The 72,089-nt window shown below is 42.5% G+C and overlaps 3 protein-coding genes across 3 annotated transcripts; all 3 read left to right on the top strand.

The window, feature by feature from the left end:
* The first annotated feature begins 30,241 nt into the window (after window positions 1–30,241).
* Window positions 30,242–39,372, top strand: LOC115178392 (zinc finger protein 883-like). The gene is made up of 2 exons (XM_029739564.1): window positions 30,242–30,884; window positions 37,919–39,372. Exons 1-2 carry the CDS (start codon window positions 30,530–30,532, stop codon window positions 39,244–39,246), a joined length of 1,683 nt encoding a protein of 560 aa, XP_029595424.1. The 5' UTR covers window positions 30,242–30,529; the 3' UTR covers window positions 39,247–39,372.
* A 12,151-nt stretch (window positions 39,373–51,523) lies between these two features.
* LOC115178457 (zinc finger protein 3) lies at window positions 51,524–56,097 on the top strand (the record flags this gene model as incomplete). Its single annotated transcript, XM_029739641.1, has 4 exons — window positions 51,524–52,418; window positions 52,918–52,988; window positions 53,525–53,684; window positions 55,541–56,097. Coding segments are annotated over exons 1-4 (1,173 nt in total), but the record flags the coding sequence as incomplete, so codon positions are not given.
* Window positions 56,098–66,043: 9,946 nt separating this feature from the next.
* Window positions 66,044–71,025, top strand: LOC115177806 (zinc finger protein 239-like). Its single transcript, XM_029738779.1, has 2 exons — window positions 66,044–66,837; window positions 70,218–71,025. The coding sequence occupies exons 1-2, from the start codon at window positions 66,468–66,470 to the stop codon at window positions 70,937–70,939; spliced, it is 1,092 nt and encodes a 363-aa protein (XP_029594639.1). The 5' UTR covers window positions 66,044–66,467; the 3' UTR covers window positions 70,940–71,025.
* Window positions 71,026–72,089: the final 1,064 nt, after the last annotated feature.

The following is a 72,089-nucleotide window of genomic DNA, read 5'->3' as shown; positions in this document are numbered from 1 at the left end:
CCTACGGGGAAGCATGGTGGTGGCAGCATCATGCTGTGGGGGTGTTTTTCAGCAGCAGGGACTGGGAGACTAGTCAGGATCGAGGCAAAGATGAACGGCGCAAAGTACAGAGAGATCCTTCATGAAAACCTCCTCCAGAGAGCTCAGGACCTCAGACTGCGCTACACCCGCAATAACATCTGCTAAACACGTGTATGTGACCAATTAAATTTGATTTGATTTGAAAGTACTGAGTAAAGGGTCTGAATACTTATGTAAATGTGATATGTTTTTTATTTTTTATAAATTCGCTAAAATTACTAAAATCCTGCTTTTGCTTTGTCATTATGGTATGGAGTGTAGATTGATGAGGGGGAAAAACAACTTAATACATTTTTGAATAATGCTGTAACCTAACAAAATGTGGAAAAAGTCAAAGGGTCTGAATACTTTCCGAAGGCCCTGTATTTAACATTATTAATATGACCAGTGATTCCATGTCTATGTATATAGATAGGGCAGCAGCCTCTAAGGTGCAGGGTTGAGTAACCGGGTGGTTGCCGGCTAGTAAATGTATGTATATAACATGTCTCCGATCCATTGGCCTAAATAGCGCCCTATCAAATAAATATGTGCTTTGATATATGACACTACATACCAAAAACAGGACAGGTCAAAGTAAAATGGACAATATGGAATGAAGGCTTCCTGCTGTATGATAGTTTCACTCCGTGGACTAAATTGTCATGATAATCAGTGTTTTCAAGTTTGTATTCGTACATTTTGGACGAGCGGATCCTAGCGAGGTAGAAGGAAATACTTCTGTATTTCCCGCTACGTTTTTTTGTTGTTGTTGTTGCAAATAGGCACAAGATAACTACTTATGAACTTGGGGAATGGATCTTCAGAGCTTAAATAACCCCCAAAACCATCTTAAGCTTTTGTCAGGATCTGAGGGGTATACTATGAAGCAAGCTAGATCTACTCAGGCTTACTGTATAAAGCTAGCCAGTTTCAGTTAGCTTCACATTCTAGCTCAGGCTATATCCGTATTATGAAGGTGGATATTGATAGTGCACCAGCTGCTTACTCAAGCCTGTCACGCCCTGATCTGTTAAACCTGTCCGTGTGCTTGTCTCCACCCCCTCCAAGTGTCGCCCATCTTCCCAATTATCCCCTGTGTATTTATACCTGTGTTGCCAGTTTGTCTTGTTCGTTCAAGCTTACCAGCGGTTTTCCTGTCCTCTGTGCCTTTCCTCATCCTCCTGGTTTTTGATCCTGTACCCGCCCGCCTGACCTCTCTGCCTGAACTCTCTGCCTGACCTCTCTGCCAGACCCTGAGCCTGCCTGCTGTCCTGTACCTTTGCTCCACCTCTGGATTACTGAACTCTGCCTGTCCCTGACCCTGCCTGCCGTCCTGTACATTTGCCTTACCCTGGATTATTGACCCCTGCCTGCCTTGACCTGTCTTTGCCTGCCCCTGTTGTTACAATAAACATTGTTACGTTGACAGTCTGCATCTGGGTCTTATCTTGATTCCTGATAAAGCCTGTTGTAGCTTATAAGTGATAGTGCACCCACTGCTTATTCAAGCCTGTTCTAGCTAGGCTTGTAAGTGTTTATGTCGCACATGGCTAGTGGAACACCGACAGACAATGCCGAACCATCAATCCATGGAGGAGTCCCCCATATGAAAAAATATTGCAGTAAGAGTACATTATAATTGCAGTATGCAGCACATAGTGCATCCAAAATAACACAGTGGACTGCAACTACTGCAGTTTCCAAACTGCAACCTTTGTTTGTCAGGGCAGTACCACATATTAATTTGTGCTGAAATCCAAATGAAGGAAAAGTTAACTTGCAAACTCAGCAGGCTGCTGTGAAGTAGGCATCTTTATTTTATTACATTGTTACTTGCCATTAATGTGATCTTTGGTGTGCTTATCAATGCACAAGCACATTTTTCACCACTCCTATCGATAAAATAGTTATTTATTCATACTAAAGTTTTACTGTGTGTGAAAACATGTAATGTGATCAGTATTTGAATATTTAAAAAATAAACAATTTGATCTATAAAATATTTAAATCAGTCTTCCTCAAATTAAATGGGACAAGGACGCAATCTTTTCGAGAGGGAGGAAAACCGATTTTCATTGGTCCTCAACTCGCAGCTCAGACACTTGATTCAGCATAAGTGGAGTTAGTCCTGAGGTAGCCTGCCCCAGACCAGGTAAGTTCTGAAGGATTCCTTACAATAGAAATCTACCTGGTTTAAAGGTGAGACACATTCGTGTGGCTTGTTATCTCGAGTTGAACTCAGAGTTAACCACTAAGTTACCTCGCTAACTCCTCAAACCTAATTCATAGTATAGGTTTCAGGAGTAAAAACTCCAATATAACTGCATGTTTTACAGAATTGTATTGAATTTTTTTTATCGATTGAGATATAGCTTATATGAAGACTAGCTACTTCTGAAGCACATTCTGTGCCCTATAAACTAGTTTATTAGAAATACAAAAAAATATTGAGACAAATAAGCAATTTGTGTAAAATTAGGTTTTTACATGATGTAAAAGCACTATTTTCCTATTGAGATGCATGGAACATTGTACACGGTCTCTTTAAGAACGTTTGTGACGACCACATGCAAGAGAAATCATTCACTGCTATGATCTCCTGAAGAAGTTATCCCGTTTCCAATCTTTCTGTGCCCCCAAATGTTTGAATGTACTAATACAGTTAACAGGTTGTTATCTACCTGGCTAGCTAGATAATGAGGAAACAAACATGACTAAACAACATGTAAAAGAAAATGGTTAACAGCCCGCAAGTAGTTTTAGAACAGCAAGCGACATGGTAAATGAATGGAAAATGCGCCCCCCAATACGTGACAGGAAGGAAAAAAAATCCTGTTTATTTTAGAAATTAGCTGTTTTCGCTGTAGTAATGGTGCAAGCATGACGCTAATGAATCTGTACTCAGTAAACAAGAGTACAGCAAAGCCTTATCATTACAAAAAGTATTTATCTGGGTGATATTTTTTTCTAGGCGCACTGGTGCTCCCGTATTAAAATTCCAGGTCGCACAGGAAAATATTAAGGAGCATGTGCGACTGAAACGGTGGGGGTGATATTTATTGTCTCTTCTAGGGTGGTGGAACGCCAGGACATGGCCTGTTTTCCTCTACGCAGACTTACACCCGAGGGGTATTCAACAGCAGGATCAATGAGTTAGCCAGCTATCTTTTCTTTTTTTGAAGAGAAGCTAGAAATTGGCATGGTCAGAAAAACGCATATCTAAGTTGATATTTTTGAATGAACCAGAAAATCCATCGTTATTTCTGGTTCTTTATAAAAGTTAGATGGCTACCTTATTGATCCTGCCTTGCAGTACACCCCTCTCAATATTAATATGTACATTATGGATAAATACTGTTGGAATAAGAATTGTACATTTTTCTCAGTCTGTACATTTGTTTATTTTTCACATACATATACAATGCAAACACGAGGAAATATATCACATTTAAATAGCACTTGATTAACACACAGAGAATATACACAAAGCCAGAGTTCTAAAAAGTTATTATTTAATTAAAAAGCATTACAACTGACCTACTCTATATTGAAACAGACATACTCACTCCATGTTCAATTCATGTTAAAAACATTGAGTTAACTTTGTACAATTTGATTTCATGTGGCATAAACAAATATACAGTCAGTCAAAAATATGAGACAAGTGTGTGCACTGTATGTGTTAAATACATCAGTTAATTAATGAGTTATGTTAAATCTCTCGTTCCACACTGAGAGCAGTGGTAAGGTACTTCCACTGTCTGTGACCTCATGGTCTTTCAGGTTCCCTAATTAGGTAAATATCTTTCCAATATATATTTCTCTTCAATGTGGATTCTTTCAAGGCTTCCCTGCGGAGTGTGTAAGCTCATGTTTTTTCAGGTATCTTGACTGTGTGAAACTCTTTTCACACTGGGAACAGGGGTGAGGCTTCTCTTTTATGTGCGTCCACTCATGTCTTTTCAGGCCCAGTAACTGAATAAATGTCTTTCCACACAAGGAGCAGTGTAAGGGCTTTTCTTCTGTGTGAATTCTCTCATGTGTTTTCAGGTGCCCCAACCGGGTAAAACTCTTTCCACACTGGGAACAGGGGTGAGGCTTCTCTTTTATGTGTGTCCACTCATGTGTTTTCAGGCCCCATAACTGGATAAAACTCTTTCCACACAGGGAGCAGTGGAAATGCTTCTCTCCTTTGTGTAATATCTTATGTTTTGACAGGCCCCCTAACTGAGTAAAACTCTTTCCACACAGGGAGCAGTGGAAGGGCTTTTCTCCTGTGTGAATTCTCTCATGTGTTTTCAGGTGCCCCAACCGGGTAAAACTCTTTCCACAATGTGGGCAATGGTAGGGCTTTTCTCCTGTGTGAATTCTCTCATGTGTTTTCAGGTGCCTCAACCGGGAAAAACACTTTCCACAAAAGGAACAGTTGAAGGGCTTTTCTCCTGTGTGCATTCTCTCATGTTCCTTCAGGCCCCCTAACTGGGTAAAACTCTTTCCACAATCGGAGCAGCAGAAAGGCTTCTCTCCTCTGTGCCTTCTCTCATCCATTTTCAGCTGCCATAACCGGGCAAAACTCTTTCCGCACTGGGAGCAGTGGAAAGGCTTTTCTCCTGTGTGTATCATCTCATGTCTTTTCAGGCAAAATAACATGGCAAAACTCTTTCCACACTGGGAGCAGTGGAAAGGCTTTTCTCCTGTGTGTATCATCTCATGCCTTTTCAGGGACCCTAACCGGGAAAAACTCTTTCCACACTGGGAGCAGTGGTGTTGCCCTGCTGGGTTGGACGTCTCTGGCTCCTCTGAGTCTAGTCTTTCACCTGCCAAAGAAATATTGTGTTTATTTAAAAGAGAGACCTGAATGAAACAACTCTTCCTATGAGGTTGAATCCTAATCACATCCCTCAATAACCTGAGGCCAATTTTCAAACAATTCATAATTTAAAAAAAGTCTTATAGCAGAGCACTATAATCATAGATATTGAGGCCTACTGCATTTAAATCAATGTCATAAGCTGCATTTGATCCACTGGTAATACTGTTTTGTTGATGACCCACTCTTTGACGGTAAACACATCTTCCATTGTAGCTTTAAAGGGATACTGTGAGATTCTGGCAACGTGTTAGCGCAATGGCTGGAAGTCTACAGGTATGCTAGCTAGCATTGGCTAGTGAAACTACCTCTAACTTATTGTTTTGAATTGTTTAAAAAAATAATAATTTAACCTTTATTTATACAGGTTTTTCCTCATTGAGATAACATCTCTTTTTCAAGAGACACCCGGTCCAATAGCAGCAAGGGGAACAAAGTTTCAGACAAAACAACTTACATACACTAACACAACATTAAACAAAACTATAGGCACACATACAGTACAACAATTACATATTATGTAAAAAAACACAAATGTCTTGACTAAAAAAACAGCGGTCCTAAAGACAGTTATACTCTTCTATGATATTGACATCGATCAAGTGTTTAAACTCCACCAACGAGACTAGATCATCAAATGTTAAAATGTTCAGGAGAGAATTCCAGGACCACGGAGCTGAGCAACAAACTATTTCTCCCATGACCTGTCCTAATTCTTGGTACTGTTAAAAGCAAATGAGAATGGGACCGTAATTGATATTTAATTACCAGCCTGATTTAAAAAAGAACAGCGTTAAAATGACATTTTACCCCGTATGGCCTTATAAATAAATGTATACCAGTGTTAAAGTCTACGCAGGGTCAATGACGACCAGTTAACAGCGCTGTAGAGATCACAATGATGTGTTAGACGTTTTTGATTTGTAATGAACCTGAGGGCCACATGATACACTGAATCAAGTGCTCAGGGTAGTGGTTGAGGTCTGCATATATATAACATCGCTAAAATCTAAAACCGGCAGTAATGTACATCGTACCAACTCCTTCCTGGCCTCCAGGGAAAAACAAGCCTTATGCCGGTAATAAAAACCTATTCTCAGCTTGAGCTTCCTTATCAAGTTCTCCACATGAACAGAACATTTTGGGGCGGCAGGTAGCCTAGTGGTTAGAGCGTTGGGCCAGTAACTGAAAGGTTGCTAGATCGAATCCCCAAACTGACAAGGTAAAAATCTGTCGTTCTGCCCCTGTACAAGGCAGTTAACCCACACACCCAAATATTTGTACACTTTGACTTGCTCTATAGTTTGTCCATCCAATGTAGCGATGACATGATTAGTAACATGCCTGGCATTTGAAAATACCATGGATTTTGTTTTACCCGAATTCAGAACCAGCTTTAAAATCATACAGATTCTGTTGTATGGTGTTAAACGCTCTTTGGGCATTTTCAAAAGCTAAAGATAAACTACTACCACTTGAATAAAGTGCATAAAAATGAAGATCCGCTGTTTCAATAAGATCCCCAATGTTGTTGATATACAAAATTAACAGTAGCCCAAAATAGAACCTTGCGGAACACCTGAGCACAACTCTATGGACTCCGATTTACAACCATCCGCCATTACACACTGTGTAGGATTTGATAGGTAATTTATTAACCAATCTAGAGCATATCTAGAGTAATTCCATATCATTTTAACCTTTGCACTAGCACAGCACGGTCCACGGTGTCAAATGCCTTCGACAAATCAATAAAGACAGACACACAATGTAACTTCTTGTCAAGAGCACAATGGATGACGTTTAAAACCTTCAATGTTACTGAAACAATGCTGTGGGCCAGACCTAAAACCTGATTGCAATCTATTTAAGATGTTGTTTTCTTGGAGGTAGGCCTTCAGCTACCTACTAACTAAGGACTCCAGTACCTTTGACAGTACAGACAATTTTGATATGAGTCGATAGTTGTCAAGTAGCGAAGGATCTCCACCTTTCAGGAGAAGCAGCACAAAAGCATAACTTGGGGATTTCCTTAACATCAAGTGTGAGGTTAAAAATACATGTTAAGGGGGAGGAGAGCTAGGAACTGCACTGTTGAAGCTAGAAACACAAGCATTTCACTACACTCGAAACATCTGCTAAATATGTGTCTGCAACCAATAACATTTGATTTGATGAACCCTGATTTTATCTTCCATCTTTGTATCCATTTCACTCTTTTCAAAGAGGGGACCCAAAGTTCCTCCACTCATGCCTCCTAAAATAATTGTTCAGCAGGATGCAAAGTAAGACAAATGAGGACTAATGTCTGTATGATTTGTTAATTTGTTACATCTTTCAGGAAATCCAGAAGCTGTGTGGAGTATTCCCAACAGGCCAAGGACTGGGTATAGCAGAGTGTCTGAACAGAAGACATTCAACTTTAGAACCCCGTGGGTCCAGCAGGCTGATCAAGGACCCCGTGGGTCCAGCAGGCTGATCAAGGACCCCGTGGGTCCAGCAGGCTGATCAAGGACCCCGTGGGTCCAGCAGGCTGATCTAGGACCCCGTGGGCCCAGCAGGCTGATCTAGGACCCCGTGGGCCCAGCAGGCTGATCTAGGACCCCGTGGGCCCAGCAGGCTGATCTAGGACCCCGTTGGTCCAGCAGGCTGATCTAGGACCCCGTTGGTCCAGCAGGCTGTCTAGAACCCCGTTGGGGTTCAAAGTTGACCCACCAGACCTACCTCCCAACATCGCCCCGGGGGACACCAGACCAACCTCCCAACATCACCCCGGGGGACACCAGACCTACCTCCCAACATCGCCCCGGGGGACACCAGACCTACCACCCAACATCGCCCCGGGGGACACCAGACCTACCTCGCAACATCACCCCGGGGGACACCAGACCTACCTCCCAACATCACCCCGGGGGACACCAGACCTACCTCCCAACATCACCCCGGGGGACACCAGACCTACCTCCCAACATCACCCCGGGGGACACCAGACCTACCACCCAACATCGCCCCGGGGACACCAGACCTACCTCCCAACATCGCCCCGGGGGACACCAGACCTACCTACCTACCAAACTTTAAACCTAACTTTGCAACTACCTTTAGCTAGACAAATAACGGCGGTGTGATGTTGTGGAACGCCATCAAAAACATGTCATGCAATCATTGGTGTTTCAATCATTGGTGGTCCAATCATTGGTGGTTGTGTGCGGTGTGAATGATATGTAGACCACCTGGAACAGCACAATTCTCGACCTCAGGGGTGTATTCATACCGAGACACATGGCCATAGAAATCAGAATGAATAGAAGAACCTCTAACCCTGGTAAACTCATGGGTACACTTGCAATGGCTGCCTGGTGTTGTCATCAAATCAAAGTTTATTTGTCACATGCTTCATAAACAACAGGTGTAGATTAACATTGAAATGCTTCCTTTCAGGCCCTTCCCAACAATGAGAAGAGAAAGAAAATAGAGAAGTAAAACACGTAATAATAAATACACAACGAGTAACGATAACATGGCTGTATACACAGGGGTAACAGTACTGAGTTGATGTGTAGGGTACTAGGTAATAACATGGCTGTAAACACGGGTAACAGTACTGAGTTGATGTGTAGGGTACTAGGTAATAACATGGCTGTAAACACAGGGGTAACAGTACTGAGTTGATGTGTAGGGGTACTAGGTAATAACATGGCTGTATACACAGGGGTAACAGTAGTGAGTTGATGTGTAGGGGTACTAGGTAATAACATGGCTGTATACACAGGGGTAACAGTAGTGAATTGATGTGTAGGGTACTAGGTAATAACATGGCTGTATACACAGGGGTAACAGTACTGAGTTGATGTGTAGGGGTACTAGGTAATAACATGGCTGTATACACAGGGGTAACAGTACTGAGTTGATGTGTAGGGGTACTAGGTAATAACATGGCTGTATACACAGGGGTAACAGTAGTGAGTTGATGTGTAGGGTACTAGGTAATAACATGGCTGTAAACACAGGGGTAACAGTACTGAGTTGATGTGTAGCGATACTAGGTAATAACATGGCTGTAAACACAGAGTACCAGTACTGAGTTGATGTGTAGGGGTACTAGGTAATAACATGGCTGTAAACACAGGGGTAACAGTACTGAGTTGATGTGTAGGGTACTAGGTAATAACATGGCTGTAAACACAGGGGTAACAGTACTGAGTTGATGTGTAGGGGTACTAGGTAATAACATGGCTGTATACACAGGGGTAACATTAGTGAGTTGATGTGTAGGGTACTAGGTAATAACATGGCTGTATACACAGGGGTAACAGTACTGAGTTGATGTGTTGGGGTACTAGGTAATAACATAGCTGTATACACAGGGGTAACAGTAGTGAGTTGATGTGTAGGGTACTAGGTAATAACATGGCTGTATACACAGGGGTAACAGTACTGAGTTGATGTGTAGGGTACTAGGTAATAACATGGCTGTATACACAGGGGTAACAGTACTGAGTTGATGTGTAGCGATACTAGGTAATAACATGGCTGTAAACACAGGGGTAACAGTACTGAGTTGATGTGTAGGGTACTAGGTAATAACATGGCTGTATACACAGGGGTAACAGTACTGAGTTGATGTGTTGGGATACTAGGTAATAACATGGCTGTAAACACAGGGGTAACAGTAGTGAGTTGATGTGTAGGGTACTAGGTAATAACATGGCTGTATACACAGGGGTAACAGTACTGAGTTGATGTGTAGGGATACTAGGTAATAACATGGCTGTATACACAGAGTACCAGTACTGAGTTGATGTGTAGGGGTACTAGGTAATAACATGGCTGTAAACACAGAGTACCAGTACTGAGTTGATGTGTAGGGGTACTAGGTAATAACATGGCTGTAAACACAGAGTACCAGTACTGAGTTGATGTGTAGGGGTACTAGGTAATAACATGGCTGTAAACACAGAGTACCAGTACTGAGTTGATGTGTAGGGGTACTAGGTAATAACATGGCTGTATACACAGGGGTAACAGTACTGAGTTGATGTGTAGGGTACTAGGTAATAACATGGCTGTATACACAGGGGTAACAGTACTGAGTTGATGTGTAGGGGTACTAGGTAATAACATGGCTGTATACACAGGGGTAACAGTACTGAGTTGATGTGTAGGGGTACTAGGTAATAACATGGCTGTATACACAGGGGTAACAGTACTGAGTTGATGTGTAGGGTACTAGGTAATAACATGGCTGTAAACACAGGGGTAACAGTACTGAGTTGATGTGTAGGGGTACTAGGTAATAACATGGCTGTATACACAGGGGTAACAGTAGTGAGTTGATGTGTAGGAGTACTAGGTAATAACATGGCTGTATACACAGGGGTAACAGTAGTGAGTTGATGTGTAGGGGTACTATGTAATAACATGGCTGTAAACACAGGGGTAACAGTACTGAGTTGATGTGTAGGGTACTAGGTAATAACATGGCTGTATACACAGAGTACCAGTACTGAGTTGATGTGTAGGAGTACTAGGTAATAACATGGCTGTATACACAGGGGTAACAGTAGTGAGTTGATGTGTAGGGTACTAGGTAATAACATGGCTGTAAACACAGGGGTAACAGTACTGAGTTGATGTGTAGGGGTACTAAGTAATAACATGGCTGTAAACACAGAGTATCAGTACTGAGTTGATGTGTAGCGATACTAGGTAATAACATGGCTGTATACACAGAGTACCAGTACTGAGTTGATGTGTAGGGTACTAGGTAATAACATGGCTGTAAACACAGAGTACCAGTACTGAGTTGATGTGTAGCGATACTAGGTAATAACATGGCTGTAAACACAGGGGTAACAGTACTGAGTTGATGTGTAGGGGTACTAGGTAATAACATGGCTGTATACACAGAGTACCAGTACTGAGTTGATGTGTAGGGGTACTAGGTAATAACATGGCTGTATACACAGAGTACCAGTAGTGAGTTGATGTGTAGGGTACTAGGTAATAACATGGCTGTAAACACAGGGGTAACAGTACTGAGTTGATGTGTAGGGGTACTAGGTAATAACATGGCTGTATACACAGAGTACCAGTACTGAGTTGATGTGTAGGGGTACTAGGTGATGGAGGTAGATATGTACATATAACTAGGAATAAAGTGACAGATAATAAACAATAGCAGCAGTGTGTGTGATGTGAGTCAAAGTTAATGCAGATAGTCCAGGAAGCCATCTGGTTAATTATTTAGCAGTCTTATGGCTTGGGGGTAGAAGCTGTTCAGGGTCATTTTGGTTCCAGACTTCACACATCACTACTCTGGACGGTTCTGACTTAGAATATGTGGACAACTACAAATACCTAGGTGTCTGGTTAGACTGTAAACTCTCCTGCTTTGCTTTATCTTGGCCAGGTCGCAATTGTAAATGAGAACTTGTTCTCAACTTGCCTACCTGGTAAAATAAAGGTGAAAAAAAATAGGTACCTCTTGCCGTACGTGATTCTACATTACCATGGAAATGATTGTATGTTCATTCAAATGATGCTAACGGATGTGGCTCTTGAAATGGAATGTATTTTTTGTAATGTCAGTTGAGTTGATGCAACAAATCACAGCACAGACTGATGGGAACACTTCCTGCTTTTACTTCCTGCTCCAATGGGAACACCCGTTCTGTTCAATGAGGGGATTTGATTCATCTGGCACCCAGTGAGGCTTGTTTTACAACCTGGTGAAGTTCTGGAACCGGGCTGCCTCCCAGGTCTGAGCCAGCACATGGAGTAATGAGGAGGATTCTGTGGGAAGATCTCAATTGCATACTCCTCACGTCGCCTCTGCTCATCTCCTTCTCAAAACACACATTGGATGAGAGACGGAGGTCCTCTGTATTTCTCATCCAATGCGTTTTGAGGAGGAGAGAGGACACAAAGAGTATGCAATTGGGATCTTCCCTGCGTTTTACATAAACCCCACAGTTCTCAAACATTGTACCTAGAGATCTACCGTCCTGTAGGTTCTCAATCCAACCCTAATCAAGCCCAGCTGTTGGAGTCAAAATCTACAAGACGGTTGCTCTCTAGGTACATGTTTGTAAATCCCTAGTCTAACTAATGCTGTGTGACACTGAATTGCTTAGTAACTGTGTAATTGTTGTTTTATGTTTTATAATAACATTCAATTGTTCATATTTTTTTAACTACAATGTTATTTCTTGAAAATGTTATTCGTATAAGACGGTATGAGCCTCAGCTTCCTGGAATCCAATGTAACTGCTGTTGTGGTCAGGCTAGTTAGATATAACTGCTGCCACCAAAAGCTGGGATGACCCGTCGATGGCCTTGACCTAGATGTTCTCCCCTCAGCATCCACTCCAGGGTGAGGACCCGTCGTTGGCCTTGACCTAGATGTTCTCCACTCAGCATCCACTCCAGGGTGAGGACCCGTCGTTGGCCTTGACCTAGATGTTCTCCCCTCAGCATCCACTCCAGGGTGAGGACCCGTCGATGGCCTTGACCTAGATGTTCTCCCCTCTGCATCCACTCCAGGGTGAGGACCCGTCGTTGGCCTTGACCTAGATGTTCTCCACTCAGCATCCACTCCAGGGTGAGGACCCGTCGTTGGCCTTGACCTAGATGTTCTCCCCTCAGCATCCACTCCAGGGTGAGGACCCGTCGATGGCCTTGACCTAGATGTTCTCCCCTCAGCATCCACTCCAGGGTGAGGACCCGTCGTTGGCCTTGACCTAGATGTTCTCCCCTCAGCATCCACTCCAGGGTGAGGACCCGTCGTTGGCCTTGACCTAGATGTTCTCCCCTCAGCATCCACTCCAGGGTGAGGACCCGTCGTTGGCCTTGACCTAGATGTTCTCCCCTCAGCATCCACTCCAGGGTGAGGACCCGTCGTTGGCCTTGACCTAGATGTTCTCCACTCAGCATCCACTCCAGGGTGAGGACCCGTCGTTGGCCTTGACCTAGATGTTCTCCCCTTAGCATCCACTCCAGGGTGAGGACCCGTCGTTGGCCTTGACCTAGATGTTCTCCCCTCAGCATCCACTCCAGGGTGAGGACCCGTCGTTGGCCTTGACCTAGATGTTCTCCCCTCAGCATCCACTCCAGGGTGAGGACCCGTCGTTGGCCTTGACCTAGATGTTCTCCACTCAGCATCCACTCCAGGGTGAGGACCCGTCGTTGGCCTTGACCTAGATGTTCTCCCCTCAGCATCCACTCCAGGGTGAGGACCCGTCGTTGGCCTTGACCTAGATGTTCTCCCCTCAGCATCCACTCCAGGGTGAGGACCCGTCGTTGGCCTTGACCTAGATGTTCTCCCCTCAGCATCCACTCCAGGGTGAGGACCCGTCGATGGCCTTGACCTAGATGTTCTCCCCTCAGCATCCACTCCAGGGTGAGGACCCGTCGATGGCCTTGACCTAGATGTTCTCCCCTCAGCATCCACTCCAGGGTGAGGACCCGTCGTTGGCCTTGACCTAGATGTTCTCCCCTCAGCATCCACTCCAGGGTGAGGACCCGTCGTTGGCCTTGACCTAGATGTTCTCCCCTCAGCATCCACTCCAGGGTGAGGACCCGTCGTTGGCCTTGACCTAGATGTTCTCCACTCAGCATCCACTCCAGGGTGAGGACCGGTCGATGGCCTTGACCTAGATGTTCTCCCCTCAGCATCCACTCCAGGGTGAGGACCGGTCGATGGCCTTGACCTAGATGTTCTCCCCTCAGCATCCACTCCAGGGTGAGGACCCGTCGTTGGCCTTGACCTAGATGTTCTGCTGCATCGTCAGTCTGATATTCTACCTCCTCCATTATCGTAATAAACTGGTCCCATTGTTGACAGCCGAGACATTCACTGTCTGTTGGTAGAGGTAGACATCTCGCACAACTGCACCACCAGTCACCGTGCGTTCTGTGTGGCGTAAAGGTGGTCTAGAGTTTTTCCCCTTTGGTTGCACATTTAACATGCTGGTAGAAATGAGGTGAAACGGATTTAAGTTTCCCTACATTAAAGTCCCCGGCCACTAGGAGCGCCGCCTCTGAATTAGCTTTTTCCTGTTTTCTTATGGCCTTATACAGTTTGTTGCACCATCCCTTCGGTGAAGCATGGTGGTGAGACGTGAAAATAACTGTGCAGCAACGCTCCCCATTCAACCTGACAGAGCTTGAGAGGATCTGCAGAGAAGAATGGGATAAACAAGTGTGCCAAGCTTGTAGCGTCATACCCACTTAGACTCGAGGCTGTAATCGCTGCCAAAGGTGCTTCAACAAAGTACTGAGTAAAGGTTCTGAAAAGTTATGCAAATGTAATATTAGTTTATTTTTAAAACATTTGCAAAACTTTCTAAAATCCTGTTTCTGCTTTGTAATTATGGGGTATTGTGTGTAGATTGAGGGGGAAAAAACAATTACATTTTAGAATAAGGCTGTAACGTAACAAACTGTGAAGGTGGTAAATGACCTTTTAATGACGTCAGACCGAGGCTCTGCATCTGTCCTCATGCTCCTAGATCTTAGTGCCGCTTTTGATACCATCGATCACCACATTCTTTTGGAGAGATTGGAAACCCAAATTGGTCTACATGGACAAGTTCTGGCCTGGTTTAGATCTTATCTGTCGGAAAGATATCAGTTTGTCTGTGAATGGTTCGTCCTCTGACAAATCAATTGTAAATTTCGGTGTTCCTCAAGGTTCCGTTCTAGGACCACTATTGTTTTCACTATATATTTTACCTCTTGGGGATGTCATTCGAAAACATAATGTTAAATTTCACTGCTATGCGGACGACACACAGCTGTACATTTCAATGAAACATGGTGAAGCCCCAAAATTGCCCTCGCTAGAAGCCTGTGTTTCAGACATAAGGAAGTGGATGGCTGCAAATTTTCTACTTTTAAACTCGGACAAAACAGAGATGCTTGTCCTAGGTCCCAAGAAACAAAGAGATCTTCTGTTGAATCTGACAATTAATCTGGATGGTTGTACAGTCGTCTCAAATAAAACTGTGAAGGACCTCGGCGTTACTCTGGACCCTGATCTCTCTTTTGAAGAACATATCAAGACTGCTTCAAGGACAGCTTTTTTCCATCTACGTAACATTGCAAAAATCAGAAACTTTCTGTCCAAAAATTATGCAGAAAAATGTATCCATGCTTTTGTTACTTCTAGGTTGGACTACTGCAATGCTCTACTTTCCGGCTACCCGGATAAAGCACTAAATAAACTTCAGTTAGTGCTAAATACGGCTGACTAGAATCCTGACTAGAACCAAAAAATGTGATCATATTACTCCAGTGCTAGCCTCCCTACACTGGCTTCCTGTTAAGGCAAGGGCTGATTTCAAGATTTTACTGCTAACCTACAAAACATTACATGGGCTTGCTCCTGCCTATCTTTCCGATTTGGTGCTGCCGTACATACCTACACGTACGCTACGGTCACAAGACGCAGGCCTCCTAATTGTCCCTAGAATTTCTAAGCAAACGGCTGGAGGTAGGGCTTTCTCCTATAGAGCTCCATTTTTATGGAATGGTCTGCCTACCCATGTGAGAGACGCAGACTCAGTCTCAACCTTTAAGTCTTTACTGAAGACTTATCTCTTCAGTAGGTCCTATGATTAAGTATAGTCTGGCCCAGGAGTGTGAAGGTGAACGGAAAGGCTGGAGCAACGAACCGCCCTTGCTGTCTCTGCCTTGTCGGTTCCCCTCTTCCCACTGGGATTCTCTGCCTCTAACCCTTTTACAGGGGCTGAGTCACTGACTTACTGGTGTTCTTCCATGCCGTCCATGGGAGGGGTGCGTCACTTGAGTAGGTTGAGCCACTGACGTGGTCTTCCTGTCTGGGTTGGCGCCCCCCCCTTGGGTTGTGCCGTGGCGGAGATCTTTGTGGGCTACACTCGGCCTTGTCTTCGGACGGTAAGTTGATGGTTGTAGATATCCCTCTAGTGGTGTGGGGGCTGTGCTTTGGCAAAGTGGGTGGGGTTATATCCTGCCTGTTTGGCCCTGTCCGGGGGTATCATCGGATGGGGCCACAGTGTCTTCTGATCCCTCCTGTCTCAGCCTCCAGTATTTATGCTGCAGTAGTTTATGTGTCGGGGGGCTAGGGTCAGTCTGTTACATCTGGAGTACTCTCTTGTCTTATTCGGTGTCCTGTGTGAATGTAAATATGCTCTCTCTAATTCTCTCTTTCTTTCTTTCTTTCTCTCGGAGGACCTGAGACCTAGGACCATGCCTCAGGACTACCTGGCATGATGACTCCTTGCTGTCCCCAGTCCACCTGGCCATGCTGCTGCTCCAGTTTCAACTGTTCTGCCTGCGGCTACGGAACCCTGACCTGTTCACCGGACGTGCTTGTTGCACCCTCGACAACTACTATGATTATTATTATTTGACCATGCTGGTCATTTACGAACATTTCAACATCTTGACCATGTTCTGTTATAATATCCACCCGGCACAGCCAGAAGAGGACTGGCCACCCCTCATAGCCTGGTTCCTCTCTAGGTTTCTTCCTAGGTTTTTGGCCTTTCTCAGGAGTTTTTCCTAGGGAGTTTTTCCCAGCCACCGTGCTTCTTTCACATGCATTGCTTGCTGTTTGGGGTTTTAGGCTGGGTTTCTGTACAGCACTTTGAGATTTCAGCTGATGTACGAAGGGCTATATAAATAAATTTGATTTGATAAAGTCAAGGGGTCTGAATATTTACTTTCTGAATGCACTGTATATGTTTAGCTTAGATGTGCTCCATTTAAACAGTGGACCAAATTATTCAACTCAGTTTCTCCTTCAAGCACCATCTCTCAATCCGTCCTGTGTGTCGTGCGGCAGCATCACAGTAGTGGAAACCAAGATTGTTCTCAGGGCAGGCCTGGTTGTAGCTAAATATGTCCGAGTCGCATCGGGACAGTTTTAGCATTTTAGCTAACCTAATTCTACTAACCTGCCACGTTAATTATCCTAACCTTAACCTAATTCTACTAACCTTAACCTAATTCTACTAACCTACCACGTTATTTGCACAAACCTACCATGTTAATTATCCTAATTCTACTAACCTGCCACATTATCGGCACAAACCTACCATGTTAATTATCCTAATTCTACTAACGTGCCACGTTATTTGCGCTATCCTGCAACGTGAATTATCCTAACCTGCTACGAAGGTCACTTATGCTAGTCAAAACCGGCAGACGTGCCCTAAGAACAGTCTTGGTTTCCACTAATGCGCCACAGCGCTCTAGGCAGAGACACCGTTTATAGCTCAGTGGCAGAGACACTGCAAATTGAACTCGGTGAGATACTCCTAAATTGATAGTGCAGTTTGTTTAGTCCATTTTACAGCTAGCTAGCTAGCTACTTCACATGCAAGGAACAGAGCGCAGGCTTTTTTTGCGCCCTTCTCAAATCATCAATAGCCTCTAGTCGCATCATGCAGCCCATATATCTTCTGATTTCTAAGACATTCTAAGGTTTGTGTCATTCACAAATAGTTGAGAAATGGCTCAAAATCTAGCATCTATGACCTGTTTCAAATGATCACCTTTACACTCAACATAGTCACTTCATATGCACACTCTCGCTCCGGAATGGGAAAAATATCCTTTCTATTCAGCCAAGTTAAATTATATCCTTCTTATTATAAAATAGTAACAGGAAACAGAGGTTTGGGCACCGCTGACCTAGAATCACTTGGAGTAAGGTTACCGATGTCACTAATACATGAAACAGACATTAGAATTCGGATTTTAAAGTTCCCTGATTTTAAAATCAGTATTTCTGTTAATAATTTACATTTTTTATTGATTCTTATCCACGTTGTCACGTCCTGACCAGTAAAAGAGGTTGTTTGTTATTGTAGTTTGGTCAGGGTGTGGCAGGGGGTGTTTGTTTTGTGTTTCGGGGGGTTTTGTATATGTTCTATGTTAGTATATTTCTATGTCCGTGTCTAGTTTTTCTATTTCTATGTTTGGGGTTTTGTTTGACCTTCAATTGGAGGCAGCTGTTTCTTGTTGCCTCTGATTGGAGGTCCTATTTAGTAGAGGTTTTTCAGCTTGTGTTTGTGGGTGGTTGTTTTCAGTCTAGTGTTTTGTACCTGACGGAACTGTTCAGCTGTCGTTCGTTTTTTTTTTGTTTATGTGTTCAATAAAAGTAAAAAATGAGCACTCAACCTGCTGCGCCTTGGTCTACTCCCTTCGACAGCCATTACAGAACCACCCACCACAAGATGACCAAGCAGCAGGGATTGGAGCACCGGCCTGAAGGATCGACCTGGCAGAAGGAACGGCAATTATGGGAGGACAAGTTACGGGAGCCTGAGAGGCAGCCCCAAAAAATGTTTTGGGGGGGGCATACGGGGAGTTGGGCAGAGTCAGGCAATAGACCTGAACCAACTCCTCGTGTTTATTATGGGGAGCATCGAGTCAAGAAAGCACCAAGCTCTGGGGAAATGCGCACTGTAGTGAGAAGAAGCTTTTAAAGGCCGGTGCAATCGGTGGAAGCTCCTCAGCGTGGCCAGGCTACATTGAGCACTCAGCCAGGAAGGGTTGTGCAGGCTGTGCGCTCCAGACCTCCAGTGCTTACCCATAGTCCAGTTCGTCCTGCTCCCGCTTCTCGCACTAGCCCTGAGGTGCGTGTTTCCAGTCTGGCGCCTCCAAAGCCAGCACCACGCACTAGGCCTCCAGTGCGTCAGCCCAGTCCAGCTCGTCCTGCTCCTCGCACTAGCCTTGGGGTGTGTGTCTCCAGTCTGGTACCTCCAGTACCAGCCCCACGCATCAGGCTTCCAGTAAGCATTCCCTGTCCAGAGCATCCGGCGACAGTGCCCCGTCCAGAGCGTCCGGCGACAGTGCCCCGTCTAGAGACACCCCCCAGTCCGGAACCGGCGCAGCCAGAGTCGCCCCCCCCCCCCCAGTCCGGAACCGGCGCAGCCAGAGTCGCCCCCCCCCCCCCCCCCAGTCCGGAACCGGCGCAGCCAGAGTCGCCCCCCCCAGTCCGGAACCGGCGCAGCCCGAGGTCTCCAGCGACGCGCTTCAGCCCGAGGTCTCCAGCGACGCGCTTCAGCCCGAGGTCTCCAGCGACGCGCTTCAGCCCGAGGTCTCCAGCGACGCGCTTCAGCCCGAGGTCTCCAGCGACGCGCTTCAGCCCGAGGTCTCCAGCGACGCGCTTCAGCCCGAGGTCTCCAGCGACACGCTTCAGCCCGAGGTCTCCAGCGACGCGCTTCAGCCCGAGGTCTCCAGCGGGTGGACAGGTTAGGTTGGGGACTAAGGCCAGAGCCTGAGCCACCTCCATAGGAGGAGGATTGGGGAGGGGGGGGGGTGTAGCACGGGAGCCGTCGGTGACGGTAGCCACCCTCCCTTCCCTCCCTTTAGTTTAGGATTATTTTTTGTTTTGGGGTTTATTTTTTTGTGTGAGGTGCATCCGGGGTCTGCACCTTTGGGGGGGGTATCCACATGTTGTCACGTCCTGACCAGTAAAAGAGGTTGTTTGTTATTGTAGTTTGGTCAGGGCGTGGCAGGGGGTGTTTGTTTTATGTGTTTCGGGGGTTTTGGTATATGTTCTATGTTAGTATATTTCTATGTCCGTGTCTAGTTTTTCTATTTCTATGTTTAGGGTTTTTGTTTGCCCTTCAATTGGAGGCAGCTGTTTCTTGTTGCCTCTGATTGGAGGTCCTATTTAGTAGAGGTTTTTCAGCTTGTGTTTGTGGGTGGTTGTTTTCAGTCTAGTGTTTTGTACCTGACGGAACTGTTCAAGCTGTCGTTCGTTTTTTTTGTTTTGTTTACGTGTTCAATAAAAGTTAAAAAACCTGCAGTTAATATTGCCTGCTAACATGAATTTCTTTTAACTAGGGAAAATGTGTCACCTCTTGCAACAGAGTCAGGGTATATGCAGCAGTTTGGGCCGCCTGGTTCGTTGTGAACTGTGTTTAGACTATTTCTTCCTAAAAAAGACAGCCAACTTCGCCAAATGGGGGATGATTTAACAAAAGCGCATTTGCGAAAAAAGCATAATCGTTGCACGACGGTACCTCACCATAAACATCAATGCCTTTCTTAAAATCAATACACAGAAGTTTATATTTTTAACTTGTTGGGGATAGGGGGCAGTATTTACACGGCCGGATAAAAAACGTAGCCGATTTAATCTGGTTACTACTCCTGCCCAGTAACTAGAATATGCATATAATTATTGGCTTTGGATAGAAAACACCCTAAAGTTTCTAAAACTGTTTGAATGGTGTCTGTGAGTATAACAGAACTCATATGGCAGGCAAAAACCTGAGAAGATTCTGACCAGGAAGTGGCCTGTCTGACAAGTTGCTGTTCATCTTGGCTCTTTTTATTGAAGACTGAGGATCTTTGCTGAACATGACACTTCCTACGGCTCCCATAGGCTCTCAGAACCCGGGAAAAAGCTGAATGACGTAATTCAAGGCCCAGGCTGAAACACACTAGCGCGTTTGGCAAGTGCTAGTTTGGCAAGTGCTCTATCCATTAGACGAGGCTTGTGCATGAGGGGATAGCATGCTTTTACTTTTTCTCTCGTTGAATGTAAACAGGCTTTGCCAGTCGGAATATTATCGCTTTTTTACGAGAAAAGTAGCATAAAAATTGATTTTAAACAGCGGTTGACATGCTTCGAAGTATGGTAATTGAATATTTAGAATTTTTTTGTCACGAAATGCGCCATGCTCGTAACCCTTATTTACCCTTTGGATAGTGTCTTGAACGCACGAACAAAACGCCGCTGTTTGAACATAACTATGGATTATTTGGGACCAAACCAACATTTGTTATTGAAGTAGAAGTCCTGGGAGTGCATTCTGACGAAGACAGCAAAGGTAATAACATTTTTCTTATAGTAAATCTGACTTTGGTGAATGCTAAACTTGCTGGGTGTCTAAATAGCTAGCCCTGTGATGCCGGGCTATCTACTTAGAATATTGCAAAATGTGCTTTCACCGAAAAGCTATTTTAAAATCGGACATATCGAGTGCATAGAGGAGTTCTGTATCTATAATTCTTAAAATAATTTGTTTTTTGTGAACGTTTATCGTGAGTAATTTAGTAAATTCACCGGAGTGTTCGGTGGGAATGCTAGTCACATGCTAGTCACCTGCTAACGTAAAAAGCTGGTTTTTGATATAAATATGAACTTGATTGAACAGACATGCATGTATTGTATAACATAATGTCCTAAGATTGTCATCTGATGAAGATCATCAAAGGTTAGTGCTGCATTTAGCTGTGGTTTGGGTTTATGTGACATTATATGCTAGCTTGAAAAATGGGTGTCTGATTATTTCTGGCTGGGTACTCTGCTGACATAATCTAATGTTTTGCTTTCGTTGTAAAGCCTTTTTGAAATCGGACAGTGTGGTTAGATTAACGAGAGTCTTGTCTTTAAAATGCTGTAAAATAGTCATATGTTTGAGAAATTGAAGTAATAGCATTTCTAAGGTATTTGAATAACGCGCCACGGGATTCAACTGGCTGTTGAGTAGGTGGGACGCTTGTTAAACCTGCATATTTAGCTAAAAGAAATCCAGGTTGGCAGGCAATATTAACCAGGTGAAATTGTGTGACTTCTCTTGCGTTCATTGCACGCTGAGTCAGGGTATATGCAACAGTTTGGGCCGCCTGGCTCGTTCCGAACTAATTTGCCAGAATTTTACGTAATTATGACATAACATCGAAGGTTGTGCAATGTAACAGGAATATTTAGACTTAGGGATGCCACCAGTTAGATAAAATACGGAACGGTTCCGTATTTCACTGAAAGAAAAAACGTTTGAGATGATAGTTTCCGGATTTGACCATATTAATGACCTAAGGCTCATATTTCTGTGCGTTTATTATATTATAATTAAGTCTATGATTTGATAGAGCAGTCTGAGCGGCGGTAGGCAGCAGCAGGCTCGTAAGCATTCATTCAAAAACCACTTTTGTGCATTTGCCAGCAGCTCTTCACAATGCTTCAAGCATTGAGCTGTTTATGACTTCAAGCCTATCAACTCCCAAGATTAGGCTGGTGTAACCGATGTGAAATGGCTAGCTAGTTAGCGGGGTGAGCGCTAATAGCGTTTCAAACGTCACTCGCTCTGAGACTTGGAGTAGTTGTTTCCCTTGCTCTGCATGGGTAACGCTGCTTCGAGGGTGGCTGTTGTCGATGTGTTCCTGGTTCGAGCCCAGGTAGGGGCGAGGAGAGGGACGGAAGCTATACTGTTACACTGGCAATACTAAAGTGCCTATAAGAACATCCAATAGTCAAAAGTATTTGAAATACAAATCGTAGAGAGAAATAGTCCTATAATTCCTATAATAACTACAACCTAAAACTTCTTACATGGGAATATTGAAGACTCATGTTAAAAGGAACCACCAGCTTTCATATGTTCTCATGTTCTGAGCAAGAAACTTAAACCTTAGCTTGCTTACATGGCACTTTTACTTTCTTCTCCAACACTTTTTGTTTTTGCATTATTTAAACCAAATTGAACATGTTTCATTATTTATTTGAGGCTGAATTGATTTTATTGATGTATTATATTTAGTTAAAATAAGTGTTCATTCAGTATTGTTGTAATTGTCATTATTACAAATACATTTCAAAAAGTTTTTAAAAAAAGGAAAAAATAACAAAAAAACCGCTGATTAATCGGTATCGGCTTGTTTTGGCCCTCCAATAATCGGTATCGGTATTGAAAAATCATAATCGGTCGACCTCTAGTTGAAACGCCTCCTGACTAGCGAGATGACAAGCCAGCACGGGTGAAATGCCTTCTGACTAGCGAGATGACAAGCCAGCACGGGTGAAATGCCTTCTGACTAGCGAGATGACAAGCCAGCACGGGTGAAACACCTTCTGACTAGCGAGATGACACCAATCAGTGCACAATTACTTTAGCAAAAAGCAGTTTGTGAGTGGTTTCAAAACTAATGAGCTGCTATACAACAGTGAATACACTGACCACAGAACTGTAACAGAAGCAGATTGTAGTCTAATCCACACACCACTGTTCTTACTTGAATCTGAATCTCCCTCTTCTTCTCCTCTCACAGTCCCACTCAGACCCGGTGTTTTCCTGCAGTCGACCAGCCGCACAGACACCCTCTTCAGACCCCACAGTAAGGCAGCAGTGGGAGAGGCACGACCTGGGGACCCTGGGAGAGGGAAAGACATGTCCTGGAACCCACAAAAATAAACAATCAATTTAGGGTGGGAAACACTCTCCTACCTTGATTCCTCTCCTTCTCTGGACTATAAATGCATTGAAGGAGAAAGTCCATGAGGAACCTCAGATCAGAAACTCTCCTACCTTGATTCCTTGGTTCCTCATTCTCTGGACCTCCTGCTATAAATGCATTAGAGGAGAAAGTCCAATCAGAATCACCTGTATTTGCCAAAAACATTCACATATCAGTATTTGGATGAACCTCAAATATTCTCCTCCAATGCATTAATAGAAGGAGGTCCAGGAACCAAGGAAGGACTGTTGAGAACCAGAAACACTTTGTGACTGGGATGTACTCACACCACACCCCCTCTGCTCTGGGGTGTGGCTCTCTGGAGCCGACTCTGCTTTCAGCCTGTTGCTAGGAAACCAATCCTTGTCTTTCACGTCCCATTCTTTGTTGCAGTGAATATAATCGTCATCACCACCAAACTGTCTGGGATTCACGGGTACCACATTAGATACCACAGTAGATACGTCCTGTACCTTTCTGATGTCCTCCTTCACTGTAGAGCCCTGGGAGGGACAGAAAACTGCATATTGCCTCGTTTTTGGATCTGTAAAGGGAAGAGTTTGACTACCGGTAAAAACAAAGGTTATAGCTTGCTCTCTCTCATCTGATTCCAAACATTTCACTTATCATCCTAGGACCTTCAGTTGGAGAGCAATAGACGAGCGAACTCTGAATACAAACTAAACCAAAAACATAAATCCACATTTTAAAACTTTTTTTTTTAACGAGGTCAGTAGAATGGCCCTTTAAACCCACACCCGGGTTCAACTGCATAGCGTGTCCCGTTAAGACAATACTCACTGGTGTTAATCGGATCTTCAGTCTCCTCCTCTTTCACTACAAAAGGTTCTTCTTCTTTCAATGTGATATCCTCCTCTATCTCATTTTTCATTCTGAAAGCTTCTACCTCCCCTTCTTCCACTATGACAACCTCTATCCCCTCTTCCTCTTTCACTGTGAAAGCCTCTATCCCCTCCTCCTCTTCCTCCTTTTTAATTCGACAAGCTTCTTCCATTCCTATCACTGTAATATCCTCCTCCTCTTCTTCTTTAACGACAATGTTCATCCCCAGAGCTGCTTTCTCCGTCCAGCAGACCTCTTCACTAGCAGGAGGAGAGTAGCTTTGTGAGCTCATTGTCAGGGATGTTAGCTAGCTAGCTTTCATTAGCGACTAGCCTAGTGCTAGGCTCGGTAACACATTTGCAAATTTAACACGCAAATTACGTTTAAATGGACCAGTAGATACGTTAACAGAACTGTGTTTAAATCACTGGGATGGATTTGCGTAGCTACACAAACATGGTGTACAGAGCTTCAATGTTTCTGCTTCTTGTCGGTTAGCAAGCTACGGAGGTGGATGAACCGTGTCGTTCCAGAAGCGTCCAAAGCAGTCGGTCGTCACTAGTTACCACAACCACAAAGTCATAAACCCCACCCATTTCTGCAATTTATCTTCTTCAAATTTGATTTCAACCTTAACCCTAAACACATTGCTTACCTTATGCCGAAATCTAAATTAACACCAAAAATCAAATGTTTGATGTCATGAATTTTTCGATATAGCCAATTTTGACTTTGTGGCTGTGGTAACTAGTGGAAACCAGTGTGTCCACTACATCGTACGTCACGCGAGAAGCATCACCTGAAAAACTCACTTCGCCATCTGCTGACTGGAGTGGGTAACACCGTTTATAAAAAGATTCACTACATCGTTTTTTTCTGGCAAACATTATCATTACAAATAACTCCAAAGAAGTAAATGTGTCTTCCTCTTTTTGAACCTGTTGTACTGTATATGTTGAGGGTTTCCTTCATGTGTTCATCTCCCAGGTGCTTGGAAGGACACAGATGACAGACAGGGAGGATCCAGTTAGGGTGGTTTAATGCTGATTCACATGGAACAGCTCAGTGATGGGCTAAGGTGGTTTAATGCTGATTCACATGGAACAGCACAGTGATGGGCTAAGGTGGTTTAATGCTGATTCACACAGAGCAGGAACAGCACAGTGATGGGCTAAGGTGGTTTAATGCTGATTCACACAGAGCAGGAACAGCACAGTGGTGGGCTAAGGTGGTTTAACGCTGATTCACACAGAGCAGGAACAGCACAGTGATGGGCTAAGGTGGTTTAATGCTGATTCACATGGAACAGCACAGTGATGGGCTAAGGTGGTTTAATGCTGATTCACACAGAGCAGGAACAGCACAGTGATGGGCTAAGGTGGTTTAATGCTGATTCACACAAAGCAGGAACAGCTCAGTGATGGGCTAAGGTGGTTTAATGCTGATTCACATGGAACAGCACAGTGATGGGCTAAGGTGGTTTAATGCTGATTCACACAGAGCAGGAACAGCTCAGTGATGGGCTAAGGTGGTTTAATGCTGATTCACATGGAACAGCACAGTGATGGGCTAAGGTAGTTTAATGCTGATTCACACAGAGCAGGAACAGCACAGTGATGGCCTAAGGTGGTTTAATGCTGATTCACACAGAGCAGGAACAGCACAGTGATGGGCTAAGGTGGTTTAATGCTGATTCACACAGAGCAGGAACAGCACAATGATGGGCTAAGGTGGTTTAATGCTTATTCACACAGAGCAGGAACAGCTCAGTGATGGGCTAAGGTGGTTTAATGCTGATTCACACAGAGCAGGAACAGCACAGTGATGGGCTAAGGCACTAATGGCTTGACAATTGTTTTAACCAAGAGTATGTATGGTTCTGAAAGTAAAATGGGACTTCACTAGTTTGGAAGATACAGCTTGACAACATGGCTGTGACGTCACCAATGAAAGATCAACGAGATGCTGCCACGCAGCAGTAATCAACTGTTTTGGGCAAATGTGAAAACAAACCCCCTAACGGTCCCACTCATAGAGGTTGTATGTGGACACCTGCTTGTCCAACATCTCATTCCAAAATCAATGGCATTAATATGGAATTGCTGCTATAACAACCTCCACTCTTCTGGGAAGACTTTCCACTAGATGTTGGAACATTGCTGGGGGGGTGGGGGCTTGCTTCTATTCAGCCACAAGAGCTTTAGTGAGGTCGGCCACTGATGTTGGGCGATTAGGCCTGGCTCACAGCAGGCGTTCCAATTCATCCCAAATGTGTTCGATGGGGTTGAGGGCAGGGCTCTGTGCAGGTCAGTCAAGTTTTTCCACACCGATCTCGACAAACCATTTCTCTATGGACCTCGCTTTGTGCACAGGGACATTGTCATGCTGAAACAGGAAAGGGCATTCCCCAAACTGTTGCTACAAAATTGAAATCACAAAATCATCTAGAATGTCACTGTATGCAGTAGCGTTAAGATTTCCCTTCACTGGAACTAAGGGGCCCAGCCCGAACCATAAAAAACAGCCCCAGACCATTATTCCTCCTCCACCAAACTTTACAGTTGGCATTATGCCTTCGAGCAGGTAGCATTCTCCTGGCATCTGCCAAACCCAGATTTGTTCATTGTGCTGCCAGATGGTGAAGCGTGATTCATCACTCCAGAGAATGCGTTTCCACTGCTCTGTAGTCCAAAGGAGGCGAGCTTTCCATCATTCCAGCCGACGCTTGGCATTGCGCATGGTGATCTTAGGCTTGGCTGCGGCTGCTCGACCATTGAAACCCATTTTACAAAGCTCTCAGACAAATAGTTATTGTGCTGACGTTGCTTCTAGAGGCAGTTTGGAACTCAGTAGTGAGTGTTGCAGCCGAGGACAGAGGATTTTTACGCACTTGGCGGTCCTGTTCTGTGAGATTTTGTGGCCTACCACTTCACAGCTGAGCTGTTGTTGCTCCTACCTGTTTCCACTTCACAATAACAGCACTTACAGTTGACCGGGGCAGCTCTAGCAGGGCAGACATTTTACGAACTGACTTGTTGGAAAGGTGGTATCCAATGACGTTGAAAGTCACTGAGCTTTTCAGTAAGGCCATTCTACTGTCATTGCTTGTCTATGGAGATTGCATGGTTATATAACTGTCAGCAGCGGGTGTGGCTGAAATAGCCGAATCGACTAATTTGAAGGGGCGTCCACATACTTTTGTTGAGAGAGGACTAATGACTTTTAAATGGTATTTAAAGGGCTAGACCCACCCCTTTCAGGTTGATCAGGTGAAAAAATCAAAATCCACTAATTTGAAGGGGCGTTCACATACTTTTGTATATCTACTGAACTTATAGGTTGTTTACTCTGTATAACTAATGTGTATTTTAATATATATATATATATATATATATATATATTTAACCTTTAAGAACAGATTCTTATTTACAATGAAGGCCTACCCCGGCAAAACCCGGACGACGCTGGGCCAATTGTGCGTCCGCCCTATTGGACTCCCAATCACGGCCGGATGTAATACAGCCTGGATTCAAAACCAGGTACTGTAGTGACCCCTCTTGCACTGAAATGCAGTGCCTCAGACTACTGTGCCACTCGAGAGCCCAGGGTAATGCTGGCTTCCCTTCTCTATGAATAAGGAGGTAATGTTTTCTACGTAGCAGGGATTCCCCTTAAGAGTGCACAGTTGATCCCCATCTCCACTGCTGTAGCAGTCGGCTACATAAAATAACGATATAAAATAATCGCAAATGTTTTAGGTGGAAAAGTTCACATTTCCTGACAAAACCAATAGTACTTTGGACAAAAAAATAACTCAGTCTGCCACACGCTTTCAATAAAACAACGAATTTGTCCACACTTCGCGGATTTCTGAATCATGAATTAGCTGGCGAAGTAGCAGAGCTAGGCCTGCATCCAACAACGTCGCGAGTCACGTTTTTGCAGCTGTTTCAGTACAGAACTACAGGGAGAGAGAGGGAGAGAGGCTAAACTCCACTGGACTAGTTTCATAGTACTGAATTACTTTAGCATTTCTTGATTTTTAAGAGTTGATTGACATCAAAATCCATCTGTATAAGATAGAAAAATCGGTCTTCTCATAGAAAACATCTTTAGCGAACGGTTAGGCCTACACACTAATATGACCACTCTATGGAAGGATGAGACTCTCACAAACACGATGGTGTTCCCCGTCTTGCTCTACCGAAGATGATACCACCAATGTGCCAACTTCGGTCTCTAGAGTCTGAAGGTAACCAGGTACCGGTTTCAAAAACAAATGGAATTATGGTTTATTTTTGGACTGTTTGTTCAGCCATTTTATGAATGTGTTATTCAATGTGTTTCTATGATCATGACAAGATTCAACAACTGAGACATAAACTGAACAAGTTCCACAGACATGTGACTAACAGAAATGGAATAATGTGTCCCTGAACAAAGGGGGGGGGGGTCAAAATCAAAAGTAACAGTCAGTATCTGGTGTGGCCACCAGCTGCAATAAGTACTGCAGTGCATCTCCTCCTCATGGACTGCACCAGATTTGCCAGTTCTTGCTGTGAGATGTTACCCCACTCTTCCACCAAGGCACCTGGAAGTTCCCGGGCATTTCTGGGGGGGATGGTCCTAGCCCTCACCCTCCGATCCAACAGGTCCCAGACATGCTCAATGGGATTGAGATCCGGGCTCTTCACTGGCCATGCGGGAAATCAAGCACAGAACGAGCAGTATGGCTGGTGGCATTGTCATGAGGGTCATGTCAGGATGAGACTGCAGGAAGAGTACCACATGAGGGAGGAGGATGTCTTCCCTGTAACGCACAGCGTTGGGATTGCCTGCAATTACAACAAGCTCAGTCCGATGACGCTGTGACAAACCGCCCCAGACCATGACAGATCCTCCACCTCCAAATCAATCCCGCTCCAGAGTACAGGCCTCGGTGTAACACTCATTCCTTCGACGATAAACGCGAATCCGACCATCACCCCTGGTGAGACAAAACCGTGACTCATCAGTGAAGAGCACTTTTTGCCAGTCCTGTCTGGTCCAGCGACAATGGGTTTGTACCCATAGGCGACGTTGTTGCTGGTGATGTCTGGTGAGGACCTGCCTTACAACAGGCCTACAAGCCCTCAGTCCAGCCTCTCTCAGCCTATTGCGGATATTCGGAGCACTGATGGGGGGATTGTGCATTCCTGGTGTAACTTGGGCACTTGTTGTTTCCATCCTATACCTGTCCCGCAGGTGTGATGTTCGGATGTACCGATCCTGTGCAGGTGTTGTTACACGTGGTCTGCCACTGCGAGGACGATCAGCTGTCCATCCTGTCTCCCTGTAGCGCTGTCTTAGGCGTCTCACAGTACGGACATTGCAATGTATTGCCCTCCTTGCAGCATTCCTAAGGCACATTCACCCAGATGATCAGGGACCTTGGGCATCTTTATTTTGGTGTTTTTCAGAGTCCGTAGAAAGGCCTCTTTTGTGTCCTAAGTTTTCATAACTGTGACCTTAATTGCCTTGTAATTGTAAGCTGTTAGTGTCTTAACGACTGTTCCACAGGTGCATGTTCATTAATTGTTTATGGTTCAATGAACAAGCATTGGAAACAATGTTTAAACCCTTTACAATGAAGATCTGTGAAGTTATTTGGATTTTTATGAATTATCTTTGAAAGACAGGGTCCTGAAAAAGGGACATTTCTTTTTTTGCTGAGTTTACATGATGTATTGTTACACCATGTAGGAGCAGTTTGGACCTACTCAGTACTGTTACACCGTGTAGGAGCAGTTTGGACCTACTCAGTACTGTTACACCGTGTAGGAGCAGTTTGGACCTACTCAGTACTGTTACACCGTGTAGGAGCAGTTTGGACCTACTCAGTACTGTTACACCGTGTAGGAGCAGTTTGGACCTACTCAGTACTGTTACACCATGTAGGAACAGTTTGGACCTACTCAGTACTGTTACACCTTGTAGGAGCAGTTTGGCCCTACTCAGTACTGTTACACTGTGTAGGAGCAGTTTGGCCCTAGCTACCTTATTGGGATATTATCTGTTTGTTTGATTGATTTCCTAAATGCAGATGTACAGTAGTATGTTAGGGTGTTTTAAATTCTCACTCATTAAAGATATTCACTAATCAACACATGCTTCTCTATTATATAATGAAATAAATGAAAAATCTACTTTTTGTCTCAAAATAAAATAAACATTTCCCGTTACCCTCCTCGCCCAGCAGATGGCGACGTGCCTTTTTCAGGCAATGCTGCCAGTGTGACGTATAATCTAATGGACGGGACGCTTCAACAACAACGGCGAGTTATCCACCTTGGTAGCTTCTAGCCAACATAGCCGAAAACATTCAAGCTCTTTAAACGCTTTCGGTGTATATTAGCCACAGTGTTTTAAACACACTTGTCGTATCTCCTTGCTAGTTACCCAATTTAATATTTACGTTGTTGTTAGTCAGCTAACTGGCTGAGTAAATTAGCAGTAGTGCTAGTCTAGTCACTAATGCTAACTAGCTATCTAGCTAACATCCCAACCATGAGCTCACTAAACGACTCCCCTTCTGAAGAGGGGATCTGCTGGACGGAGAAAGAAGCTCTGGGGCTGAACGTTGTCGTGAAAGAGGAGAAGGAAGAGGAGGATGTCACAGTAAAAAAAGAAGCAGAGATTGAGGCTGTTACAGTGAAAGAAGAAGAGAAAGACGTTTCATTGAAAGAAGAGGAAGACGCGTTCAGAGTGAAAGAGGAGGAGGATGTTACAGTAAAAGAAGAGGAAGACATTTTTGGAATGAAGGAAGTGGGGGAGATCACTGTCACATTGGAAGAAGAAGAGGAGGAGACAGGAGATCTGATTAACAACAGTGAGTAATATCTTAAACAGGGGTACAAACTCTGCAGTTGTTGAACCGATGTGTGGTTTTAAAGGGGCATTCTACTTAAGTTCTACACTTTAATAGTAGAGACGGGGGCGGCCAACAAAACGTTAACATTTGTAAACATCTGAATATCTCTTTCTGTAGTGCTTTGCTTGGCATCACATAAAAGCAAAAATCAACTCATGTGTGACTTCAAATGATGAAGAGGACAGACTCAAGACAAGGAAGGATCATTTTGATCTGGATGAAATGTATAAAAAAAATCATTACCACAGGTTTTTTTAAATCCTTAATAGTATTTTGACGCACTCGTGCATCAATCTTACAGAAACCATTGATTTCAAAGCTTAGCAACACATACAACTCTATGCACAAGGACTAGTTTTAGTCCCCTATTGACCCCTGAAAGACCCATCTTTTGGGTTGGTAGCATGTGGAAAGAGGCTGTCCAAAACCTATATGTTGGGTTGGTAGTAGAGGTCGACCGATTAATCGTAATGGCCGATTTCAAGTTTTCATAACAATCGGTAATTGGCATTTTTGGACACCGATTGTGGCCAATTTTTTTTTATTACATTTTTTTACCTTTATTTAACTAGGCAAGTCAGTTAAGAACAAATTCTTATTTTCAATGACGGCCTAGGAACGGTGGGTTAACTGCCTTGTTCAGGGGCAGAATGACAGATTTTTACCTTGTCAGCTCGGGGATTCGATCTTTCAACCTTCCGGTTACTAGTCCAAAGCTCTAACCACCTGCCTTACATTGCACTCCACGAGGAGCCTGCGTGGCAGGCTGACTACCTGTTACGCGAGTGCAGCAAGAAGCCAAGGTTAGTTGCTAGCTAGCATTACATTTATAAAAAACAATCAATCTTAACATAATCACTAGTTAACTACACATGGTTGATGATATTACTAGTTTATCTAGCGTGTCCTGCGTTGCATATAATGGATGCGGTGCCTGTTCATTTCTCATCGAATCACAGCCTACTTCGCCAAACGGGTGTTGATTTAACAAGCGCATTCGCGAAAAAAGCACTGTTGTTGCACCAATGTACCTAACCATAAACATCAATGCCTTTCTTTAAAATCAATACACAAGTATATATTTTTAAACATGCATATTTAGTTAATATTGCCTGCTAACATGAATTTCTTTTAACTAGGGAAATTGTGTCACTTCTCTTGTGTTTCGTGCAAGCAGTCAGGGTATATGCAGCAGTTTGGGCCGCCTGCCTCGTTGCGAACTGTGTGAAGTCCATTTATTCCTAACAAAGACCGTAATTAATTTGCCAGAATTGTACATAATTATGACATAACATTGAAGGTTGTGCAATGTAACAGCAATATTTAGACTTAGGGATGCCACCCGTTAGATAAAATACGGAACGGTTCCGTATTTCACTGAAAGAATAAACGTTTTGTTTTCGAAATGATAGTTTCCGGATTTGACCATATTAATGACCTAAGGCTCGTATTTCTGTGTGTTATTATGTTAAAATTAAGTTTATGATTTGATAGAGCAGTCTGACTGAGAGGTGGTAGGCAGCAGCAGGCTCGTAAGCCTTCATTCAAACAGCACTTTTGTGCATTTGCCAGCAGCTCTTCGCTGTGCTTCAAGCATTGAGCTGTTTATGACTTCAAGCCTATCAACTCCCAAGATTAGTCTGGTGTAACTTATGTGAAATGGCTAGCTAGTTAGCTGGGTGCGCGCTAATAGCTTTTCAATCGGTGACGTCACTCGCTCTGAGACCTTGAAGTAGTTGTTCCCCTTGCTCTGCAAGGGCCGCGGCTTTTGTGGAGCGATGGGTAACAATGCTTCGAGGGTGGCTGTTGTCGATGTGTTCCTGGTTCAAGCAGGAAGGTAGGGGCGAGGAGAGGGACAGAAGCTATACTGTTACACTGGCAATGCTAAAGTGCCTATAAGAACATCCAATAGTCAAAGGTATATGAAATACAAATGGTATAGAGAGAAATAGTCCTATAATTCCTATAACTACAACCTAAAACTTCTTACCTGGGAATATTGAAGACTCATGTTAAAAGGAACCACCAGCTTTCATATATTCTCATGTTCTGAGCAAGGAACTTAAACGTTAGCTTTTTTACATGGCACATATTGCACTTTTACTTTCTTCTCCAACACTTTGTTTTTGCATTATTTAAACCAAATTGAACATGTTTCATTATTTATTTGAGGCAAAATTGATTTTATTGATGTATATATTAAGTTAAAATAAGTGTTCATTCAGTATTGTTGTAATTGTCATTATTACAAATAAATAAATCAATAAATACAAATCTGCTGATTAATCGGTATCGGCTTTTTTTGGTTCTCCAATAATCGGTATCGGCGTTGAAAAATCATAATCGGTCGACCTCTAGTTGGTAGAATGTGGAAAGAGGCTGTCCAAAACCCATCTGTTGGGTTGGTAACATGTGGAAAGAGGCTGTCCAAAACACATCTGTTGGGTTGGTAGCATGTGGAAAGAGGCTGTCCAAAACCCATCTGTTGGGTTGGTAGCATGTGGAAAGAGGCTGTTGAGAGCAGTCCATTTTATGGACATAGACCTCACAGGTGGGGGTTATTGCTATATGACAATAATAAAAAGCTTGAAGTCAGTCATGACAAATAAAGGGATATTCTGTTTCCATTCAATGTTATACACAATAAGCAGTTATATATTAATTCTATATACTTTAAATACATTCTATTCAACATTCTATTCAATAACAACAACCAAAGATCTACTAATAAATGTTCTTTCTGATATGAAAATGGCTCTAGCCAGTTGTTAGTTCTATTTCTGAGTTTAAGAGACAATCACACTGGTTGTTCATTCTATAGTTTCTAGCCAATCACACTGGTTGTTCATTCTATAGTTTCTAGCCAATCACACTGGTTGTTCATTCTATAGTTTCTAGCCAATCACACTGCTTGTTCATTCTATAGTTTCTAGCCAATCATACTGGTTGTTCATTCTATAGTTTCTAGCCAATCATACTGGTTGTTCATTCTATAGTTTCTAGCCAATCACACTGGTTGTTCATTCTATAGTTTCTAGCCAATCACACTGGTTGTTCATTCTATAGTTTCTAGCCAATCACACTGGTTGTTCATTCTAAACAGAAATGGTTGCTATGCAGGCTGACGAACATTCTTCTCCCTTGCTAGCTAGCCAACTAAAGCTAATAGTCACATCAACCTCTGTAGCTGGAATGAAACTAAACAAACTAGATGTATTGTTTTAGACTGTTTTTCTATTGATATTTCTTTGTATAAGATAATAATATATTCCTAATAGTGCTGATGCTTGATTTCACCAGGCTGGTTTAAAAAAGTTTGTCTCATCTGGTCACGTTCATTCCCTATGGCAGGGCAGAGTCCCTATGGCAGGGCAGAGATCTCGCAGTTATTTTGTTGTTGAATGGTAAAGAAAGCAATGTATCCTGGTAAACACAGACCGGTCCCAGATGATAATGATGGTAAACACAGACCGGTCCCAGTTGATAATGATGGTAAACACAGACCGATCCCAGTTGATAATGATGCTAAACACAGACCGGTCCCAGTTGATAATGATGGTAAACACAGACCGGTCCCAGTTGATAATGATTGTAAACACAGACCGGTCCCAGTTGATAATGATGGTAAACACAGACCGGTTCCAGTTGATAATGATGGTAAACACAGACTGGTCCCAGATGATAATGATGGTAAACACAGACCGGTCCCAGTTGATAATGATTGTAAACACAGACCGGTCCCAGTTGATAATGATGGTAAACACAGACCGGTTCCAGTTGATAATGATGGTAAACACAGACCGGTTCCAGATGATAATGATGGTAAACACAGACCGATCCCCGTTGATAATGATGGTAAACACAGACCGGTCCCAATTGGTAATGATGGTAAACACAGACCAGTCCCAGTTGATATTGTAGGAGCGACAGTTAGCCTAGTGGTTAGAGTGTTGGGCCAGTAACCGAAAGGTTGCTAGATCGAATCCCCGAGCTGACAAGGTAAAAATCCTTCTGCTCCTGAGCAAGGTGGTTAACCCACTGTTCCTAGGCCGTCATTGTAAATCAGAATTTGTTCTTAACTGACTTTAAAAAAAAGGTTAAATAAAAAAATGTAAATAAAAAAATATATATTGATAGTAAACAGACCGGTCCCAGTTGATATTGATGGTAAAACATGTTGTAATTGATATTGATGGTAAAACAGGTTGTAATTGATGTTGATGGTAAAACAGGTTGTAATTGATGGTAAAACAGGTTGTAATTGATGGTAAAACAGGTTGTAATTGATATTGATGGTAAAACAGGTTGTAATTGATATTGATGGTAAAACAGGTTGTAATTGATATTGATGGTAAAACAGGTTGTAATTGATATTGATGGTAAAACAGGTCCCAGTTGTTATTGATAGTGAAACAGGTTCCAATTTATATTGATGGTAAGAAGGGGCTAGATTGGTACATAACGGGCTAAGTTAACCTGTTGAGGACAGACGTTCCGCTAGCGGAACCCCTAGCCAACAGCCAATGGCATCGCACGGCGCGAAATACAAAACCAACTAAAATACCACAATTCAATTTTCTCAAACAATCAACTATTTTACACCATTTTAAAGATAAGACTCTCGTTAATCTAACCACATTGTCTGATTTCAAAAAGGCTTTACAGCGAAAGCAAAACATTAGATTATGTTAGGAGAGTACCCTGCCAAAAATAATCACACAGCCATTTTCCAAGCAAGCATATATGTCACATAAACCCAAACCACAGCTAAATGCAGCACTAACCTTTGATGATCTTCATCAGATGACACTCCTAGGACATTATGTTATACAATACATGCATGTTTTGTTCAATCAAGTTCATATTTATATCAAAAACCAGCTTTTTACATTAGCATGTGATGTTCAGAACTAGCATACCCCCCGCAAACTTCCGGTGAATTTACTAAATTACTCATGATAAACGTTCACAAAATACATAAATAATTTTAAGAATTATAGATACAGAACTCCTTTATGCAATCGCGGTGTCAGATTTTAAAATAGCTTTTCGGCGAAAGGACATTTTGCAATATTCTGAGTATATAGCTCGGCCCTCACGGCTAACTATTTTGACACCCACCAAGTTTGGGACAACCTAAACTCAGAATTACTATTAGAAAAATTGGATTACCTTTGCTGTTCTTCGTCAGAATGCACTCCCAGGACTTCTACTTCAACAACAAATGTTGTTTTGGTTCCAAATAATCCATAGTTATATTCAAATAGCTCCGTTTTGTTCTTGCATTCAGGTCACTATCCAAAAAAATTCAAAATATTCCATTACCGTACTTAGAAGCATGTCAAACGCTGTTTAAAATCAATTTTTATGCTATTTTTCTCATAAAATAGCGATAATATTCCAACCGGGCAACGTTGTATTCATTCAAAGGCTGAAAGAAAAAAATGGAGTAGTCTCGTGACCGCGCATCTCCAGTGTCACTGTCCCCAGGCAGGCCACTTACACATTCTCCTGCTGTTCTTCGCCCAGAGACAGCAGACACCCCATTCCACTTTCTGGCGGCTTTAGAGAGCCAATGGAAGCCTTAGAAAATGTCACGTTACAGCACAGATGCTGTATTTTCGATAAAGATGCAACAGAAGGACAACAAATTGTCAGACAGGGCACTTCCTGTATGGAATCTTCTCAGGTTTTGGCCTGCCATATGAGTTCTGTTATACTCACAGACACCATTCAAACAGTTTTAGAAACTTTAGAGTGTTTTCTATCCAAATCTACTAATTATATGCATATTCTAGTTTCTGGACAGGAGTAGTAACCAGATTAAATCGGGTACGTTTTTTATCCGGCCGTGAAAATACTGCCACCTATCCCAAAGAAGTTAAGATGGGGCAAGAATGGTACATAAGGGGTTAAGATGGGGCTAGAATGGTACATAAGGGGTTAAGATGGGGCTAGAGTGGTACATTAGGGGTTAAGATGGGGCTAGAATGGTACATAAGGGGTTAAGATGGGGTTAGAATGGTACATAACCCCTTATGTACCATTCTAGTAGCAAACCAACAATTAGCCACTAGGTGTCATTATAGTAATTAAAGAGATTACACATAAATATATAAACATGTTCCATACATTGCTGTTTAATAATGAGCCACCAAAATAAGTTCTATACATATTTTCTTTTACATACAAAATGTGTAACAATTGCCGAGGTTGGAGAGGCAAATAGCACGATTTGTACAAATCCCCTTTTTTGTAAACCAAATGCTAGGCTATAAGCATGGGGTAATAATGTCTAAATGAGTCTTTGTAGTGGACATTAGTTGATGAATTGCCTGGCTGGGCTGTGGGACAGTGGAGAATAGTTGATGAATTGCCTGGCAGGGCTGTGGGACAGTGGAGATTAGTTTATAAATGGCCTGGCAGGGCTGTGGGACAGTGGAGAATAGTTTATAAATGGCCTGGCAGGGCTGTGGGACAGTGGAGATTAGTTTATAAATGGCCTGGCTGGGCTGTGGGACAGTGGGGATTAGTTTATAAATGGCCTGGCTGGGCTGTGGGACAGTGGAGATTAGTTTATTAATGGCCTGGCAGGGCTGTGGGACAGTGGAGATTAATTTATAAATGGCCTGGCTGGGCTGTGGGACAGTGGGGATTAGTTTATAAATGGCCTGGCTGGGCTGTGGGACAGTGGAGATTAGTTTATAAATGGCCTGGCAGGGCTGTGGGACAGTGGAGAATAGTTGATGAATTGCCTGGCAGGGCTGTGGGACAGTGGATGTGTAGGAATAATTCAAATGGAACTGCTAACAGGCATTACCCGGGATTAACGTGAATAACTAACCGCTATCAACCAATCAGCATTCAGGATCCAAATGTTGTTTCATAATGAGGGCACTAGTCTGGATTAAACCTCATAGGAAAACAGTTTTATTATGGAGGTTTCATTCAGGTCTCTCTGTTTAACTAAATACTTTGTTTGTCTTTGGCAGGAGAGAGACCAGACTCTCAATCTGACAGCAGAAAGAGTCCTTCAGGGGAACCAGACACTGAGACGCCCAAGCCAGCGATGCGCCACCACTGCTTCCAGTGTAATATGAGTTTTAAGTGGTTATGGAAGCTGAAAGAGCATGAAAGGAAACACACAGGAGAAAAGCCCTTCCAATGCTCCCAGTGTGGAAATAGATTCTCACGAGCACATGACCTAAAATCACATGAGAGGACACACACAGGGGAAAAACCACACAATTGTTCCCAGTGTGGAAAGCTTTTTTCCCATTTAGGGAACCTGAACAAACATAAGAGAATACACTCTGGAGAGAAGCCTTACCCCTGTTCCCATTGTGGAAAGAATTTTAGGTCTTCAGATAACCTGAAAGCGCATGAAAGGACACACACAGGGGAGAAACCTTACCATTGCTCTCTTTGTGGAAAGGATTTTACCAAGTTAAGGAACCTAAAAGAGCATGAGAGGAAACACACAGGAGAAAAGCCTTACGAATGCTCCCAGTGTGGAAAGAGTTTTTCCCATATAGGGAACCTGAACAAACATAAAAGAATACACTCTGGAGAGAAGCCTTACCCCTGTTCCCATTGTGGAAAGAATTTTAGGTCTTCAGATAACCTGAAAGCGCATGAAAGGACACACACAGGGGAGAAACCTTACCATTGTGCCCTGTGTGGAAAGGATTTTACCAAGTTAGGGAACCTAAAAGAGCATGAGAGGAAACACACAGGAGAAAAGCCTTACCACTGCTCCCAGTGTGGAGAGAGATTTTCAAGATCACCAAACCTTAAAACACACGAGAGGACACACGCAGGAGAAAAGCCTTACCACTGCTCCAATTGTGGAAAGAGATTTGCAACATCATCCGACCTAAAAAAGCACCAGAGGACACACACAAGGGAGAAATCTTACCATTGCTCTCAATGTGGAAATAGTTTTTTACGATCACATGACCTAAAATCGCACGAGCTGACACACACAGGAGAAAAACCACATAGTTGCTCCCAGTGTGGAAAGTGTTTTTTGTATTTAGGTAACCTGAACAAACATAAGAAAATACACACTGGAGAGAAGCCTTACCCCTGTTCCAATTGTGGGAAATTCTTTAGGTCGTTAGATAACATGAAGGAGCATGAGAGGACACACACAGGGGAGAAGCTTTACCATTGTGCCCTGTGTGGAAAGAGATATTCACGATCGCATGACCTAAAATTACATAAAAGGAAACACGCAGGAGAAGAAAACATGCAATTACATACACAGGGGATAAACCACACAATTGGTCCCAGTGGGGAATTTTTTTTACGCAGTTAGAGAACCTCTTCCCATTGTGGAACTATATTTTCCCGATCACATTACCTAAATTCACATAATCAAACCAAGCTATATTTATACATTTTATACATTTCAGTAATGGAATGCAACACAATGGGCTTCACAGGAAAAAAACAATGAAAACAAAAACTGAAATATTTACTAGACAACAAACATAAGAGGATAAAAAACAAAAGATTGACTGGTCTTGGTCAGTACCCGTGCTGCAACATTCTGTATGTTTTGCAGTTGACCAATGGCTTTCTTGGGTAGATCAGACAGGAGAGCATTACAGTAGTCAAGTCTGCTTGTAATAAAAGCATGGATGAATCTCTCTGTATCAGCCTAAGAAAGAAACGGCCGCACCTTGGCAATGTTCCTCAGGTGGTAAAAAGCTATGTTTGTCACATTCCTAATGTGTGATTCGAAATTGCTGCAGCATTCTATATGACGATTGTTTAAGTCTCCATGTATATCGCAATAGGTCAGTGATTTATAGTCTCTAAATATCCACTATTTCTAATGAGTTCATAATATTTGTGATCTTCGTAACGGCATGGGGATGATAGTTTGTAGAGTGATTTCCTTTACGGTCAATTGAGGTACTTAACACTGTGTTATAGTGTCCCACCATAATGATTGGATCGTTTGTTGCCTGTAAGTTCAATAAATTGGTATAAATATTTTTGAAGAAGTATGGATCATCCTGATTTGGACCATATAGATTAATGAGCCAAATCTCTTTTTTCATCCACTTTTATATTCAAAAGGATCCACCTTGCTTGCGAATCATCCCTGACTGTTTGTAGGTTTGGATCGACATTTTTGATAATATCATCACACCTTTTGAGTTCCTTTGTCCATGACAGAACATTTTTTCACCACCCCGTTTCTTTTGCCACGCAACTTCATCTCAGGATGTAGATTGAGTTTCCTGTAAATAGTATATGTTATATTCCTTTTCTTTCAGCCATGTAAAGACTGATCTTTTCCTATAATCTCTTAAGCCGTTACAGTTATAACTGGCTATACTTATTGTAGCCCTTACTGTAACTATATACTATTCTCAGTCTAAATGGACCATAATTAGTGCTTGTAAAGTTACCGCCGTAAGAGGTATTATGACGATCAAAAATAGAGATTTCAAATGTCTGATGTTTAGAATTCAAGAAACAGTTTCGAGCAACATTTGTTTGGTTTTGTTTGCCTGTGCCACAGATGTTAGAAAATTGAGTCAAGATATTATGTGTGTAGTAGATCTGTGTAGGTTGATGTGTATGATACTGGATGTGATTTAGTGAGAGTGTGTACGATGTCTGGATTAGAGTAAGACTATAATGTGTGATGTCTAAATAAAGAATAACCCAGCCCGTTTGCATGGTTGAGTGTCTGTGTGTGTAACATGGAGTGTAGCCTTAATATTCAGGATGATGATTGTAATCCGTATCGTATCAACATCATAGTTACATTAAACTTCATTTTCATAGAAAAACACATCCCAGCATTTCCACAGTAATTGACGTTTCACATGATTATGAAAGAGACCTTGCATTACTATAGAGACGGCTTCACTACAATACCAATGTACCCCGTACATTGTTATTATTCCCCAACGTTTCTGTTCTGATATCTTCTCATTGCTTGTTGTAAACATGTAGACAAAGACACAAGATAGACAAACAAAAATCATATTGAATTACAGAAAAGTTCTCGACAATAGAGAGAGAGAGTGAGAGAAGAAAAGAGAGGAGAGAGAAATAGAGAGGGAGAGAAGAGAAGAGAAGCTACTGGGGAATCCTCCACAAGCTACTGGGGAATCCTCCACAAGCTACTGGGGAATCCTTCACAAGCTACTGGGGAATCCTTCACAAGCTACTGGGGAATCCAACACAAGCTACTGGGGAATCATCCACAAGCTACTGGGGAATCCTCCACAAGCTACTGAGGAATCATACACAAGCTACCGGGGAATCTTTCACAAGCTACTGGGGAATCATCCACAAGCTACTGGGGAATCATCCACAAGCTACTGGGGAATCCTCCACAAGCTACTGGGGAATCCTCCACAAGCTACTGGGTATTCATCCACAATCCAAGAGTGTGCAAAGGGTGGCTACTTTGAAGAATCTCAAATATAAAATATATTTTGATTTGTTTAACACTTTTTTGGTTACTAAACTCAGCAAAAAAAAGAAACGTCCCTTTTTCAGGACCCTGTCTTTCAAAGATAATTTGTAAAAATCCAAATAACTTCACAGATCTTCATTGTAAAGGGTTTAAACACTGTTTCCCATGCTTGTTCAATGAACCACAAACAATTAATGAACATGCACCTGTGGAGCGGTCGTTAAGACACTAACAGCTTACAGACGGTAGGCAATTAAGGTCACAGTTAAGAAAACTTAGGACACTTAAGAGGCCTTTCTACTGACACTGAAAAACACCAAAAGAAAGATGCCCAGGGTCCCTGCTCATCTGCGTGAACGTGCCTTAGGCATGCTGCAAGGAGGCATGAGGACTGCAGATGTGGCCAGGGCAATAAATTGTAATGTCCGTACTGTGAGACGCCTAAGACAACGCTACAGGGAGACAGGACGGACAGCTGATCGTCCTCGTAGTGGCTGGCCACATGTAACAACACCTGCACAGGATCGGTACATCCGAACATCACACGTGCGGGACAGGTACAGGATGGCAACAACAACTGTATTATTTCACTTATTAGATGTGATGCATTACTATTTACAGTAGATGTAGGCCTAAGTATGAACGGACTGTAATGCACTAATAGGTTTATATTGTATTAACATAGATTGAGCAACATATAATAGACATGACTAACTGGAGGGTTGCTGGCTAGTAGGAGTGTAGGCTGAGTAGACTCGTGACACACACACACAATGCCTGGTTGTGGGGCCGCTCATGGACAGGTGTATGTGAGGAACTGATAGAGGGGAGAATGGCTGTGGCACAAGAACAGGCACTGTCCTTGGGTGTCTGACTCTCGGGTACACACATGAAGATAAGCTAGAAGACAACTATGCTTGGCAACAAAGATGCGTCTAGAGGCTGGGACCAGCCTGCACGCCAACGATAGGATGAGTAAGTTTAAACCACGCTCATCCTCCCTTTGACAGGCCAGCAGTGAGCGGGAACTATCTCTGTCAGAGTATTTAATGAAGAACTTATGATGTCATTTTCAGTTCTCTGTTTGCCCTGCGAGGTGTTACAGTGAACCCGTATATACGAAGATTGCATTTACCATTTATTCTGCTTGACTAATTCTATTAATAAACAGCTGAAAATATATTCAGTAGCCTAGTGTTACATTTTGTTCTGATACCAGAATTGAATTGACGCAGCCCTAACAGCTTTTATTTCTTTCATCACATTCCCAGTGGGTCAGAAGTTTACATACACTCAATTAGTATTTGCTAGCATTGCCTTTAAATTGTTTAACTTGGGTCAAACGTTTTGGGTAGCCTTCCACAAGCTTCCCACAATAAATTGGGTGAATTTTGGCCCGTTCCTCCTGACAGAGCTGGTGTAACTGAGTCAGGTTTGTAGGCCTCCTTGCTAGCACACGCTTTTTCAGTTCTGCCCACAAATTTTCAGTAGGATTGAGGTCAGGACTTTGTGATGGCCACTCCAATACCTTGACTTTGTTGTCCTTAAGCCATTTTGCCACAACTTTGGAAGTATGCTTGGGATCATTGTCCATTTGGAAGACTCATTTGCGACCAAGCTTTAACTTCCTTACTGATGTCTTGAGATGTTGCTTCAATATATCCACATAATTTTCCATCCTCATGATGCCATCTATTTTGTGAAGTGCACCAGTCCCTCCAGCAGCAAAGCACCCCCACGACATGATTCTGCCACCCCCGTGCTTCATGGTTGGGATGGTGTTCTTCGGCTTGCAAGCCTCCCCCTTTTTCCTCCAAACATAACAATGGTCATTATGGCCAAACAGTTATATTTTTGTTTCATCAGACCAGAGGACATTTCTCCAAAAAGCACGGTCTTTGTCCCCATGTGCAGTTGCAAACCGTAGTCTGGCTTTTTTATGGTGGTTTTGGAGCAGTGGCTTCTTCCTTGCTGAGCGGCCTTTTAGGTTATGTCGATATAGGGGACTCGTGTTACTGTGGATATAGATACTTTTGTACCTGTTTCCTCCAGCATCTTCACAAGGTCCTTTGCTGTTGTTCTGGGATTGATTTGCACTTTTCGCACCAAAGTGCGTTCATCTCTAGGAGACAGAATGTGTCTCCTTCCTGAGCAGTATGACGGCTGCATGGTCCCATGGTGTTTATACTTGCGTACTATTATTTGTACAGATGAACGTGGTACCTTCAGTCGTTTGGAAATTGCTCCCAAGGATGAACCAGACTTGTGGAGGTCTACAATAATTTTTCTGAGATCTTGGCTGATTTCCTTTGATTTTCCCATGATGTCAAGCAAATAGGCACTGAGTTTGAAGGTAGGCCTCAAATACATTCACAGGTACACCTCCAATTGACTCAAATGTTGTCAATTAGCCTTTCAGAAGCTTCTAAAGCCATGACATCATTATCTGGAATTTTCCGAGCTCTTTAAAGGCACAGTCAACTTAGTGTATGTAAACTTCTGACCCACTGGAATTGTGATACAGTGAATTATAAGTGAAGTAATCTCTCTGTAAACAATTATTTGAAAAATTACTTGTGTCATGCACAAAGTAGATGTCCTAACTGACTTGCCAAAACTATAGTTTGTTAACAAGAAATGTGTGGAGTGGTTGAAAAACAAGTTTTAATGACTCCAACATAAGTGTATGTAAACTTCCGACTTCAACTGTATATATTTTTATATTACACATTAGTTATACAAAGTAAGCAACCTACAAGTACAGTAGATATACAAAAGTATGTGGACGCCCCTTCAAATTAGTGGATTTGGATTTTTTCACCTCATCAACCTGAAAGGGGTGGGTCTAGCCCTTTAAATGCCCTTTAAAAGTCATTAGTCCTCTCTCAACAAAAGTATGTGGACGCCCCTTCAAATTTGTGGATTCGGCTATTTCAGCCACACTCGTTGCTGACAGTTTTATAAAATCGAGTACACAGCTATGCAATCTCCATAGACAAACAATGGCAGTAGAATGGCCTTACTGAAGAGTTCAGTGACTTTCAACGTCATAGGATGTCACCTTTCCAACAAGTCAGTTCGTAAAATGTCGACTGTAAGTGCTGTTATTGTGAAGTGGAAACATCTAGGAGCAACAACAGTGCTGAAGTGCATAACGCGTAAAAATACTCTGTCCTCGGTTGCAACACTCACTACTGAGTTCCAAACTGCCTCTAGAAGCAACGTCAGCACAATAACTGTTTGTCTGGGAGCTTTGTGAAATGGGTTTCCATGGTCGAGCAGCCGCAGCCAAGCCTAAGATCACTATGCGCAATGCCAAGCGTCGGCTGGATTGGTGGAAAGCTCGCCTCCTTTGGACTCCAGAGCGGTGGAGACTCATTCTCTGGAGTGATGAATCACGCTTCACCATCTGGGAGTACGATGGGAAAATCTTGGTTTGGCGGATACCAGGAGAATGCTACCTGCTCGAAGGCATAATGCCAACTGTAAAGTTAGGTGGAGGAGGAATAATGGTCTGGGGCTGTTTTTCATGGTTCGGGCTGGGCCCCTTAGTTCCAGGGAAGGGAAATCTTAACGCTACAGCATACAATGACATTCTAGATGATTTTGTGATTTCAGTTTTGTGGCAACAGCCCTTTCTGGTTTCAGCATGACAATTCCCTATGCACAAAGCGAGGTCCATACAGAAATGGTTTGTCAAAATCAGTGTGGAAGAACTTGACTGGCCTGCACAGAGCCCTGCTCTCAACCCCTACTGCAAAGGCAGGCCTAATCGCCCAACATCAGTGGCCGACCTCACTAAAGCTCTTGTGGCTGAGTAGAAGCGTCCATTTCTATAATTTACTTCCGCTACTTGAGTCATCTACAAAAATCTCTCTCTCCATGCCACTTTCCACACAGACCTAGCCCCACCCCCGTCACTCAAGTAGCACATTTGTTGTTCCTCGACCACGAGACGCTTGAGTTCAGTCTGCCTGGTCAATGCAGCACATGCAACAATATTGATGACAACGATGCTGTTTCCACTTTGCTTCTTAATACAAATCCACTAGCGTTCTATAATTACACTATTACTTTGTGTTACATCTGCAAACAGCTAGTTTGTCTTGTCTTGGCAAGTAGTCAGTAAATCATGTTAGCTGCTATTCGCTAGTTAGCCAGCTAGCTAATGAATGTACTGAGTCAGAGTAAACGTAGCTAGCTATACAGCTTGATACCAGTGACGGTGTAGACCTAAATCATCATGTTTGTGCAACAGTAGCTTCTAAATCAAAGAAGAATAGGCAACGATTAATATGTTAGCTACATGAAGTAGCTAAGAGAAAACATTTAATGTAGATTATAGGGTCCCCTAGAAAACACTGACCAACACTTAGGTTCCTACCCTGTCACAAAAGCTCCTCCCTGGCATGTTCATTCATTGTCATGTCAAACAGAATTGTATTCAAAGTGCAGAATTGGAATAATCATTATTTTACCATCACTGTATTGCCCACTATTGTATTCTAAATATAATCATTCTATTTCCATAATTCCAACAGTTCACCCAAGTGTTTTGATCTAAATAGCAAGTTAAATCGCAATTGCAACATTTAGTTAAAAATAAGTCCTGGGTTGTTTGCCAGCAATGTGCAGCCCTACATGGCATGATCTCAAATGAGTGTAGGAAATGCAGAAATTGATGTTCTAATTGAACAGTATAAAACTATCAGAATGGATAAAGACCCATTTGAAATCACTTAGAATGTATGTGTTGTCACCCCAGGGTCACAATACTACTCATAAAGAACATTTAGAATGTATGTGTTGTCACCCCAGGGTCACACACTACTCATAAAGAACATTTAGAATGTATGTGTTGTCACCTCAGGGTCACACACTACTCATGAAGAACATTTAGAATGTATGTGTTGTCACCTCAGGGTCACACACTACTCATAAAGACCATTTAGAATGTATGTGTTGTCACCCCAGGGTCACACACTACTCATAAAGACCATTTAGAATGTATGTGTTGTCACCCCAGGGTCACACACTACTCATGAAGAACATTTAGAATGTATGTGTTGTCACCCCAGGGTCACACACTACTCATAAAGAACATTTAGAATGTATGTGTTGTCACCTCAGGGTCACACACTACTCATAAAGACCATTTAGAATGTATGTGTTGTCACCCCAGGGTCACACACTACTCATAAAGACCATTTAGAATGTATGTGTTGTCACCCCAGGGTCACAATACTACTCATAAAGAACATTTAGAATGTAGAATGTATGTGTTGTCACCCCAGGGTCACACACTACTCATAAAGAACATTTAGAATGTATGTGTTGTCACCCCAGGGTCACAATACTACTCATAAAGAACATTTAGAATGTATGTGTTGTCACCCCAGGGTCACAACACTACTCATAAAGACCATTTAGAATGTATGTGTTGTCACCCCAGGGTCACACACTACTCATAAAGAACATTTAGAATGTATGTGTTGTCACCCCAGGGTCACAATACTACTCATAAAGAACATTTAGAATGTATGTGTTGTCACCTCAGGGTCACAATACTACTCATAAAGACCATTTAGAATTTGTATTATTCAAAAACATAAAATACCGTCATACGTCAAAAATTCTAAAAAATACAGTGATATGATATTTTAGCCATATTGCCCAACCCTACTGTAGAGCACCTATACTGTGATATGATATTTTAGCCATATTGCCCAACCCCACTGTAGAGCACCTATACAGTGGCTTCAGAAAGTATTCAAACCCCTTCACTTTTTCCACATTTTGTTACGTTACAGCCTTATTCTAAAATGGATTTAATCATTTTTTCCCCCTCAGCAATCTACACACAATACCCCATAATGACCGCAAAAACAGGTATTTAGACATTGTTGCAAATGTATACAAAATAAAAGTACTGATACATTTACATAAGTATTAATGTAAAATTAATTCATGGGAAATTAATAAAATAAGTCATGTAAACATATCACTAATTACCATGAAATCTAGTGCCTGAATTTGGGCACTGTAGTCTTGATGTTTTAAAGCCACACTGTAAGATGTTTACCATCAGTGGGCCACCAAAACATTATTAACAATGTATCAAATGCAGCCAATGTCATTGATTGAAATACTGTAGTCCTCATTATCTATTGTTATAGAGCTCTGCTCAGCCTAAAAACAGCAAGATTAGAGTTGGAGCTCTACAACATCACTTGTTTTTTAAATCTTTTTTTTTAATGATGAAATGTTTGAAACTAGCCTCAGGTTATTGAGGGAACTGATTAGGATTCAACCTCATAGCAAGAAAGTTGTACCATGTGGAGGTTTTGTTGAGGTCTCTCTTTAAATAAATACAATTTTCTTTGGCAGGACAAAAGACCAGATTCGGAGAAACCAAAGCCAGAAACGTCCAAACCACCAAGAAGACTCCACTGCTCCCAGTGTGGAATGAGTTTTAACCATTTAAGTAGCCTGAATATACACGAGATGACACACACAGGAGAGAAGCCATACCACTGCTCCCAGTGTGGAAAGAGTTTTAACCGTTGGGGAGCCTGAAAAGACATGAGAGGACACACACAGGAGAGGAGCCTTACCACTGCTCTCAGTGTGGAAAGAGTTTTACCCGGTTAGGATCCCAAAAAGAACATGAGAGAATACATACCGGAGAAAAGCCGTACCACTGCTCGCAGTGTGGAAAGAGTTTTACCAGGTTATCTAACCTGAAAAGTCATGAGAGGACACACACAGGGGTGAAACCTCATCACTGCTCTCAGTGTGGAAATAGTTTTAACCGGTTAGGGGGCCTGAACAGACACACACAGCATAGAAGCCTTACCACTGCTCCTAGTGTGGATAGAGTTTTACCCAGTTAGAGAACATGAAAACACATGAGAGGACACACATAGGACATGAGCTTCATTACTGCTCCCAGTGTGGAAAGAGTTTTGCCTTGATAGGAAACCTGAAAGCTCATGAGCAAGTCGTGAGAATCTGACAAAACATGCATTGTGTGCGCCTCTTACATTTTTGATTGAGAATGTTTTTTGTTTATTCCATAGGCAAGCAGCAAACATCATTGTCTCAATGAAGAGTTCATCATTAGACTTCCCTGGGGTATTTACAAGCCTCCCACTGGGCAAAAACTGGTTAAATAAACGTTGTTTCCACATTTCAACAACAACAACAAAAATCCATGTGATGACGTTAGCTCAATGTGGAGAACTGAATTTCCAAAAAGCCATCAACATAAGATCTTTTTTTCATCTACTTTGCAAACAAAATCCTATGATGGGTGACGGTTTTTGTTGTTTTCATGTTGAATTCACTTTAGTTGACAACTCAAAGAAATGTAAATAGAAACTAGATGTTGAACTGACGTCTGTGCCCAGTGGGCTGGTTTGAAATAGCAGCAGGTGTTGGATCAATATCCACCTTCATGATATGGATGAAGCCTGATATGGAATGTCTGAGTAGTTCTATCTGATGTCATAATACACCCCTCTGATAATCAAGTGATATTTGGAATGTCTGAGTAGTTCTATATGATGTCATAACCCTAACCCTAACCCTAACCCCTAACCCTAACCCCTAACCCTAACCCTAACCATACCTAGTCATACCTTCAGGCTCTGATCAGGCCCTACACCCAAACAAGGGCACTGCGTTCATCCACCTCTGGCCTGCTGGCCCCCCTACCTCTGAGGAAGCACGGTTCCCGCTCAGCCCAGTCCAAACTGTTCGCTGCTCTGGCACCCCAATGGTGGAACAAGCTCCCTCACGACGCCAGGACAGCGGAGTCAATCACCACCTTCCGGAGACACCTGAAACCCCACCTCTTTAAGGAATACCTGGGATAGGATAAAGTAATCCTTCTAACCCCCCCCCTTAAAAGATTTAGATGCACTATTGTAAAGTGGTTGTTCCACTGGATATCATAAGGTGAATGCACCAATTTGTAAGTCGCTCTGGATAAGAGCGTCTGCTAAATGACTTAAATGTAAATGTAAAATGTAATAATACATCCCTCTGATAATCAAGTGATATTTGGAATGTCTGAGTAGTTCTATCTGATGTCATAATACACCCCTCTGATAATCAAGTGATATTTACTTGTGATGCATTGGCTCCATTGCTTACATTTAAGTTGGTGACCCACTGATGATTTATGTTTATTTTTTCATAATTTTTTTTTGGGGGGGTGGTAGATCAGCTTTAATATTGCAGATAGATTGAAGCTTCCATCACTGTAATTGTCTGCATCATTTCCAATCCCCCAAATATTTTAATATGTACAGTACCAGTCATTCCAGGGTTTTTCTTTATTTTAATTTTAATTTTTTCTACATTGTAGAATAATAGTGAAGACTTCAAAACTATGAAATAACACACATGGAATCATGTAGTAACCAAAGAAGTGTTTAACAAATCAAAATATATTTGAGATTCTTCAAAGTAGCCATCCTTTGCCTTGATTGACAGCTTTGCACACTTTTGGCATTCTCTCAACCAGCTTCATGAGCTAGTCACCTGGAATGCATTTCAATTAACAGGTGTGCATTGTTAAAAGTTAATTTGTGGAATTTCTTTCCTTCTTAATGCATTTGAGCCAATCAGTTGTGTTGTGACAAGGTAGTGGTGGTATACAGAAGATAGCCCTATTTTGTAAACGACCAAGTCCATATTATGGCAAGAACAGCTCAAATTAGCAAAGAGAAATGACAGTCCATCATTACTTTAAGACATAAAGGTCAGTCAATCTGGGAAATGTCAAGAACTTTGAAAGTTTCAAGTGTAGTTGCAAAAACAATCAAGCGCTATGATGATACTTTTTTGGTTACTTTATGATTCCATACGTGTTATCTCATAGTTTTGATGTCTTCACTATAATTCTACAATATAAAAAATAAAGAAAAACCCTTGACGTTTATTCAGTTGGGTGAAGATGACTGCTGCTTCTACTGCTGTGTGGCAGCATCTCGTTAATCTTTCATTAGTGACGTCACAGCCATGTTGTTATGCTGTATTGTCCAAACTAGTGAAGTCACAGCCACGTTGTTATGCAGTATTACTTTCAGAACCACACACAGAACCACCATTTTACTTTCAGAACCACACACAAGCCATTAGTACAGCACTGTGCTGGTCCTGCTCTGTGTGAATCAGCATTAAACCACCTTAGCCCATACACTGAGCTGTTCCATGTGAATCAGCATTAAACCACCTTAGCCCATACACTGAGCTGTTCCATGTGAATCAGCATTAAACCACCTTAGCCCATACACTGAGCTGTTCCATGTGAATCAGCATTAAACCACCTTAGCCCATACACTGTGCTGTTCTATGTGAATTAGCATTAAACCACCTTAGCCCATACACTGAGCTGTTCCATGTGAATCAGCATTAAACCACCTTAGCCCATACACTGTGCTGTTCCTGCTCTGTGTGAATCAGCGTTAAACCACCTTAGCCCATCACTGTGCTGTTCCATGTGAATCAGCATTAAACCACCTTAGCCCATACACTGTGCTGGTCCTGCTCTGTGTGAATCAGCATTAAACCACCTTAGCCCATCACTGTGCTGTTCCATGTGAATCAGCATTAAACTACCTTAGCCCATCACTGTGCTGTTCCTGCTCTGTAGGAATCAGCATTAAACCACCTTAGCCCATCACTGTGCTGTTCCTGCTCTGTGTGAATCAGCATTAAACCACCTTAGCCCATCACTGTGCTGTTCCTGCTCTGTGTGAATCAGCATTAAACCACCTCAACTGGATCCTACCTGTCTGTCATCTGTGTCCTTTTTAAAAAATCTTTATTTAACTAGGCAAGTCAGTTAAGAACAAATTCTTATTTTCAATGACGGCCTAGGAACAGTGGGTTAACTGCCTTGTTCAGGGGCAGAACAACAGATTTGTACCTTGTCAGCTCAGGGACTTGAACTTGCAACCTTTCGATTACTGGGAGATGAACACATGAAGGAAACCCTCAACATATACAGTCCAACAGATTCAAAAAGAGGAAGACACATTTCCATATTTGGAGTTATTTGTAATGATAATGTTTGCCAGAAAAAAACGATGTAGTGATTTTTTTAATAATTTGCGTTACCCACTCCAGTCAGCAGATGGCGAAGTGAGTTTTTCAGGTGATGCTTCTCGCGTGACGTACAATGTAGTGGACACACGGGTTTCCACTAGTTACCACAGCCACAATGTAATGGCTCTATCGAAAAATTAATGAAATCAAACATTTGATTTTTGGTGTTAATTTAGATTTCGGCATAAGGTAAGCAATGTGTTTAGGGTTAAGGTTGAAATCAAATTTGAAGAAGATTGCAGAAATGTTTGGGGTTTATGACTTTGTGGTTGTGGTAACTAGTGACGACCGACTGCTTTGGACGCTTCTTCAACAAAACCGCTCAACCACCTCCGTAGCTTTCTAACCAACATGAAATAGAAACATTGAAGCTCTGTACACCATGTTTGTGTAGCTACACGAATATCAGTGATTTAAACACCGTTCTGTTAACATATCTACTAGTTCAATTAAACGTGATTTGCTTGCTAAATTTGCAAATGTGTTACCGAGCCTAGCACTAGGCTAGTCGCTAATGAAAGCTAGCTAGCTAACATCCCTGACAATGAGCTCACAAAGCTACTCTCCTCCTGCTAGTGAAGAGGTCTGCTGGACGGAGAAAGCAGCTCTGGGGATGAACATTGTCGTTAAAGAAGAAGAGGAGGAGGATATTACAGTGATAGGAATGGAAGAAGCTTGTCGAATTAAAAAGGAGGAAGAGGAGGCGATCACGTTGACCGGAGGGGAAATACCGTTTGTTGTGAAAGAGGAAGAGGGAATACAGGCTGTCACAGTGGAAGAGGTAGAAGCTTTCAGAATAAAAAAGGAGATGGCTTCCTCTATCACATTGAAAGAAGAGCCTTTTGGAGGGAAGGAGGAGTCCATGACATTGAAAGAAGAACCTTTTGGGGTGAAAGAAGAGGAGGAGACAGAAGATCCGATTAACACTGGTGAGTATTGTCTTAAAAAAAACAGGGGGACAACTATGCAGTTGTTGGTTTTAAATTGTAAAAAAATATATATACATGTGTCGGTAGACTGAAAAGAGCATAACCAGTAGAAAACATTGACTTAAAGCATCAACTCCAATTTCATCCTGCCATTATAACATTCAATACACCCCACATACATGTCTGGGGTGCAGTCTTCAATAAGCTTTCAAAAACAAACCTATTTTTATTATTTTTTTATTTTGATCACAGCGTATTAAGACATGTTTTTGTTTTTTGTTGTTGTTGTTATTATTGGGCTTATTCTAATGACCTCATAAAAAAATAGTACTTTTTTAAAAGCTTATTTACTTATTTTCCTTTAGTTTGTATTTAGAGTTCGCTTGTCTATTGCTCTCAGAGGGAAGATCCTAGGATGAGTGATATGTCTGAAATCATGATGGTAGAGAGCAAGCTACACCCTTTGTTTTTACCGGTAGTCAAACTCTTCCCTTTACAGATCCAAAAACGAGGCAATATGCAGTTTTCTGTCCCTCCCAGGGCTCTACAGTGAAGGAGGACATCAGAAAGGTACAGGACGTATCTACTGTGGTATCTAATGTGGTACCCGTGAATCCCAGACAGTTTGGTGGTGATGACGATTCTATTCACTGCAACAAAGAATGGGACGTGAAAGACAAGGATTGGTTTCCTAGCAACAGGCTGAAAGCAGAGTCGGCTCCAGAGAGCCACACCCCAGAGCAGAGGGGGTGTGGTGTGAGTACATCCCAGTCACAAAGTGTTTCTGGTTCTCAACAGTCCTTCCTTGGTTCCTCGACCTCCTCCTATTAATGCATTGGAGGAGAATATTTGAGGTTCATCCAAATACTGATATGTGAATGTTTTTTGGCAAATACAGGTGATTCTGATTGGACTTTCTCCTCTAATGCATTTATAGCAGGAGGTCCAGAGAATGAGGAACCAAGGAATCAAGGTAGGAGTGTTTCTGATCTGAGGTTCCTCATGGACTTTCTCCTTCAATGCATTTATAGTCCAGAGAAGGAGAGGAATCAAGGTAGGAGAGTGTTTCCCACCCTAAATTGATTGTTTATTTTTGTGGGTTCCAGGACATGTCTTTCCCTCTCCCAGGGTCCCCAGGTCGTGCCTCTCCCACTGCTGCCTTACTGTGGGGTCTGAAGAGGGTGTCTGTGCGGCTGGTTGACTGCAGGAAAACACCGGGTCTGAGTGGGACTGTGAGAGGAAAAGAAGAGGGAGATTCAGATTCAAGTAAGAACAGTGGTGTGTGGATTAGACTACAATCTGCTTCTGTTACAGTTCTGTGGTCAGTGTATTCACTGTTGTATAGCAGCTCATTAGTTTTGAAACCACTCACAAACTGCTTTTTGCTAAAGTAATTGTGCACTGATTGGTGGCATCTCGTTAGTCAGAAGGTGTTTCACCCGTACTGGCTTGTCATCTCGTTAGTCAGAAGGCATTTCACCCGTGCTGGCTTGTCATCTCATTAGTCAGAAGGCGTTTCACCCGTACTGGCTTGTCATCTCATTAGTCAGAAGGCGTTTCACCCGTATTGGCTTGTCATCTCATTAGTCAGAAGGCGTTTCACCCGTACTGGCTTGTCATCTCGCTAGTCAGAAGGCGTTTCACCCGTACTGGCTTGTCATCTCATTAGTCCGAAGGTGTTTCACCCGTGCTGGCTTGTCATCTCATTAGTCAGAAGGTGTTTCACCCGTACTGGCTTGTCATCTCATTAGTCAGGTGTTTCACCCGTGATGGTCCAGGTGATACTTAAGACCTGCTGGCCTGTGCTGGTCCAGGTGATACTTAAGACCTGCTGGCCTGTGCTGGTCCAGGTGATACTTAAGACCTGCTGGCCTGTGCTGGTACAGGTGATACTTAAGACCTGCTGGCCTGTGCTGGTCCAGGTGATACTTAAGACCTGCTGGCCTGTGCTGGTCCAGGTGATACTTAAGACCTGCTGGCCTGTTCATCAGTTGGCATGAGAGATGTTGAGAGAGTAATGACTTTTGTTGGCTCTCCCTGTTTAAGTTCTGAAACCAAGCCTTTTATCCGGTGTCTTCCCTGTTTCGTATAGATCTGCTTTCTGTTTACTCCCTATCTTAAGTTGGTGGGGGCTTGTCTTTTCGTTTGGCTCTCCTCAGTGGGCATCCATGGTGGGAATTGTTTATGGCACATTTTCTAGTTGCATGTCAACTTTCATGCATTCAGAAAATATACTCTGGAGTTGCTTACCAAGACGACATTGTATCTTCCTGAGTGGCCTAGTTACAGTTTTGACTTAAATCGGATTGAAAATCTGTGGTAAGACTTTAAAATGGCTGTCTAGCAATGATCACCAACCAACTTGACAGACGGACCCTGAAAGACTCATAGCTGTAATCGCTGCCAAAGGTGATTCATGTAATGACTCAGGGGTAGGAAAAATTATGTAAATGAGATATTTCTGTATTTCATTATCAATCAATATGCAAAAATGTCTAAAAACATGTTTTCACTTTGTCATTATGGGGTATTGTGGGGGCATTATGGGGTATCGTGTGTAGATGAATTAGAATGTTTTATTTAATCAATTTTGTATTCAGGCTGTAACACAACAAAATGTGGAATAAGTCAAGGTGTATGAATACTCTCTGAAGGCACTGTACATACCCAGCGTCAGATGAACTCGTGGATATAATTTGTATGTCTCTGCCGTGCAGTATGAAGGAAGTTAGAGGCAGTTTCACTAGCCAATGCTAACTAGCATCCGCTAGCATACCTGTAGACTTCCAGCCATTGCGCTAACACGTTGCCAGAATCTCGCAGTGTCCCTTTAAAGCTACAATGTAAGATGTGTTTACCATCAAAGAGTGGGTCACCAACAAAACAGTATTACCAGTGGATCAAATGCAGCTTATGACATTGATTTAAATACAGTAGTCCTCAATATCTATGATTATAGTGCTCTGCTATAAGACTTTTTTTAAATTATGAATTGTTTGAAAACTGGCCACAGGTTATTGAGGGATGTGATTAGGATTCAACCTTATAGGAAGACAGTTGTATCATATGGAGGTTTCATTCAGGTCTCTCTTTTAAATACACATTCTATTTTTCTTTGGCAGGTGAAAGACCAGACTCAGAGGGGCCAGAGATGTCCAAACCAGGAAGACAACACCACTGCTCCCAGTGTGGAAAGAGTTTTACCCGGTTAGGGTCCTTGAAAAGGCATGAAGGAATACACGCAGGAGAGGAGACTTACCACTGCTCCCAGTGTGGAAAGAGTTTTACCAGGTTATTTAGCCTGAAAAGACATGAGATGATACACACAGGAGAAAAGCCTTTCCACTGCTCCCAGTGTGGAAAGAGTTTTACCCGGTTATGGCACCTGCAAATGGATGAGAGAAGGCACAGAGGAGAGAAGCCTTTCTGCTGCTCCGATTGTGGAAAGAGTTTTACCCAATTAGGGAGCCTGAAAGAACATGAGAGAATGCACACAGGAGAAAAGCCCTTCAACTGTTCACTTTGTGGAAAGCGTTTTACCCATTTAGGGAGCCTGAAAGGACATGAGAGCATGCATAGAGGAGAAAAGCCCTTCCACTGCTCACATTGTGGAAAGAGTTTTACCCGGTTGGGGCACCTGAAAACACATGAGAGAATTCACACAGGAGAAAAGCCCTTCCACTGCTCCCTGTGTGGAAAGAGTTTTACTCAGTTAGGGGGCCTGACAAAACATAAGATATTACACAAAGGAGAGAAGCATTTCCACTGCTCCCTGTGTGGAAAGAGTTTTATCCAGTTATGGGGCCTGAAAACACATGAGTGGACGCACATAAAAGAGAAGCCTCACCCCTGTTCCCAGTGTGGAAAGAGTTTCACACAGTCAAGATACCTGAAAAAACATGAGCTGACACACTCCGCAGAGAAGCCTTGAAAGAATCCACATTGCAGAGAAATATATCTTGGAAAGATATTTATCCAGTTAGGGAACCTGAAAGACCACGAGGTAACAGACACAGGGGAAATGCCTTACCACTGCTCCCAGTGTGGAAAGAGATATTTAACATAAATACATCAGTTAATTAATGAGTTAACACATACAGTGCTCCAACACTTGTCTCATATTTTTGACTGACTGTTTATTTGTGTATGCCACATGAAATAAAATTGTACAAAGTGAACTCAATGTTTTTTAACATGAATTGAGTATATCTGTTTCAATATAGAGTATGTCAGTTGTAATTCTTTTTAATTAAATTATTATTTTTTAGAACTCTGGCTTTGTGTATATTCTCTGTGTGTTAATCAAGTGCTATTTAAATGTGATATATTTCCTCTTGTGTTTGCATTGTATATGTATGTGAAAAATAAATAAATGTACAATTCTATTCCAACAATATTTATCCATAATGTACATATTAATATTGAGAGGGGTGTACTGCAAGGCAGGATCAATAAGGTAGCCATCTAACTTTTATAAAGAACCAGAAATAACTATGGATTTCCTGGTTCTTTCAAAAATATCAACTTAGATATGCGTTTTTCTGACCATGCCCGTTTCAAGCTTCTCTTTTCAAAAAAAGAAAAGATAGCTGGCTAACTCATTGATCCTGCTGTTGTTGTATACCCCTCGGGTGTAAGTCTGCGTAGAGGAAAACAGGCCATGTCCTGGCGTTCCACCACCCTAGAAGAGACAATAAATATCACCCCCACCCCCACCGTTTCAGTCGCACATGCTCCTTAATATTTTCCTGTGAGACCTGGAATTTTAATACGGGAGCACCAGTGCGCCTAGAAAAAAATATCACCCAGATAAATACTTTTTGTAATGATAAGGCTTTGCTGTACTGTTGTTTCCTGAGTACAGATTCATTAGCGTCATGCTTGCACCATTACTACAGCGAAAACTGCTCATTTCTAAACCAAACAGGATTTTTTTTCCTTCCTGTCACGTATTGGGGGGCGCATTTTCCATTCATAAACCATGTCGCTTGCTGTTCTAAAACTACTTGCGGGCTGTTAACCATTTTCTTTTACATGTTGTTTAGTCATGTTTGTTTCCTCATTATCTAGCTAGCCAGGTAGATAACAACCTGTTAACTGTATTAGTACATTCAAACATTTGGGGGCACAGAAAGATTGGAAACGGGATAACTTCTTCGGGAGATTATAGCAGTGAATGATTTCTCTTGCATGTGGTCGTCACAAACGTTCTTAAAGAGACCGTGTACAATGTTCCATGCATCTCAATAGGAAAATAGTGCTTTTACATCATGTAAAAACCTAATTTTACACAAATTGCTTATTTGTCTCAATATTTTTTGTATTTCTAATAAACTAGTTTCTAGGGCACAGCATGTGCTTCAGAAGTAGCTAGACTTCATATAAGCTATATCTCAATCGATTAAAAAAATAATTCTTATTATTCTGTAAAACATGCAGTTATATTGGAGTTTTTACTCCTGAAACCTATACTATGAATTAGGTTTGAGGAGTTAGCGAGGTAACTTAGTGGTTAACTCTGAGTTCAACTCGAGATAACAAGCCACATGACTGTGGCTCACCTTTAAACCAGGTAGATTTCTATTGTAAGGAATCCTTCAGAACTTACCTGGTCTGGGGCAGGCTACCTCAGGACTAACTCCACTTATGCTGAATCAAGTGTCTGAGCTGCGAGTTGAGGACCAATGAAAATCGGTTTTCCTCCCTCTCGAAAAGATTGCGTCCTTGTCCCATTTAATTTGAGGAAGACTGATATAAATATTTAATAAATCTAATTTTTGTGTTAATTTTTTACATTTTAAATTACTGATCACATTACATGCTTTCACACACAGTAAAGCTTTAGTATGAATAAATAACTATTTTATCGATAGGAGTGGTGGAAAAGGTGCTTGTGCATTGATAATCACACCAAAGATCACATTAATGACAAGTAACAATGTAATAAAATAAAGATGCCTACTTCACAGCAGCCTGCTGAGTTTGCAAGTTAACTTTTCCTTCATTTGGATTTCAGCACAAATTAATATGTGGTACTGCCCTGACAAACAAAGGTTGCAGTTTGGAAACTGCAGTAATTGGCAGTCCACTGTGTTATTTTGGATGCATTATTTGCTGCATACTGCAATTATAATGTACTCTTACTGCAATATTTTTTCATAAGGGGGACTCCTCCATGGATTGATGGTTCGGCATTGTCTGTCGGTGTTCCACTAGCCATGTGCGACATAAACACTTACAAGCAAATCAAAATCAAATCAAATTTATTTATATAGCCCTTCGTATATCAGCTGAAATCTCAAAGTGCTGTACAGAAACCCAGCCTAAAACCCCAAACAGCAAGCAATGCATGTGAAAGAAGCACGGTGGCTAGGAAAAACTCCCTAGGAAAAACTCCCTAGAAAGGCCAAAAACCTAGGAAGAAACCTAGAGAGGAACCAGGCTATGAGGGGTGGCCAGTCCTCTTCTGGCTGTGCCGGGTGGATATTATAACAGAACATGGTCAAGATGTTAAAATGTTCATAAATGACCAGCATGGTCAAATAATAATAATCATTGTAGTTGTCGAGGGTGCAACAAGCACGTCCGGTGAACAGGTCAGGGTTCCGTAGCCGCAGGCAGAACAGTTGAAACTGGAACAGCAGCATGGCCAGGTGGACTGGGGACAGCAAGGAGTCATCATGCCAGGTAGTCCCGAGGCATGGTCCTAGGGCTCAGGTCCTCCGAGAGAAAGAAAGAAAGAGAGAAAGAGAGAATTAGAGAGAGCATATTTAAATTCACACAGGACACCGGATAAGACAAGAGAATACTCCAGATGTAACAGACTGACCCTAGCCCCCCGGCACATAAACTACTGCAGCATAAATACTGGAGGCTGAGACAGGAGGGATCAGAAGACATTGTGGCCCCATCCGATGATACCCCCGGACAGGGCCAAACAGGCAGGATATAACCCCACCCACTTTGCCAAAGCACAGCCCCCACACCACTAGAGGGATGTCTACAACCACCAACTTACCGTCCGAAGACAAGGCCGAGTATAGCCCACAAAGATCTCCGCCATGGCACAACCCAAGGGGGGGCGCCAACCCAGACAGGAAGACCACGTCAGTGACTCAACCCACTCAAGTGACGCACCCCTCCCATGGACGGCATGGAAGAACACCAGTAAGTCAGTGACTCAGCCCCTGTAATAGGGTTAGAGGCAGAGAATCCCAGTGGAAAGAGGGGAACCGGCAAGGCAGATACAGCAAGGGCGGTTCGTTGCTCCAGCCTTTCCGTTCACCTTCACACTCCTGGGCCAGACTATACTTAATCATAGGACCTACTGAAGAGATAAGTCTTCAGTAAAGACTTAAAGGTTGAGACTGAGTCTGCGTCTCTCACATGGGTAGGCAGACCATTCCATAAAAATGGAGCTCTATAGGAGAAAGCCCTACCTCCAGCCGTTTGCTTAGAAATTCTAGGGACAATTAGGAGGCCTGCGTCTTGTGACCATAGCGTATGTGTAGGTATGTACGGCAGGACCAAATCGGAAAGATAGGTAGGAGCAAGCCCATGTAATGCTTTGAAGGTTAGCAGTAAAACCTTGAAATCAGCCCTTGCCTTAACAGGAAGCCAGTGTAGGGAGGCTAGCACTGGAGTAATATGATCACATTTTTGGTTCTAGTCAGGATTCTAGCAGCCGTATTTAGCACTAACTGAAGTTTGTTTAGTGCTTTATCCGGGTAGCCGGAAAGTAGAGCATTGCAGTAGTCCAGCCTAGAAGTAACAAAAGCATAGATTAATTTTTCTGCGTCATTTTTGGACAGAAAGTTTCTGATTTTTGCAATGTTACGTAGATGGAAAAAAGCTGTCCTTGAAACAGTCTTGATATGTTCTTCAAAAGAGAGATCAGGGTCCAGAGTAACACCGAGGTCCTTCACAGTTTTATTTGAGACGACTGTACAACCATCCAGATTAATTGTCAGATTGAACAGAAGATCTCTTTGTTTCTTGGGACCTAGAACAAGCATCTCTGTTTTGTCCGAGTTTAAAAGTAGAACGTTTGCAGCCATCCACTTCCTTATGTCTGAAACACAGGCTCCTAGCGAGGGCAATTTTGGGGCTTCACCATGTTTCATTGAAATGTACAGCTGTGTGTCGTCCGCATAGCAGTGAAATTTAACATTATGTTTTCGAATGACATCCCCAAGAGGTAAAATATATAGTGAAAACAATAGTGGTCCTAAAACGGAACCTTGAGGAACACCGAAATTTACAATTGATTTGTCAGAGGACAAACCATTCACAGAGACAAACTGATATCTTTCCGACAGATAAGATCTAAACCAGGCCAGAACTTGTCCATGTAGACCAATTTGGGTTTCCAATCTCTCCAAAAGAATGTGGTGATCGATGGTATCAAAAGCGGCACTAAGATCTAGGAGCACGAGGACAGATGCAGAGCCTCGATCTGACGTCATTAAAAGGTTATTTACCACCTTCACAAGTGCAGTCTCAGTGCTATGATGGGGTCTAAAACCAGACTGAAGCGTTTCGTATACATTGTTTGTCTTCAGGAAGGCAGTCAGTTGCTGTGCAACAGCTTTTTCTAAAATTTTTGAGAGGAATGGAAGATTCGATATAGGCCGATAGTTTTTTTATAATTTCTGGGTCAAGATTCGGCTTTTTCAAGAGAGGCTTTATTACTGCCACTTTTAGTGAGCTTGGTACACATCCGGTGGATAGAGAGCCGTTTATTATGTTCAACATAGGAGGGCCAAGCACAGGAAGCAGCTCTTTCAGTAGTTTAGTTGGAATAGGGTCCAGTATGCAGCTTGAGGGTTTGGAGGCCATGATTATTTTCATCATTGTGTCAAGAGATATAGTACTAAAACACTTTAATATCTCCCTTGAGCCAAGGTCCTGGCAGTGTTGTGCAGACTCAGGACAATGGAGCTTTGGAGGAATACCCATATTTAAAGAGGAGTCCGTAATTTGCTTTCTAATGATCATGATCTTTTCCTCAAAGAAGTTCATAAATTTATTACTGCTGAAGTGAAAGCCATCCTCCATTTGCGAATGCTGCTTTTTAGTTAGCTTTGCGACAGTATCAAAAAGAAATTTCGGATTGTTCTTATTTTCCTCAATTAAGTTGGAAAAATAGGATGATCGAGCAGCAGTGAGGGCTCTTCGATACTGCACGGTACTGTCTTTCCAAGCTAGTCGGAAGACTTCCAGTTTGGTGTGGCGCCATTTCCGTTCCAATTTTCTGGAAGCTTGCTTCAGAGCTCGTGTATTTTCTGTATACCAGGGAGCTAGTTTCTTATGACAGATGTTTTTAATTTTTAGGGGTGCAACTGCATCTAGGGTATTGCGCAATGTTAAATTGAGTTCCTCGGTTAGGTGGTTAACTGATTTTTGTCCTCTGACATCCTTGGGTAGGCAGAGGGAGTCTGGAAGGGCATCAAGGAATCTTTGGGTTGTCTGAGAATTTATAGCACGACTTTTAATGCTCCTTGGTTGGGGTCTGAGCAGATTATTTGTTGCAATTGTAAACGCAATAAAATGGTGGTCCGATAATCCAGGATTATGAGGAAAAACATTAAGATCCACAACATTTATTCCATGGGACAAAACTAGGTCCAGAGTATGACTGTGGCAGTGAGTAGGTCCAGAGACATGCTGGACAAAACCCACTGAGTCGATGATGGCTCCAAAAGCCTTTTGGAGTGGGTCTGTGGACTTTTCCATGTGAATGTTAAAGTCACCAAAAATTAGAATATTATCTGCTATGACTACAAGATCCGATAGGAATTCAGGGAACTCAGTGAGGAACACTGCATATGGCCCAGGAGGCCTGTAAACAGTGGCTATAAAAAGTGAGTGAGTAGGCTGCATAGATTTCATGACTAGAAGCTCAAAAGACGAAAACGTCATTGTTTTTTTTTGTTGTAAATTTAAATTTGCTATCGTAGGTATTAGCAACACCTCCGCCTTTACCGGATGCACGGGGGGTATGGTCACTAGTGTAACCAGGGGGTGAGGCCTCATTTAACACAGTAAATTCATCAGGCTTAAGCCATGTTTCAGTCAGGTCAATCACATCCAGATTATGATCAGTGATTAGTTCATTGACTATAACTGCCTTGGAAGTGAGGGATCTAACATTAAGTAACCCAATTTTGAGATGTGAAGTATCACAATCTCTTTCAATAATGGCAGGAATGGAGGAGGTCTTTATACTAGTGAGATTACTAAAGCGAACACCGCCATTTTTAATTTTGCCCAACCTAGATCGAGGCACAGACACGGTCTCAATGGGGAAAGCTGAGCTGACTACACTGACTGTGCTAATGGCAGACTCCACTAAGCTGGCAGGCTGGCTAACAGCCTGCTGCCTGGCCTGCACCCTATTTCATTGTGGAGCTAGAGGAGTTAGAGCCCTGTCTATGTTCGTAGATAAGATGAGAGCACCCCTCCAGCTAGGATGGAGTCCGTCACTCCTCAACAGGCCAGGCTTGGTCCTGTTTGTGGGTGAGTCCCAGAAAGAGGGCCAATTATCTACAAATTCTATCTTTTGGGAGGGGCAGAACACAGTTTTCAACCAGCGATTGAGTTGTGAGACTCTGCTGTAGAGCTCATCACTCCCCTAACTGGGAGGGGGCCAGAGACAATTAATCGATGCCGACACATCTTTCTAGCTGATTTACACGCTGAAGCTATGTTGCGCTTGGTGACTTCTGACTGTTTCATCCTAACATCGTTGGTGCCGACGTGGATAACAATATCTCTATACTCTCTACACTCGCCAGTTTTAGCTTTAGCCAGCACCGTCTTTAGATTAGCCTTAACGTCGGTAGCCCTGCCCCCTGGTAAACAGTGTATGATCGCTGGATGATTCAAGCCTAGCTAGAACAGGCTTGAATAAGCAGCGGGTGCACTATCACTTATAAGCTACAACAGGCTTTATCAGGAATCAAGGTAAGACCCAGATGCAGACTGTCGACGTAATGTTTATTGTAACAACAGGGGCAGGCAAAGACAGGTCAAGGCAGGCAGGGGTCAATAATCCAGGGTAAGGCAAATGTACAGGATGGCAGGCAGGCTCAGGGACAGGCAGAGTTCAGTAATCCAGAGGTGGAGCAAAGGTACAGGACAGCAGGCAGGCTCATGGTCAGGCGGGCGGGTACAGGGTCAGGACAGGCAAAGGTCAAAAACCAAGAGGATGAGAAAGAGAGGCTGGAAATTGATAGGAGGTGACCGGAAAAATGCTGGTAAGCTTGAACGAACAAGACAAACTGGCAACAAACAGACAGAGAACACAGGTATAAATACACAGGGGATAAATGGGAAGATGGGTGATATCTGGAGGGGGGTGGAGACAAGCACAAGGACAGGTGAAACAGATCAGGACATGACAGGCTTGAGTAAGCAGCGAGTGCACTATCACTTACAAGCTACAACAGGCTTGAGTAAGCAGCTGGTGCACTATCACTTACAAGCTACAACAGGCTTGAGTAAGCAGCTGATGCACTATCACTTACAAGCTACAACAGGCTTGAGTAAGCAGCTGGTGGACTATCACTTACAAGCTACAACAGGCTTGAGTAAGCAGCTGATGCACTATCACTTACAAGCTACAACAGGCTTGAGTAAGCAGCTGGTGCACTATCACTTACAAGCTACAACAGGCTTGAGTAAGCAGCTGGTGGACTATCACTTACAAGCTACAACAGGCTTGAGTAAGCAGCTGATGCACTATCACTTACAAGCTACAACAGGCTTGAGTAAGCAGCTGGTGGACTATCACTTACAAGCTACAACAGGCTTGAGTAAGCAGCTGATGCACTATCACTTACAAGCTACAACAGGCTTGAGTAAGCAGCTGGTGCACTATCACTTACAAGCTACAACAGGCTTGAGTAAGCAGCTGGTGGACTATCACTTACAAGCTACAACAGGCTTGAGTAAGCAGCTGGTGCACTATCACTTACAAGCTACAACAGGCTTGAGTAAGCAGCTGGTGCACTATCAATATCCACCTTCATAATACGGATATAGCCTGAGCTAGAATGTGAAGCTAACTGAAGCTGGCTAACTTTATACAGTAAGCCTGAGTAGATCTAGCTTGCTTCATATTATACCCCTCAGATCCTGACAAAAGCTTAAGATGGTTTTGGGGGTTATTTAAGCTCTGAAGATCCATTCCCCAAGTTCATAAGTAGTTATCTTGAACCTATTTGCAACAACAACAACAAAAAAACGTAGCGGGAAATACAGAAGTATTTCCTTCTACCTCGCTAGGATCCACTCGTCCAAAATGTACGAATACAAACTTGAAAACACTGATTATCATGACAATTTTGTCCACGGAGTGAAACTATCATACAGCAGGAAGCCTTCATTCCATATTGTCCATTTTACTTTGACCTGTCCTGTTTTTGGTATGTAGTGTCATATATCAAAGCACATATTTATTTGATAGGGCGCTATTTAGGCCAATGGATCGGAGACATGTTATATACATACATTTACTAGCCGGCAACCACCCAGTTACTCAACCCTGCACCTTAGAGGCTGCTGCCCTATCTATATACATAGACATGGAATCACTGGTCATATTAATAATGTTAAATACAGGGCCTTCGGAAAGTATTCAGACCCTTTGACTTTTTCCACATTTTGTTAGGTTACAGCCTTTTTCAAAAATGTATTAAGTTGTTTTTCCCCCTCATCAATCTACACTCCATACCATAATGACAAAGCAAAAGCAGGATTTTAGTAATTTTAGCGAATTTATAAAAAATAAAAAACATATCACATTTACATAAGTATTCAGACCCTTTACTCAGTACTTTCAAATCAAATCAAATTTAATTGGTCACATACACGTGTTTATCAGATGTTATTGCTGGTGTAGCGCAGACTGAGGCCCTGAGCGCTCTGGAGCAGGTTTTCATCAAGGATCTCTCTGTACTTTGCTCCGTTCAGCTTTGCCTCGATCCTGACTAGTCTCCCAGTCCCTGCTGCTGAAAAACACCCCCACAGCATGATGCTGCCACCACCATGCTTCCCCGTAGGGATGGTGCCAGGTTTCCTCCAGATGTGACGCTTGACCTAGGTAATATTTTACGACATGTTACAGTTACACTGGACTAAACGTTTATAAAGGTAGACCTAGGTAATATGATATGTTACAGGTACACTGGACTAAATATTTATAAAGGTAGACCTAGGTAATATAAATGTACACTGGACCCAACATTTATGCCTTGCCATGACTCAGCTTTGAATTTAATTAAAATTATTTGGGTGAAAACCTAATACAACAATATGTAATATATTCCCAGTGGATGGCAAAGTATTAATTAAAGTGTGTAAAGGAAACTGCTTGTGATTTGAAGAAAAGAGGGTACCAGTTCATCACAGATAGTAGTTGATAGCACCCAACCAGAGCTTCTAACTACATCGTTTTAGATGCCTTCTGGCATGTTTGGAAAGCATATTTGCTTATTTTAAATGGGTCGAATGTATGTATTATTTGGTTTGGTTGAATAGTGAATATTTTTTACCTCAGCTGCATTACCCACTCCAGTCAGCAGATGGCAACGTGTGTATTTTATGTCCTGGGATGCTGTGTGACGTATAAACCAGTGGACGGACGGTACGCTTTTTTGTTCAAAACAAGCCTGGTAAGGGTGAACTTGGGCAACTTCCTAAACATTGTCGAATTCGAGAAACGTTCTATGTATATTAGACACAGTTTTTTTTAACACACGCGCATGTCTACGTGTTAACCTGTTTTATTCCACATAGTTAGCTAGCTATCTTAGCTAATGCTAAACAGCTAATGCTATCTAGCTAGCTAACATCCCCGACCATGAGCTCACTAAGCTACTCCCCCACCTTCTAAAGAAGAGGAGGCCTGTTGGACGGAGAAAGAAGCTCCCGTGAAAGAGAAGGAAGAGGAAGCTGTTACGTTGTTTGTCGGGTAGGTGGCTTGCTAAGTTAGCATTAGCAACTAACCTAAGGTTAATTCTATCTACCTAGCTAACATCCCCGACCATGACCTCACTAAGCTACTCCCTCACTTCTAAAGAAGAAGAGGTCAGCTGGCCGGATAAAGAAGCTCTGGGGTTGAACATTATCGTAAAAGAAGAAGAAGAGGAGGATTTTACAGTGAAAGGACAGGAAGGTGAAGAAGAAGATGCAGTGTTTGGAGTGAAGAAGGAGGCTGTCACAGTGAAAGAAGAGGAGGAAGATTTCAAAATAATAAAGGAGGAAGAGGAGGCTATTACATTGAAAGAAGAAGTTATAGTGAAAGGAGAGGAAGAACCTTTTAGAGTGGATGAGGAAGAGGAGGATATCTCAATAAAAGAGGAAGATGTCTTGGGAGTGGAGGAGGAGATTGAGACTGAAGATCTGATTGACACAAGTAAGTACGATCTTAAAAACAGGGGCACAAGCTCTGTCTGCAGTTATTGAACCAAAGTGTAGTTTTAAAGGGGCAGGCATTCTACTGAGGTTCTACACATACCATGATATCAAACTCAACCTTTTATATTTTTCAGTGATGAAGACATGGATGTCTCACGGGTGGGGTTGTGTATGCAAAATGGGTCAACTTTGAGCACCTCGATCTCCTGAATATTTTGGCATTCAGGTCAAAAAAATAACTTCCTGACCTCTTCTACCATGGGGGACAAACGGTTGGAAGGTTCCATTAAAATCTAAAGGGGTGCACTTAAAAAATCACTTCAGTCATATGGAACGACCCTGTTGTTTAATCTATTAAACTGTTTGCTGTACTCACTTGGCTATTCATTTGGGGGCTCCCGAGTGGCACAGCGGTCTAAGGCACTGCATCTCAGTGGTAGAGGTGTCACTACAGATACCATGGTTCGATTCCAGGCTGTATCACAACTGGCCGTGATTGGGGGTCCTAATAGGGTGGCGCACAATTGGCCCAGCGTCGTTCGGGTTTGGTCAGGGTAGGTCGTCATTGTAAATAAGAATTTGTTCTTAACTGACTTGCCTAGTTAAATAAAAGTTAAATAAATAGTAATACATTCTTTAGGGTTAGTATCCTGATTCTCATCCCGTCAAACCGTCCTTCTCTCATCCCAGGATTTACAGTATTACTGGCATAGCACGCAAGGGGGTGCCAAAAAACGCAAAAAATACCATTGAATGTCTTCTACCAGAATGCTAACAAATTTAGCACAAGTAATAGCGAATTTCCATGGAGGCTGCTAGCTAAATATGCTAACGAGTGCAAACAGAAATAAACAAATTGCAAAGACAAGTGTAACCGATGTGAAATGCCTAGCTAGTTAGCGGGGTGCGCGCTAATAGCATTTCAATCGGTGACGTCACTCGCTCTGAGACCTTGAAGTAGTTGTTCCCCTTGCTCTGCAAGGGCCGTGGCTTTTGTGGAGCGATGGGTAACGATGCTTCGACGGTGGCTGTTGTCGATGTGTGCAGAGGGTCCCTGGTTCGAGCCCAGGTAGGGGCGAGGAGAGGGACGGAAGCGATACTGTTACACAGGCAATCTAGCTCATGAAGTTATACTTTATATAGATAGGAGCTACAGAATTGTTTTTTTTTCTGGTGAGTTTGGACATTTACAAGGGAACGTGAACGAGATGCATTGTCCAAATGAACAATGTTTTGATGCATGCTTGTCTGAAGGAAGAACATTACTGGCTCTGAAGCAGCATGTGTACACACAGTGTCTGTGTGGAGTCTGGAGTTGCTAGGGCAACGGGCCCGCCTGCTCTGAGAAGATGGGGGAGGAGCAGACGGGCTTAGAACGGAGAGGAGGGGAAAAAATGCAAGGAAATCAAAAGATACTAGTGGCAGCTATACAGATAACTCATTCAAATGGCTTTGACTTCTCAAACACGGCAGAAAGCTTACACAATATGATGCCCCATCACCTTATTAATTAAGTAACGTACTTAGATAACTAGCAAGTTAAACTTAGGGGTTTTGCGTTAACGCAGAATTCTTCATTTTCCACACAGAAAAATAGAAAGCATAAGAATTATTATCTTGCTGCTTTTTGTGAACACAGATCTAAAATGCTTGTTATTGTCATTTTGGCATCAGACACATTTGGTGCTTCAGTTGCACTTCTCCACTCAGAACACCAGTTCCTGAATTCTCATCTATCAGCAGACGGCTGACTGATGTGGAGTGACTTTTCTCAGGTAAAATGCCAGATTAACTTCAAGAAAAACATTAGGAAATGTAGCTGGCTACATTCTCTCTATGCTAAACATTAGAAATATGATGGCCATGTATCGTTTTGCTAAAACTACCTTGCTTTTTCATTGTACGCTCATTTACTTGTGTGGCTGCCAGCCAAATAGTACGGACTGTTGTCATCTGATGGAAATTAAGCTATTTTCCGCCAAATGTGTTGCACTATAGTTGCACGTCCCTGATCATTCTATATATAAAACGGGACCCCTGTCAATACACAGCTGGACACACCAGTCCCAGGTTTCTCCCTTGGTATTTACAAACAAACACCTGACTGGCTCAACTGTTCTGAGGAACTACGCTAAGCTTCATAATGTAAAAAAATGTGACAGGTGACATGAGGTACGCGATCTGCTTTATCTCCTAACACATTGCGCAAGTTGACTGCAGGTATTTACTTAAAAAGTAGCTACAAATATTAAAATGTATAGAAAAACTTCAAATAAATAGTTTAAAGTATTGATGGTACTGTAGAGATTGTTAAAGATGCAAAGAGTGGAGGCCACCAACAAAATGGGTTTGATACATGCGTCTTTTGACTTTTAAATGAATGATATATGGCCTATATATAGAGTCCTGGACAGAGTCTGCTACATCAGTAGATGTAACATTAAATATAGAGTCCTGGACAGAGTCTGCTACATCAGTAGATGTAACATTAAATATAGAGTCCTGGACAGAGTCTGCTACATCAGTAGATGGAGATGGAACATTAAATATAGAGTCCTGGACAGAGTCTGCTACATCAGTAGATGGAGATGGAACATGAAATATAGAGTCCTGGACAGAGTCTGCTACATCAGTAGATGTAGATGGAGGGGAACATTAAATATAGAGTCCTGGACAGAGTCTGCTACATCAGTAAATGTAGATGTAGATGGAACATTAAATATAGAGTCCTGGACAGAGTCTTGTCCATCAGTCGCTGTGGATGGAGTGGAACATTACATATAGCGTCCTGGATAGAGTCTTGTCAATCATTCGCTTCAGGTTAAGAGCGTTGGGCTAGTAACCGAAAGGTTGCTGGTTCGAATCCCCGAGCCAACTAGGTGAAAAATATGTCAATGTGCCCTTGAGCAAGGTACTTACCCCTAATTGATCTGGATAAGAGTGTCTTCTAAATGACAAATCATGTAACAATTTCAATATAATAATGTTTTCGGTTCACAATAATTTCATTTCTAAGTACTAAAACATGGGTAGTGGTCCTAGAACAGAGATCACAAGGTCAAGGGTCAATCAGCTAAAAAACCTGCCTCTATGAAAGTAAGGTTCTAGAGTGTTATTATTATTTGTATTATATTGGCCACCAAGTAAAAAATAAATAAATGAAAACTGGCCTCAGGTTATTACCAGTCTGGATTAAACCTCATAGGAAGACAGTTTTATCATGTGATTTCATTCAGGTCTCTGTTTAACTAAATACTCAGTATTTTATTGAGGGATCTAGTCTAGATTAAACCTTATAGGAAGACCGTTTTACCATGTGGAGGTCTTATTCAGGTCTCTGTTTAGTATTTAGCTAAATACTCTGTTTGTCTTTGGCAGGAGAGAGACCAGGTTCCAACTCTGACAGCGGGAAGAGTTCTTCAGTGGCACCAGACTCAGAGACGCCCAAACCAGCAAGACAACATCACTGCTCCCACTGTGGAAAGAGTTTTTGGTGGTTAGGGCACCTTAGACACCATAAGAGAACACACACAGGGGAGAAGCCCTACCAATGCTCCCAGTGTGGAAAGAGATTTACCATGTTAGGGAACCTGAAACAGCATGAGAGGACACACACTGCAGAAAGGCCTTTCAAATGTTCCAAGTGTGGAAAGAGTTTTACATGGTTAAGGTACCTGAATAAGCATGAGGAAATACACCTAGTAGGGAGGAAGACCTGCCAATGCTCTCAGTGTGGAAAGAGATTTACTACGTTAGGGTACCTGAAAACACACAAGAGAATACACTCCGGAGAGAAGCCTTACCAATGCTCCCAATGTGGAATGACTTATAACCAGTTAGGTAACCTGAAATCACATGAGAGAATACACACTGGAGAAAAGCCCTTCCAGTGCTCCCAGTGTGGAAAGAGATTTACTGGTTCAAAGAACCTGAAATTGCATGTGAGAATACATCAAGATAAACATACAAATACACAGGAGGGGAAGGAGGAGGAGGAGAAGACATACCACTGCTCTCATTGCGGAAAGACATTTTCCCGGTCAGAGGACCTTAAATCACATGAGAGAATAGAGAGGCTGTGTTCCGACTTGTGTTTTTGACTTAGAATGTGTTTTTTCTTCAAGCCACATGAAATCATATTGTGAATCATACTGAGTACACCAAACATTATGATCACCTTCCTAATATTGAGTTGCACCCCCCCGCTCCACCCCCCCATTTTGCCCTCAGAACAGCCTCCATTCATCGGGGCATGGACTACAAGATGTTGAAAGCCTTCTACAGGGATGCTGGCCTATGTTGACTCCAATGCTTCCCATAGTTGTGTCAAGTTGGCTGGATATCCTTTGGGTAGTGTACCATTATTTGATACACATGGGATACTAGGTAAAGTCCCCCCTTATCTCCGCTCACTGGTCACCATAGCAGCACCCACCTGTAGCACGCGCTCCAGCAGGTATATCTCTCTGGTCACCCCTAAAGCCAACTCCTCCTTTGGTCGTCTCTCCTTCCAGTTCTCAGCTGCCAATGACTGGAACGAACTACAAAAATCTCTAAAACTGGAAACACTTATCTCCCTCACTAGCTTCAAGCACCAGCTGTCAGAGCAGCTCACAGATCTCTGCACCTGTACATAGCCCATCTTTAATTTAGCCCAAACTACTACCTTTTCCCCTACTGTATTTATTTATTTTACTTATTTTGCTCCTTTGCACCATATTATTTATATTTTAACTTTTAACTTTCTTCAAACTACAAATCTACCATTCCAGTGTTTTTCTTGCCATACTTTATTTACTTTGCCACCATGGCATTTTTTTTGCCTTTACCTCCCTTATCTCACATCATTTGCTCACATTGTATATAGTCTTATTTTTTTCTACTGCATCATTGATTGTATGTTGTTTTACTCCATGTGTAACTCTGTGTTTTTGTATGTTGTCGAACTGCTTTGCTTTATCTTGGCCAGGTCGCAATTGTAAATGAGAACTTGTTCTCAACTTGCCTACCTGGTTAAATAAAGGTGAAATAATAAATAAATAAATAAATACTGTTGAGCTTGAAAAACCTAGCCTGGCACCTACTACTATACCCAGTTCAAAGGCAATTCAATATTTTGTCTTGCCCATTCACCCTCTGAATGGCACACACACACAAACCAGGTTTAAAATGTTTTCGTTAACCTGTCTCCTCCATTTAATCTAAACTGATTGAAGTGGATTTAACAAGTGAGCTCAATAAGGGATCAAA

This window comes from Salmo trutta, chromosome 38 (genome assembly GCF_901001165.1).
Source record: "Salmo trutta chromosome 38, fSalTru1.1, whole genome shotgun sequence".
Classification (NCBI taxonomy): domain Eukaryota; kingdom Metazoa; phylum Chordata; class Actinopteri; order Salmoniformes; family Salmonidae; genus Salmo; species Salmo trutta.
This window is presented reverse-complemented; position numbering and strand designations above follow the sequence as displayed.

Excerpts from the sequence above, each read along its gene's own strand:
- LOC115178392 (XM_029739564.1), top strand. The coding sequence starts at position 30,530 with ATGCTAACTAGCTATCTAGCTAACATCCCAACCATGAGCTCACTAAAC. Across the intron at positions 30,885-37,918 it reads AGGAGATCTGATTAACAACA|GAGAGAGACCAGACTCTCAA; the intron begins GTGAGTAATATC and ends TGTCTTTGGCAG.
- LOC115177806 (XM_029738779.1), top strand. The coding sequence starts at position 66,468 with ATGACCTCACTAAGCTACTCCCTCACTTCTAAAGAAGAAGAGGTCAGC. Across the intron at positions 66,838-70,217 it reads TGAAGATCTGATTGACACAA|GAGAGAGACCAGGTTCCAAC; the intron begins GTAAGTACGATC and ends TGTCTTTGGCAG.